The sequence below is a fragment of the Capsicum annuum genome, chromosome 12 (genome assembly GCF_002878395.1).
Source record: "Capsicum annuum cultivar UCD-10X-F1 chromosome 12, UCD10Xv1.1, whole genome shotgun sequence".
Lineage (NCBI taxonomy): Eukaryota > Viridiplantae > Streptophyta > Magnoliopsida > Solanales > Solanaceae > Capsicum > Capsicum annuum.
In genome coordinates, this window is record NC_061122.1 from 160,062,952 (window position 1) to 160,127,015 (window position 64,064).

Below are 64,064 nucleotides of genomic sequence, written 5' to 3' on the forward strand. Positions count from 1 at the left end.
GGATTTGAATCCAAACATATGGTTACCATAGATGATGGTTGTAACCCTGAAGTAGGAATGCCATACAAAAAATATCGGTACAGAAGGTAGAACACCACTTAAATTCTAAGAAATACCAAGTACACTTAATGGAACACCCTCCAAGTAACTCAACAGGAAAATCAAGAAATCCTTAGGCATTGGGGTATAACTAAACTTGGTGAACCTATACTGGCCTTGCACCCTCTATATGATAATCACCTCTGGCATACATAACGTCAGGCTTAGAATAGGCCTTCCTAGTATATCCTCTAGCTAAGGCAGACCCTCATGTCCCTCCTCTACCTCTGGGTTGACCATGATCCTTACCTCATCCTTTAATCGAGATCGGATGTCGACTCATCATTTCTAGCACCTCAAAACCTATTCCTCACCATCTACATAGAAAATAATGGAATATAAGTTTAGAATGTTGGGTATAAACAACCCGTACAACAAGGAAAGAAATTAGAGAAGTTTTTCCTAAAGACATCTTATAGCCTCTTAAAGATGGATACAAATATTTACGTATCAATTTGGGAGACTCCACTAGACATCCTACTCTTATAATTATGTGATTGGTGAACCTAGAGCTCTAGTACTAATTTGTCACTACCAAAAAATTTAGGTTATAATGGCAACACATATGCAAAAATTTAGTGAAAGTATGAAAAAAATATAATAATCCCATGATTTGGTGTCATAAGTATATAGCATCAAATAAATACATCCAAAAATATTAAAAATACAATGTTTCTCTCCAAAAATAAATAAAGACACCAGAAATAGATAAGAGAAGGTTTGGAGTAGACTTTGAAAGCCTAGAACGCACCAGTACCTCGAATCTCGCAATAATACAAAATCATAATGTGTCATAGACGTTCTAGGATCTGCACTGAAAGGGCACAGTAGGAGTGAGTATGGTCCACTTGTACTCAGTAGGTATCATATACCAACCAAGCAAAGAAAAAATAAGCTAAGTAAAGAAAATATTATGAGCATGCAACCTGCAAGCAGAAAAGTTCCTAAATAGTAACTCACACCATCTCAACTAATAGTTTATAGTTTATATTTATATATATATATATATATATAATATATATATATATATATATAAACATATATATATACATACATACATACATACATACAATTAACACGTAACAATAACACATGATGTGCAAATGCAATGAATGATGAAGTGAATAGCTGAAAGTCATTGTATGACTTTCTGTATATATTTATTGAGCCTCGATGATTCCAAAATAGAACTCGAAGGGGGGCCCTCAACCCATATACTATCTCAAATTTTCACCAATATCAATCTCATGTCTCAGTCTACCAGACCGACATATCCCCTGATCTAGGTATTTTCAAAAGCATCTCATTTTCCTTTAAAAATCAATGTTTCTCAATGGTACCAATATCTCATGAATGTGTATGTATGTCATGATGGTATAATTTTGACAATTAGATCAGTATGAAGGTATCAAATCCATCCAATACATATATAAGTAAGCTAAAAAATTAACTCAACATGCCAATAATTCATGATATCAATTCTAGTTGGGCAATATTAGAATAAATGTATGTGAGACATCATTAATATCATAACAATCAAAAATCATGAGTAGTCCATCATGATAAAGGTAAACATTGCTTAATAAAGTCTATAATATTTATTCAACACCCCACTCGGGCATCACATTAAAAAATAAGGCATTCAAATGCACAAATAAGGTTAATAATGTCAAATAAATCCCCCGCGGGAAACACGCATAATATTTTAAGTCAACAATAATAGGTTTTAATCCCCCATGCAGGCGTCATATAGTATATAATATCTCAAATATCATATCCCTTAGTTATTTTCCCAACCTATAGCATGCTTTACTTATTCATGAACTGCCTAGCTCAGTCTGAAGAAAGTTAAGCCATAACCTAGCTCAAAATAATGAAACCAAGCCAAGAGTACTTCAATACAGATCCTTCCTATTTTGAATGAATTCAAAATCAACTATAGCATTCAGATATAGCATATACATATTAAAAGAAGGCTAATGATACCCATGTTGCCTATATTTAAGTCGGGTCCAAAATGGGTTCGAAAACAAAAGGGGTAAAACTAGAATTTTATTTTAGAAATACATTTCCCAAAATTTAAAGAATCTATATCTAAATGCCCACATAAAAACGAGTTTAAAATGAGGTCCAAATCTAACAAAAATCATTTTTAAGATTTTTCAAAAAAAATCCTCAAATTTCTTATTAAAACTAAGATTAAAGAGTGTTTTGATGTAATGATTCAATGTAAAGTAATGAAACTAAGGTTTCGAAGCTTACCCAAGCTCAAATGATGATGAAAACCCTTTAAATTGCTCAAAACTGATGCTTAAAGTCTAAAAATAATGAAAACTGTAAAAATAAAGCATTTGTACTATTTTGTGAACAATACTTTACTAATGTGGTCAACCCTTTGCATTCACGAAAGTAAATTTTAACCAGCCAATAAAATTGACCTTCACATTTGAGTCTAGGGCTTTGCATTTGCGAAGGCCGATAAATTGGACCTTCATATTCATAACCAGCTGAGTTTTGTATGCCTTCACTGAACGAACCCTCAGAATTTGTTTTCGACCCCACAAAATAAATCATATATGCTACTAGGCTATTTTAAATGTTTCAGACTTAATGGTGGCATCGTATTTTCAACAAAAAAAGATTTTTTTTTAACAAATTATTTCCCAGAACCCCTTAAGGCAAATTTAACTAGTGTTTCAAATAGAGGGTCAAAATGCAAACTTAAGGCTCTGAACCTAAACCAATCACGCTCCTAACCCAAATTTGGTATTCCGAATCCAGGAACTATCTGAATTACCATCTGGCACTCAGAATATTAAACTTTGATCAAAGTCAACTGTGGAACTTTTAAAGGTCCTAAATGCCTCAAAGTCTCCCAAAACCCTCCCAAATGCATTGAAAATTATGTCAATTATTTTCACACCTTAAAATTATTATGAATAAACTACGAATAAGAAAAAATGGTCAAATCACATAAAATTTAAGATTGCACACTTTAGGTCATTACAAAAAGTCTACTGTTTTATTTACACTCAAGCATTCATAGGAAAGTACTACTAAAACTCAGGCCTAAATTGCTAGTATCACACAAGCTAAAAATATTGTCTTTTTATTTCTCTCCAAAAATAAATTAAAAAAACTAATTCTAAAATTATTAAAAGATACTATAAAAATAAAAAATAACTCGGTTCAAAGGGTCGCCTTAGTAAAAGAATCAAAAATAAAAACCTAGGGGTGCGCAAAATATGTTCTATTAAAGACCAAAAAAAAACTAAATACCAACAAAAAACTAGTTTAATTTAATAAACAAAAGAAAATCTTTATGCAAGAGACTAAAAAAATAAACAAATCTTTTAACATACTTCACCCTAAACAAATTCTCCACACTATTCTGTCTCCCACTCCGCATTACCCACTACTTAGGTCTTCACTCATTGACGCATACAAATATTGTACTCTTGCTTTTCAATTTTAGGTCAACTTTACTTTTGAATGCTGCATATATATATGCACACACACACACACGCACATACACACATATGATTTTATTTGGTCCATTAAATTGTTTGCTTGTTTTTCTTCTATAATCATTTATATTGAATTTATTTTGGATCTAGATTTCTTCATATTCACACCTGTTTAATCCTACACATCGAAATATAATATTAAGCACAATCCATAAATCAATGCCTAAATGGGGCAAAAAAATACTAAATATGAGACAAATAATTACTAAATATATATATATATATATATATATATATTAGCCTCACATGATTTGGGTTAAAGAATTATAAAAGTGATTTGTATATTCATTTGGGTAGCCTTGAGGCAGAGTCGAGCACTTCTATATTAGATGACATGATATTCAAGGTGTTGAAGAAGGTAGAATCTACTAATGACAACCCCAAAGATATTCTTGGAGATATTTCTGGGATGAACCAAAAGTTTGAATCATATGCTATTGTAGTTAAGCTCATTGAGCAACAATTAGGCCAAATTTTTATATATCTGAATCAAAGGAACAAATGTACACTCCCTAGTAATAAAGTCTAAAATCTAAAAATGTCAATAACTGCATGGTTGTGACTACTAGTAGAGGTAAGATAATGACTGATCTTCTTATGGTGGTAGTTATTGATGATACGACCAAGTCTAAGATGATTGATATTAAAAAGGTTTTTGAATCTAAAGATAAGGTCATTGATGAGAATTCAATAAGATTTATCCAGTTACTAAAAAGGAGATCGTAGCTAAGAAAATAAAAAATAAGAAAGTCCCATTAATTTTGATTCTTATTCCATGATCTCCTCCATCTTTCCCGTAATGATTAAAAAAAGATAGAAGAAGGGAAATATCACAAGTTTATTTCAATGCTAAAATAGCTATATGTGGCCATCTTTTTAGTCGAGGCACTTGAGAAAATTCCTAGTTATGCCAAGTTCATGAAAGATCTTGTTATAAAGAAGAGGACCGTGAGTTTCAATCCTATTGATAATTTGCACCACTATAGTACAATAGCATCCTAGTCTCTTGTGTAGAAAAAGGAAGATTTTAGAACATTCATCATTTCATACACTGTAAGAGCCTTTAATTTTTCAAAGGTGTCGTGTGATATGAGTGCTCGTATTAATTTTATGCTACTAGCAGTGCTTAGATAGTCAGGCTTAGAGCTCCCAAATCGACTTTAATGTAGTTTCTTATGGTAGATCGCTTGGTAAAAAAGATTATGGGCATTCTTTATGATGTTTTAGTGAAGGTTTAGTCATTTATCTTTCCAGGTAATTTTGTCATCCTAGATTGTGAGGTATATTTTGAGGTCACCATCATCTTGGAATGACCATTTCTTTTACCGGGTGAGCATTAGTTGATATAGAAACTAGATAATTAAAATTCTAGTTGAATAATCAAGAACATAAATTCAATGTTTTTCAGTTAATAAAGTATCCAAATGATATGCATGTGGTCTTAGTTATTGATGTTGTTGATGCGGTGTTGATATTAGTACCTATTAAGGAGAGATTTAGTGCTGAGTCACTAGCAGATGATCATAAGTTTTAGAGAAAATGATATAGATGAGTATAATGAGATGGTTAATGTACTCATCGGTATGGGTCATATTTTTACGCACCAAAAATATAGATTTTGATTTTGAAGAATTGTACAACGTCAGCCGTCAAGTTTTTTATTGAGAAGCCTATAATCTTGACGCCCAAGGCTCTTCCATCCCACCTTTATCATGTTTGCTTAGGAGCTAACAATACCTTGCTGGTTATTATAAAAGCAGATTTGGTTGAATGGCAAGTGAAAGCTCTAGTATATGTATTGGTATAGTTCAAAAGGGTCATTAGTTAGCCCATTACAAACATTATTGGTATCTCATCGGGTATTTATACTCATAAAATATAGCGTTATCCTAATTTTATGCCTAGTATTGAGCATCATCATAGGCTAACTCCACCTACGGAAGAGGTAGTGAAGAAAGAAAATACAAATAGTTGGAAGTAGGTGTGGTTTATCCCATCTCCAATAGTAAATGGGTAAGCCCAGCCAATGTATGTCGAAAAAGGGTGGAATCACTATGGTTCCTAATAACAAGAACAATTTTATTCTGATAAGGCCAATCATAGGCTGGAGAGGTGTATAAACTATAGAAATATAAATGAGTGGACTCAAAAAGATCACTTTTGATGCCATTTAAGGATTAGATTCTAGGCCGACTTACTAGTAGAGGATGTTATTATTTTCTTAATGGTTAGTTGGGATATGATTAGATTCTGATTGCTTCTAAAGACCAAGAGAAAACCACTTCCACTTGCCCATATAGGATGTTTGTATTCAATCAGATGTCTTTTAGATAATGTAATGCATCAATGACCTTTCGACATTATATGATGCCTACATTATATGATATAATGGATGAAACTATTGAGGTATTTATGGGTGATTTTTTGGTGGTACGTAATTTATTTGAGCATGCCAGGCTCACTTGGATAATGTGTTGCGACAATATGAGGAGACCAACTCGATACTTAATTAAGAAAGACATCATTTAAAAAAAGGTATAATGCATCACCACAAGATATATAAAAAAGGATCAAGATTGGTAGGTAAAGATTGAGGTGATTGAAAAATTACCACACTAACTTTCTAAAAGGTATTTGTACCTTTTTGGGCATGCTAGATTATATCATAGGTTCTCAAGTATTTCTCTAAAATTACACACACTTTTTTGTAAGTTGTTGGAGAAAGAGATGAAGTTTGGATTTGATGATGCGTATATAAAGGAATTTGAGTGCCTTAAGGAGAAATTTATCTCGATTCCTATCATTATTATTCTTGATCGGTCCATTCATTTTGAGATTATGTGTAATGCTAGTGGAGTGGAGGTAAGAGAAGTCCTAGGCCAATGGCGTGAAAAAATTCTTTATCCTATCTATTACACTTGCAAAGCACTTAATATGGCTTAGAAAAATTATACTCTAATAGAACAAGAGTTGCTTGTTGTGGTTTTTTCTGGTGAGAAGTTTAGTGCCTACTTGCTTGGTATAAAGTGGTTGTGCATACTAACCATGCAGCTCTTAGGTACCTATTGGTGTAGAATAATTACATGGGTACTTCAGTTACATGAATTTAACTTTAAAGTCAAGGATCAAAAAGGGACCAAAAATCAAGTAGTTGAGCACTTATCCAGACTTAAGGAAGAGGTAATGCTAAAATAAAAAGATGAGATTGACATTGATGATACTTTTTCAGATGAGCAAGTATCGGTTACATCACGGGATTTAATTTCGTGGTTCATGGATTTTTCCAATTATTTGGTGAGCAAGGTGATACCTTTGGACTTTACCTTCCACCGAAAAAGAAATTTTTGCCTAATATGTAGAAATTTGTCTAGATAACCCATATTTGTTCCATATTTATGCCGATAGAATGATTCATATAGGTATTCCTGACGTTGAGATGATGAATATATTGGAGATATGCATTTATCCCCGACTGGGGGGTCATTAAAGTGGAATCCAAGAAACCCATAAGACTCTTGTAATGACATCCAGGTTATTTTCTCAATTTACGTATATTTTTTATGTTTTGAGCCTTTCCACAATAGCTATATATCATTTATGACTTGTCAGAACTGTCAGTTTGATTATTGGACAGTTCGTTTGGATTTTAGTGTATTTTCACTAATTTAGAGCTTTCTATATTTTGGATTTGGTCGCAAATAAAAACTCTTAGTGGATGACCTCTGATGAGAATTTTGACAGTGTCATCAGCTCCAAAATGTTGATTTAGGCAAGGGGGACCCCTTGTTTAGGTCCCCAGGCTTTCAAACTCATTTTCGGCTATTGGGGGATTATATGAAAAAAGAAACTATAGGTGTGGGCCCCATATTTAGTAAAAACTATCTCGGATGAAAGTTTTAATGGTTCCATTGAGTTTGGAATGTCAAATTTGGTATAGTAGCATGGTTTGTTTGCACGCATGAGGTTCCAAATAATTCCCGAGCACCTGATCGAAGTCTATTTTTAGACATAGGAAAAACTAGGTATCTGGTACCTAGTGTGGTCGCTTAAGCGCTTAGGGAGATGCTTTAGCGGCATGCGCTTTAGCGCCTCTTAAGCTACTTGAATGGCTTTGTGCAGTTGGCAAGGCCACTTTAGCGATAAGGAGGCCGCTTTAGCGGACCCTTCTTTAGAGTCATTGGGGCTACTTTAGTGGCACCCGCGCCAACCTACCAAACCACTTTATAGGTACTGATGCGGTTTTAGTGATAAGCACTTTAGCGGCACCTAGGAGTATTTAATCCCCTTTTCCCCCACCCGATTTTTCATTATTTCTTCCACCATTTTCACACTAATTTGAGAGCTCAAGGAGAGGGAAAAGTGTAGAATCATCCATTGAAGCTAAGGTAATCTATTCTAACACTTCTTGGTCATTTCCCATTAATATTTTCTTTAATTACCATCCTAATTCAAGGTTCTTAGATTTAGGTCTTACAATTTCTGAAGTTTAAGGGTTTATTTGAGACCCGATATGTACTCTATCTGTGCTAAACTTTTGAGCACACATTCCTCGTCCTTCGAGGGACCTCATGATAGATTAAATTTTTAATTCCATTTGCAAGCCCCACAGACCTATTCTTTACCCAAATTTAACCCAACCCGTAGTATAGAAATATGGGTCTTATTTGACCCCTCACAATATGTAGATTACTATTTTGATAGTGCGGCGGTATTTTGGGATATTAGAGCAAAGGTGGGCGTTTTGTGGGCAATTCAACGATTTGTTGTTCGGCATCTAGGTAGGTTTCTGTCTAGTCTTCTCAATAAGTGGTGTATCATATATATATTGCATGTTAGATAGGGACGTTAGGATATTATATAGGGTAGAACAATGTGAGTTCGGGGGCTAGAAGGGTGAATCGACTCTTAAGAAGAAATACTTATTATGCTTTTAAGATCCTATTACCCTAGGTTACTAGCATGTTAGACATATTTGAGGCTAATAACACGTTAGTAAGGTTTACTACTTGACTCAGTGGATTATGATAGTTTCCTAGATTATGATATGGTTATGCCGATATATATTATTGGATCCAAGGTCGTGATTATGATATTAGTTGGATTCCTAGCGAGTAATTTATCCTTGTGAAGGACGTAGTTTATTTTATTGATGGTTAGGCACTTGTAGTGGTATTATTTGGATACTGTTGATGGCATTGCATAGATTCGGTACTTTCATGCTCACTAAATGGTACTATTCCAACTAAAAATATGATTTTACGATTGTTTTTCTAAAAAGAGATTTATTCCACTTTTCACCTTTAAAATGGATTCTCTTATACTGGGAATCGTACCACCTTAATGAATGATTTATGGGCTTTTGAGACTAAAAATGATGTTTTTGAGATTTGACCGAGATAGATTCTGGTCCACGTTTTTATTACTACTATTTACTTCGGTTGAGAGAGATTCTGATCCTTCCTATACATTCATGATGATTTAGTCAGGAGTTAACCTCGGGCAATGGATTTATGAACTTACATTCTTAGCCACGTTCGAGTCTGTGTAACTATATATATACTAGTTTAGGATACGTACAATGTACGTGACATTTATTCTAAGAAATTTTATATACTAATTTAGTATACGTACATTGCACGTGAGTTTTGAATTATTAATAAAAGAATTTCTAATTAATAGTAAGATGCAAGAAAATTTAACCAAAAGAATATAGGCAACAAAAAAATTCATGTTCGTCACTAAACAACAAATATACTACTTAAGATAAAAAATAAAAAGAAAGTAAAATTAAGAACCTTAAAAATAATAATTCACAGTTAACCCCTTTTTCAATATGTTTCTCACTGTTGTTAATAGATTCTTTCAATTGTGAACCCCACTTTAATCTATTACAGAGTTAAGAAGACTACGATATACATTATAACAAAAAGACTCTTACAACATTTTTCATTTTACATAAAAAAAAAATGATAGACTTTATATTTTACTAAAGATAAGACCATTTTTGTTTTTGGCAAAAATAAGGCAATTTTTATTTACTAAAAGGAATAATCTATTCCGTTCAAATTATTAATATTTAGTTCTATCAAAATTAACTATTTAACTTTAACTCTAACTTTGTTTAAGAAAAATAGAATTTTCAAATAATAAATAAATATATCAATTGAGAATCATTAAATTTTTCTTGATTAACTATTGTTTTTTGAAACTGCCAATTAAAAGTATAAAAAGTGTATATAATCAAATATTTTACTATGAAGTAATATGTTTCTAAAAGAAAATAGTTTATTTTTTATTGATTGATTTGAAAGGAATATGAAAGTAAAAGTATCACAATTATATGTGATTTTAAATTTCTATGTATTAAGGCCAAGAATGGTTTAAGAACACAATTTTTTCTCAATTAGAAGTTCTTATATCTTACAAAAAAAAAAAGTGAAAGATTTAATAATTACAATTTTAATTAATTTCAAAGTTCTAGTTTGTACCAAAACTCTTGTTGTTGACATAGATATTGAACATGTTATTATCATCATTATTAGAAAAATAACTAAATAAAAATAAAAATACTTACAAAAATCATGATTCAATAATTGTGCCTTCAATCTCATATGTGTTGTGTGTGGAGGATAGAATGCATACTTTATCACTATTGGGTTATTGGGTCTTTGTCCCTTCTTATGTGGATAAATAAAGCCCAATATAGACCAACCTACTTTTGTCCATAGGCCTAATACTATGGGGCATATATATTAATTTTTTTAGGTCTTATTTCATTATGCACAAAAGAGTTTTTCAGCAGCCAAAGTGAGAAAACAAAGCTGATTTTCACACATAAAATTTCAACCACAACAGTCAATTTCAAATTGCTATTTCCGCTTCGTTTCTAGTCTGATTGAGCTAATTTTTGGAAATCTTATTCCTATCATCTCAATATTTTATTGGGAACTAACGGATCTTAATTTGGTGGCATGTAGATCCTGTTCTTCATTTTTGGACAGTTGCTGCATTTTTTGTGTTTGTGCTTCTCTTTATTCTCTAGTTTGGTGCTATCTTTGTTGTGTTGTTGCTCATTGTTTGGTACTTTTTTGGTGGATATTTTGGAGAATAATATTGTAACTCTTTGGTGATTATAGTGGAGATTTTGGTCCCATAATTTTTTACTCTTCACATTGAAGGTTTTTTACGTAAATTTGGTGTTCTCTTTGATTGGTTTATTCTTGTCTTATCATATTTATGTGGTGATTTATTTTCTTTCATATTACTTTATTTTAATTAGATTTGCTTGTCTCTTCTCGGTTTAAATTGAAAGAAAAAGTTTAGATTTGGGTATTCTTCCGCTGCTACCCTATCGGGTATTTTGATTGTGCCCTTATCTTTTTTAATAAAGTGGTATCAAAGCTTTGGTTGTTATTGATTATTGATTTGAACGGTGGAGGAAAATATGAATAAGATGGTGTGTTTGAATGGTAGTAACTATCATACTTGGAAAGGCAAAATGAAAGATTTTCTTTTTGTCAAGAAAATGCATTTACCTGTGTTTGCATCTACTAAACCTCAATCCATGACAGATGGGGATTGAGAATTTGAGAACTTATAGGTTTATGGCTATATTAGACAATGGATTTAAGATAATGTTAGAAATCATATTGTGAATGAAACGCATGCCAGAAGTTTGTGGGACAAGCTCGAGACACTTTATGCTTTGAAAACTAGCAATACAAGTTGTTCCTGCTTAAGCAATTGATGAATATTAGGTATAAAGAGGAAAGTCTTATTTCTAATAATATTGATAATTTTTAGGGTGTCCTTAACCAGCTATCCGGAATGGATATAAAGTTTGATAAAGAAATTCAGGGACTTTGGCTTCTTAATACTTTGTCTAACTCTTGGGAAACTCTTTGAGTTTCTTTGAGTTATTCTGCTCCCGATGGTATTGTAACTATGGAATATACTAAGAGTGGTATCTTGAATGAAGAGATGAGAAGAAGATCTCAGGCCTCATCTTCTTCATCTTCACACTCTGATGTTTTGGTTACTAAAGAGAGGGGGATAAATAATTCCAAGGATCCGAATGATAGAGATAAAAGTAGAAGCAAGTCGAGGTCCAAATTCAAGAATGTTACATGTGACTATTATAAAAAAGGGGCATATCATGAAATATTATTATAAGCATAAGAGAGATATGAGACGGCAAAAAAATGAAGGCAATAATGAAAATCGTGTTGTTGTTGTTGCTAATGATGATCTTCTTGTTGCTTGTGGTAAGAATGACATTAATCTTTTTTGTGAAGAGCCTAGCTAGTTTTTGGATTCTAGTGCTACTTCTCATGTTACGCCAAAGAAGAAATTATTTTCTTCTTATACTCCATGTAATTTTAGGATATTAAAAATGGGCAATAATGATGAAGTTAAAGCACTTGGCATTGGCACTATTTGTTTGGAAAGTAATAATGGTTCCAAACTAGTTCTCAATAATGTCAAGCATGCTCCAGATGTTCGCCTGAATTTAATTTCTGTAGGGAACCTTGATGATGAGGGTTATGTTAACACCCTTGGTGCTGGCTAGTGGAAGCTTACTAGAGGTTTGATGATTGTAGCTCAAGGTGACAAGTTGCCTAACTTGTACGTATTTTAGGACTCTACTTCTAGAGGCTTGATAAATTTGGTAGAGAATGATACTTCATCAGAGTTATGGCGTAGAAGATTGAGTCATATTAATGAGAAGGAGATTGATAGTATGGCTAAGAAAAATTTGCTTTCTGGAGTGAAACAAACAAATTTGAAGAAGTGTGTTCATTGCTTAGCCGGTAAACAAAAAAGAGTTCTTTTCAGAGTCATCCGCATTTAAGAAAGCTTGATTTGCTGGAGTTGGTGCATTCTAATTTGTGTGGTCCTTTTAAAGTAAGGTCTCATGGTGGTGCACTTTACTTTATGAATTTTATTGATGATCATTCTCGCAAACTCTGGGTATTTCCTTTGAAGTCCAAGGATCAAGTACTTGATATGTTTAAGGATTTTCAGGTCTTGGTTGAGAGGCAGATAGGGAAGAAATTAAAATGCATCTGCTCAGATAATGGTGGTGAGTATATTGGTCCTTTTGATAGATATTACAGAGAGCAGGGTATTCGGCATCAAAAAACTCCTTCAAGAACTCCTCAGTTGAATGGTTTAGTAGAGGGGATGAACAGAACTCTAGTTGAGAGTGTTAGATGTATGCTTTCATATGCTAAGCTGCCAAATTTCTTTTGGGAAGAAGTACTTAACACGACTGTGTATGTTATAAATTTATCTCCTACTGTTGCTTTGGATGGTGATGTCCCTGATAGAGTTTGGTCTAGTAAGAATGTTTTTATGATCATCTTAGCGTCTTTGGGTGTAAAGCCTTTGTGTATGTTCCTAAAGATGAAAGGTCAAAGTTGGATGATAAAACTAGGTAGTGTATCTTCATTGGTTATGGTCAAGATGAATTTGGCTATCGTTTCTATGATCCAGTTGAGAAGAAACTTGTTAGAAGTCATGATGTTGTATTCTTTGAAGACCAAATAATTGAAGATTTTGACAAAGCTGAGAAGATTAATTCTCAGAATAGTGACAGCCTAGTTGATGTTGATCCATTTTCTTTGACTATTGCTCCTGAAGAAAATCTTCATGATGATGAAAATCAAGTTGATAATGAAGATGATGATCATGTTCAGAATGACCAGCAAGATATTGTTAATGCTCTAGTGCAAGTTGATATGGTTGATCAGAAACCAGTTGTTGATGCTTCAGAGAGTTCTCTCAGACATATACTAGAAAGAGAATACTTCCATCTCATTATTCTCCCAATGAGTATGTACTCTTGACTAACGGAGGAGAGCCTGAGAGTCTTAATAAAGCCATGAAAAGTGAAGAAAAATAAAAGCAATTTGATTCTATGAAAGATAAAATTAAATCTTTGAATGATAATCATACCTTTGATTTGGTTAAACTGCCTAAAGATAGAAAAGTTTTGAAAAATAGGTGGGTTTTTCGGGGGAAGCATGAAGATGGTAACCCAATTCCACAATACTAGGCTAGATTGGTTGCGAAGGGATTTAACTAGAAAAAAGAATTAATTTTGATGAGATATTATCTCCAGTTGTGAAAATGTTATCGATTTGTATGGTTCTAGGCTTAGCTGTAAATCTAGATTTAGATGAAGAAATTTATATGAAGCAACCTGAAGGTTTTGAAGTCAAAGGAAAAGAAAATTATATTTGCAAATTAAAGAAGAGCTTGTATGGTTTGAAACAAGCTCCTAGATAGTGGTACAGGAAGTTTGGTTCCTTTATGAGTCAGCAGGGCTTCAAAAAGACTACTTCAGACTATTGTGTTTTTGTGCTAAAATCCTCTGATGGTGACTTTATTATTGTTTTGATTTATGTTGATGACAGGCTTGTTGTTGGTCATAATGCTTGCAGGATTCAAAAGTTGAAGCAAGAGTTGAGTAAGTCTTTTTCTATGAAAAACTTAGGACTAGCAAAGCAGATTCTTGGCATGCAGATTGTCCATGACAGAAAGGCTAAGAATTTGTGGTTATCACAAGAGAAGTACATTCAGAAAGTACTTCAAAGGTTCTACATGGATAAGGCTAAGGTTGACAATAACCTTTAGCTATGCACTTCAAATTGAGCACAAAGCAGTGTCCTTCCAGTGATGATAAGATGTAAGATATAAAGAAAGTTCCTTATGCTTCAGTCATTGATAGTTTGATGTATGCAATGGTTTGAATAAGAGTGGATATTGCTCATGTTGTTGGTGTTGTTAGCTATTTTTTTCTAATCCGAGAAGAGAACATTGGAATGTTGTAAAGTGGATTATGAGATATCTTTGTGGCACTTCTAGTCTGAGTTTGTGTTTTGGTACAGGGAAGTTGATTTTTTGTGGTTATACTGATTTAGATATGGCTGGTGATGTTGATACTCACAAGTCTACTTCAGGGTATTTGATTACTTTTGCAGGGGGAGTTGTGTCTTGGCAATGTAGGTTGCAAAAATGTATTGTTCTATCTACTACAGAAGCTGAGCTTATTGTTGTCGTTGAAGCTTGTAAATAATTGATTTGGATAAAGAGATTCTTGGGGGAACTTGGTTGTGCTCAAGAGAGGTATGTGCTTCGTTGCGACAGTTAAAGTGTCATACATCTTGGTGAGAATTCTACATTTCATGGTCAGTCTCAACACATTGATGTGAGATACCATTGGATTTAGGATGTGTTGGATTCTAAGTTGCTTGAACTTGAGAAGATCCATACAGATGATAAAGGTTTCAACATGATGAATAAAGCTTTGCCAAGAGGGAAGTTTGAAGATTATTGCATGATCATCGAGATGGCAGTCTCCTCCACAGAGTTGGGAAGGGAAGAACTATTGGGTTATTGGGTCTTTGTCCCTTCCTATATGGATAAATAAAGCCCACTATAAACCAACCCACTTTTGCCCATAGTCCCAATACTATGGGGCATATATATTGATATCTTTAGGTTTTATTTCATTATCCACAAAAGAGTTTTTCAGCAGCCAAAGTGAGAAAACAAAACTGATTTTTGCACCTAAAATTCCTACCATATCAGTCAACTTCAAATTGCGACTTTCGCTTTATTTCTTGTCCGATATAACTGATTTTTGGGTAGATTGTTTCTCTTATCTCAATATTTGATTATGAACTAACGGAGCTTGATTTGGTAGCCTGTAACTCCTGTTCTTCATTCCCGAATAGTAGCTGGGTTTTTGATGTTTGTGTTTCTTTTTACTCTAGTTTGGTGCTATCTTTGTTGTGTTGTTTCTCGTTGTTTGGAACTTATTTGGTGGATATTTTGGAGAACAATATTGTAACTCTTTGGTGATTATAGTGTAGATTTTGGTCCCGTGGTTTTTTACTCTTCACATTGAAGGGTTTTCCACATAAATTTGGTGTTCTCTGTGATTGGTTTATTCTTGTCTTATCGTATTTGTGTGGTGATTTATTTGTTGTCATATTACTTTGTTTTTCTTGTATTTGATTATCTCCTCTTGGTTCAAATTGAAAGGAAAAGTTTAGATTTGGGTATTCCTCCGCTGCTACCCTATCGGGCATTTTGATTGTGCCCTTGCCTTTCCCAATAATCACTATCTCATTGTAGGATAGAGATTGTTTTCGATTGATCCTCGAAAATCTATTTTGATAGTCTTGTTAACATGTAAATTATTTTAATAAGGAAAAATTTGTACTTCTTTCTAGGAGCTTTTTCTTTTATAATTGACCACATCGTAGAAAATAGTATTACAGAAGTATTTCGAGCCTTTTCTAATTCTCTCATTTTATTATAGGAGTATTTTGAGTCTTTTTTTGAACTACTCAAAACTATTTTTTTATATTTTTGGAATAAACGAAAAAGGCTTCTCACCAAAAGTGTTAAAAACACTTTTTAAGTAAATAGATTTTAGAAGCTTGACCAAACAAGCTATAAATTAGTATCACAATAAGGAACTATTATACCATCAAATATTGACTAATAGTATTATATTCGCACCTAAAGTGGTATTCCGAAGTACCTTTGATGATACATGTGTAAGATAATGTAACTTTGAACATAGTAAAACTTGTTGCTATATGTCCAATTGCTACTTGTATGAACAACTACAACTTGTGTCCCTGAATAAAAACAAACATATCCCTATTAATAATGTAGATGCAAATCACATAATCAAATTATATGTTTAGTATCATGTCGAAGAGAAAATATCAATTGTTTAGTATAAAGGTCTTGGATATGTTAGAGCCTTAATGATGACATTGGAACACACATTAAGTGAGACGGAACTCTTAACACGTTTTGATCCTAAACGTCAAAGATGCAAAACAAAATTTATGTTAGAAATGCAAGTCAACTTTCTTAGAACTTTTAACAAAAATTTCCCAAGACTGATGTCGGTAACCAGCAAAAATATAAACATCCCAAATATTACCACATCGTTTAAACAGGGGATGTAACAAACCAAAATTTTTTATACAAATAGATATTGACCAATTTATGATTTTATACCTTAATGGGCACCCTCTATCATTTCTTAGAAGAGTCAGGAGGCGTATGGTTGTTCTAGATGGACGTAATCAGGGGAGGACCTATGTGATTGTCAGGGGGTTCACTCGAACCCTCTCGACAAAAGATTAGTTGTATATATAAGGTAAAAAATTTATATTTATGTACATATATTAATTTTGAACTATGTAAAACAAGCTTGTTGGATAGCTCAGTAGTGCTATCTCCAGTTATTGGGCCGCTTCTTTAGCCGTCACCGTGGGTTTGATGCCCACTATTGTTAAACAGGTTGTATTCTTTTTAAAAAATCTATCCCAACTGCTACCTCAAATGTCCTGTACAACCACTATATAAAAAAACCTTTAAAATAAGTTAACTTTAAAATATTTTACAGGACTAATTTTTTATTTACGTTATTTTATATTTATAGACTATATACTATTACATCCTTTGAAATTATATTTTGTTGGCTTATTCACATATTTATATTATTATTATTTCGAACCCCCTGAAGAAAATTTCTGGATCTGCTACTAGACGTAATCCATCCAATATCAATGAATATTAGATAATGCTTCAATTCATTTTAGCACCCATTTAAGAATTGGATAATGGAGACTATCTAAAAGTTTTACATATAGGGGTTGAACGTCAAAGGCAAGGCCAGGATTTCAACAAAGGGGTTCAGTATCTATTGGTGTATATGCATTTTTATTATTAAATTAATATATTAAGTGCATATGTTAGTGGGTATAAATTGTGTATTATGAGTATTATTACTTACATTTGTCAGTGGAAGAATATGGTCATGAGTTTCTTGAAACTCCTGTAAACATTAAATCTTTATTTGTCCATTATACTATGTAATTATGCTTGTAACTTATATTGCTATTAGTTCTTGTAACTTATATGACCATTAGTTACATGTAACTCTTGTAACATTTGTAACATCAAGACAATTCATTTACCCACACTACTACCCATCATTCATCCTATTCATTACATGGAAGAATTCTACACCTATAAATAGTGGTGTTTTCTTCCATTGTGTTCATATATTAGAGATATGAAAAAGATAATAAGTGTAGAAAAATATTATTATGTGTAGTAGTGAAAGAGAGAATTGAGACATAGAAAAATATTCTAAGTCTACAACTAAATTCACTATTATATTAGTGAAAGAAAGAGTTGAGATAAAGAAAATATTTTAAGTCTTTAACTATATTAACTATACAAAGAGAGTAAATATATGTTGAAGGAAGGTGTTCTTATGGTGGAGCTTTGGACTCTTTAACTAATCCGGAGTTGTTTGAGTTGTACATCATGATGGGCTATTGTATCCTGGAGAGGACAAGTCACGAGATATACTACTGGATCGGTGTAGATTATGCCACAGTGGGCTTGAATCTCTTTAAATAAAGCGAGATATCCGCGCCTCAGTCAAGAAGAAGATTATTTTATTTTCTTTATTTTTTGTTCATTTTATTTCAACTGTAATAATTATTGTAATTTGTAGTATATTACACCAACAATTTTAAGGAGATTCATATTTTGTTACAGTTTGAAAAATCGTGAATATCAAGATGAAAGATCTCAAAAGATGGATGGCAAGAGATAGCCACGTAAAGTATCTTTCTACTCCTCAACTCAAGCGAAGAAAAGGTAAAAAAAAATTCTACTTGTTGCGGAGGAAAGGTAAAAAGTTACCTATGATTTTTCATGAAAAAAATTATAATTTTCATGAAATTTTATTTTCTTAAAGTCTCAAAATAGTGGGGGCTAATGAAATGAGAAAAAATCACCATGAAAAATGTGATTTTTGCATTTTTGAGAATGCTTAGAAAAAAGTGTTACAAGTGCATATATTAGACTTGGAATAAATCACATGTTACTATTTGTCTATTTATTGATGTCTTTGGCCTAACATGGTGTTATCGAATAAATGATAAATTGAATAGCCAATTTGACATTAAATATTAGGGTGAGATAAATTTCATTCTTGAAATGAAAAATACATAAATTATGTGATGGACTTTTCCTTGACATGTCACATTGTTGTGAAAAAAAGAATTGTGAAATACATTTTATGAGCTATGCAACTCCTTTTGATTCAAATATGTCAAAGTGGTGTGAAAAAAGGAGCTTACTAGCCTAATAAAAGAAAAATTAGATATATGGCTAATTGCACTTGTCATGAAATTATGTAAAAGTACTTAAACAGGTTACACAAGCAAATCAGGTATATTTACTTGAAAAAAGTTGTGACTTATTCTATTAAAATAAATCATGTTGTACTTAAAAAGTGATTTTGATGCAAAATGAGAAAAAAATAACATGATACTATTTACTAATGAGAAATAAATTATAATTTGCTAACTCATTATAGAGGTTGAACTAACTATTTTAGCTCCAACTAGTGACAAAGTGAATTGATCAATCACTTTATGTTGAGAAATTGATTTCTCTAATTTTGAGTTATGTGATAGCACCAAAAATTTATTGGTGGAGTATAAATCATTATTATAACGGTGAATTCAGATAATAAGGAGAAAAACACAATATTGTGAGATCATATTGATTAATGGTATATCAATATTAATTGTGTTAATTTTGTGATAATCTTGCAAATTCAAAACTAAGACCTTAGCAAGAAAATCATCTAAATCGCATCGAGGGAGAGGAAGGAAACCAATAAAAAAATCATGAGTCGTATATGAGGAAACCCAACCTGGGCACTAGAAATCTTATAACCAAGTTCAATAGAAAGAACGAATCATATGATGACTTGGTGTGAGATGCACTATTATTTAATTCTTCCTATGATGTGAGTGTGTTTTGTTCCTGTAATGATTGAGAAGGTTGAATCTAAGAACTCTTAATAAAATTTTGTATCTCGTATGAGTGAGGTGCCGATATTACAGGACCACCCTTGACAGATTTCACCTATGTGGGTGTGGAATTAGGCCACTTCCTATGAGAATGGGGCTTATTCTCAAAAACGCTCATGAAAATCCAGTATAGCACATGGCCGTAATGTGCTGGCTATTAAAGCTTATGTCAACACCTTGATTGTTGTCTGTAAGTAGTAATACTTTATTTCCCCTAAGCAGTCATAGTTCAAGTTTGAGACCACTATTGACTCTGGAGTAAATGTTATTATTTTACTAAGTAGAGGTTCAATGCAGAGCACACCTTCATTATGCATCATAGTTTACCTTCAACTAAATTGGTGAACTCTCATAATTTAATATTAAATGAGTTGGGGAATGTTGGTGTATATACATTTTTATTATTAAATTAATACATTAAGTGCATATGTTAGTGGGTTTATATATTATGAGTATTATTACTTACATTTGTTAGTGGAAGAATGTGGTCATGAGTTTCTTGAAACTCCTATAACCATTAAGTCCTTATTTGCCCATTATACTATGTAATTATGCTTGTAACGCATATTGCTATTAGTTCTTGTAACTTATATGACCATTAGTTGCATGTAACTCTTGTAACATCAATACAATTCATCTACCAACATTATTACCCATCATTCATCCTATTCATTACATGGAAGAATTCTACACCTATAAATAGTTGTGTTTTCTTTCTTTGTGTTCATATATTAGAGATACGAAAAAGATGATAAGTGTAGAAAAATATTATTATGTGTAGCAGTGAAAGAGAGAGTTGAGACATAGAGAAAATATTCTAAGTCTACAACTATATTCACTATACAAAAGAGAGTACTTATATTAGTGAAAGAAAGAGTTGAGATAGAAAATATTTTAAGTCTTTAACTATATTCACTATACAAAGAGAGTAAATATTTGTTGAAGAAAGGTGCCCTTATGGTGGAGCTTTGGACTCTTCAACTAATCCGGAGTTGTTTGAGTTGTACATCGTTGATGGGATGTTGTATCCTGAAAGGGACTAGTCACGAGATATACTGCTGGATCGGTGTAGATTATGCCGCAGTGGGCTTGAATCTCCTTAAAGAAAGCAAGATATCTGCGCCTCAGCCAAGAAGAAGATTATTTTATTTTCTTCATTTTTGTTCATTTTATTTTCAATTGTAATGATTATTGTAATTTGTGATATATTACACCAATAATATCTAAAGAAAATCTAGCCGAAGGGGGTTCAACACCTATTATACATACATAAAAATAATTTTAATCATGTGTAATGGTATATTTTTCCGTCGAAGAGGGTTCGGATGAACCCCTACCAAAGGGCTAGCTCCACCCCTAGTTGAACCCTTGAAAGCAGATAGTTGAGGCATACAATACACCGATCTTCATCCATGGCAATGCATCTTCAATCCAGTCAAGATATTTATGATGGTACCATTAATCCATCAAATTCGATTGAAGGTTAAAGATTTCATGTGTTAAAGAACTAAATTTACTACTTACATTCTTCGATAACAAAAAGCAACAATGGGTCTTACCTCCTTCCCCCAAATTGTGTTATCTTCGTAACGACAATAGCTGATAACATCACGGGCTTTCTTTAAGCTACGTGAATGGCTAATAACATCAACCATGAAAAGCTATCTAGGAAAAATTTACATATTTGATAAAATAAAGAATTAATTATTTGTAAGTCTACGTGAGTGATTCTTACCTTTTAAGGAAAAAAAAAATTATCCTTATCATATATATTAGGACTTTTTTTACATATACACAAGGAAAAAGAAAATCTACTAACATTAAATTTCTATATATTTTTCTTTTATCATATATTTTATAATTTATCTAAATAGATAAATAATAATTTGAGAGAAAATGTAAAAGATGAATGTATTAGGCTCAGTTGTATAAACTGTTGAATGTAAAATTTTTCTACGGAATAAATTTCAATATTTTCAACCGCGTGAGAAGGGAATATAAGGTTAAACACTTAACTGTTTGCTAACCTCAACAAATGGGATTAAACTGTGAGTTCTATGTTTCTTTAGTGGGTATCAAGAAAGAGTTAAGGCACTTGCAATACACCATTATATGTTTAGGAGGAAGACTCAAAAGTTGTTTCTTATTTTGTTTGTTCTGAAAAAACAATGAACGTCTAGCATCTCATATGTTGAAATAAGAAAAGCTTGAACTCAACTTTAAACTTCTCTGATGTTTCTTCAAATAAAGTGCACTACAATCCAGTGAAAGAGGTAGAATTAAAGTCATACATGTTCTTTGCCCCTTTCATACCGACAAGAAAATTTTGATTAATAAGCCAAAAAAAAATACTACAGAAAAATTAGTCTGGTACAACAAATTTATCAATATCCACAAATTAGACATCCTCTTAAATCTAAATCGAGCCAACTTTTATAGGAGTAATCCAACCTTCTATATAGTTATATACCAGGTAAAGTTAATTTATTGATTAGCAAAAGATTAATATTACCCTTATAATCAAGTTGCAACCAATAACCCTGCCAAAAGGAAAAATAAAAGCTCATACTCCAACGGGTCGTTTGGTATGAGGTATAAGGGATAAGTAGTTTCGCACTAAAATGAAAGATTATTTTATCCCATGTTTAGTTGAAGGTATTAGTTAATACCGGAATAACTTATCCCATCATTTAGGGGTCGTTTGGTATGAGGTATAAGGGATAAGTAATCCCGAGATAAAATGAAGTATCATTTTATCTCATGTTTGGTTGGAAGGATTAATCAAAACTGGGATAACTTATCCCACCATTTACACAATAGTGATGGGATAACTTATCCCATATGCATGTTGGGATAAGTAATCCTGTGTAATCCCCGGATAATTAATTTCGGAATTAGATATCTCGGGATAACTATTTTCCAATCAAACGACCCCTAACAGTATAGTGATGGGATAAGTTATCCCATATGGATAGTGGGAGAAGTTATCCGAATAATCTCGGGATAACTAATCCCAAAATTAATTATTCCGGGATAATTATTTTCCAACCAAACGACCCCCAAGTGTTTAGCGAGGGCTATTTTTTCGGTTCATATTATACAATTAAATCTAATTTTTTTAAAGCCCAACAGAATATTTAAAAATCACTTGTACACTACAATAAAATAATATGATAATAGAGATAACTCATATTGTCAATATATGCAAATTATAATAAAAGAAATTGCTAACCTTACTTCTGCAACATGAAGTAATATAATTTGTGACTTGAATTATTATGCACGAATCAACAAATCTAGAAAAAATTAAGAAAATAATTAGATTCATGAATCAGATTATAGATATTTTTTCAAAATCGTCAAAACTAAATAAAAACCCATGAAGAAGAAGAAGAAAAGAAAGAAAGACGTAGAAAAAAACAAACAGTGTGCGTGTATATACATATATCTACTAGTTTAGGTGTACGCGCTTCGCGCGTGTATCTCACTTTAATGAGTTCAAATGTTACACTAAATAGATATAATAATTAAATTCAATATCTTTTGATTATGTAAAGATGGAAAATTTATTTATTAAACCTAACCTTTACCAAAAATATTTTTAAAAGCCAATCAATATTCATCTACCACCTGTAAACTGTAATACAATAATATAATGATAGAGACATAAAAACAATACAATTAAATCTAATCTTTACACACTAAATTTTTTTAAAGCCGTCCGACACTCATCTACCACCTGTAAACTATAACAAAATAATACGATAATAGCGATAGCAAAAGATATTAAAACAATACAATTAAACCTAACCTTCACCTAAAAAAAATTCTCAAAGTCGACCATCACTTATCTACCATCGGTAAATTAACAAATAATACGATAAAAGAGATATCAAAACAATACAATTAAACTTAAAGTTTACACACAAAAATTCCTCAAAGTCGAACGACATTCATCTACGAAATATAAACTACCAAAAAATAATAAACTAATAGAGATAGCAAGACAATACAATTAAACTTAACCTTTACCTAAAAAAATTCCTCAAAGTCAACCGACATTCATCTACCGTCTGTGCCTCGCACGTGTAATTTTTAATTATTTAAAATTAGACAATTTTATCTATTATGAAGTATCAACTTTATATTACGAAGATTTCAAATAATTAATGAATTTAATATATTCCAGATGTAGATGTAGATTTATACACTTTTAAAATCTTCTTTAAATCAAATTTAGTTGATTTATAATTCTTACGCTAATGAAAAAAGTATTAGTTGTCATTAATTTTGATGACTTCTTATAAGGAAAGGTTTTAGCATAAATATATTTAATTAATTTCCAACTCTTAAATATTAGAGAAAAAAATAGTGAAAAGACGATTTTATCTAAAGCAAATACTTTTAATGACGGACAAAAAGTTCAAACGACATTTCTAAAACCCTTCACACTTTTAATATATATATATATATATATATATATATATTAAAAGTGTGAAGACCCTTAGAAAAGTGATTTGAATTTTTTGCCCTTCATTAAAAGTTTTTGCAATAGACAAAATTATCTTTTTACTTATTTTTTCTAATTATTATATTACTATAATTAAAATATTTTTGAAAAAATATTAAAATATATGGTAAGATATAGTAGAAAAATAATTAAAGAATCATCAAATATATGGTAAGAATATGTATTTTTATAATTACAGGATTCCTAAAATATATACTAAGAGAAAAAATTATACGGTAAAAAAAAATAATAATTAATATAGAGTATAATTCATGAGTTTTGCTAAGAGATATATATGGTAAAAAAAATACTCAACAATTCAGCTTTTGTTTCGTCGAGTGGGACAAGTAAATCGGGAGTATAACACTAATAAAATTCCAATTAGCTATCTAGCTAGCTTATAAATAGACCAACCAGGCTTAACAAATAGTCCTGTTGTCAAACAATGGAAGTTGTTGTTTTCGTTTACAACCAACCTTCCTCTTCTTCTTCTTCACCTTTGTTCGATTGATTATCAAGCAACAAGGACCAGCTATCAAGACAGAAGAATGATTCTTGTTCTTGATACACAAAGTATGTTCGATATTGTGGTGGATATTATTTGTGACAAGTTTGAAAGATTAAGCATCAATAGGGTCACTACTACGATACATCTTTGTTTTTATCTTTCTATTAATGATCTGTATTGGTGTGATTCACAATTCCAAGGACTACAAACTCATAGTAAAGAATTTGATATCCCACATGATTCTACCATGTCATATGATGTTGTCTATTCTGCGGTGCTATTAAAATTCGACGACTAGGGTGGTGAAGAATTCGGTAGGAATTATCATCAACTTGTCATCCATGATACCAAAAACAAAGTTGTTGAAATCTTGAATGTTGAACCTAACAAGGATCTCCAATACTTGAAGGTTCTGGTTCAAGTACAATTAAAAATTCAACCTGTCCTAATATTTAATGCTACTTTTAAGCCTATTAATAAATTATCTAAATGAGATTTATCACTTCACTATTTGTAACTTGATATATTATTCGAACCAAATATTTTTCTTATTATATTATGCTTAAGCAGTTTGGAGAGTGGAGAAGCTATCTTGCACATGATGTAATTCTCGTGAAGTCTTGTTGTAACTAATAGCTAAATATTAATATCCGTTATGCAGTGACAGTGAAAGCTGGATGAACATCCCGTGTTTGGCATCCCTATCAGCAGTGATGAATTGTAATCTAAGCGCAGCTTGTATGCTTATCGATATTCACTCATAGGTCTCTCATTCTTTTTATTCACTCGATTTTGTTGCCTCTTTATTTAGGTTTTAGGTCATTATTTCAAAAAAATTATAGAGAAAAAAGATAGTTTAGGTTGGAATAGTATGCATTGCAGCAGTTCAATATTTTTGTAAGTAAAGTTAAAAAAGAAAAACATATTTAAGGTTCATCAAGATCTTGAAGATGGCAATGGTAATCACAGTCCTCTATTCAAAATTTCTATTTAATCTTTCATTCATAGAGAAAAATAATTTAATTAAATCAATTTTGTGTGTCTTATTATTATTTTTTGAATGAGTGCAGATGAAACAGATGAGAGTACATATGGATTATGCCGGATGTAAGAGCAAGACTGAAAAATCTCTAAAGTTTGAGGTAAATTATACCCTTCTATGACTTCAAATTGTGATAAAGCATTTATTTTGAACAAGTTATATATAGTTGCTTGCAATTGCGATTTGTTTTGGATTCAGTTTTATTTTAAGAATTAGAATGAGACAAAGATTGTCGACTTCAAAGAGGAGAAATTTTTCTTCTCATAAAGGACCAATTGATACAAGGTTCGTTATTTTCCTCTTTTTTACTGTAAAATTGTAGGACTTCAAAAATTTGAATTAGCTTTGAATCATTGCATTTTGTGTGATTCGACTCGAGCTATATTAAATTATATTTTAGTTGATGCAGATTTTTGTACTATTATAATATATAAATCCAATTAACACCTTCTCTTCTTATTTTCAGAACTAGAATGCGATAAAGACTGAAGATTTTTGCACATAAGATCACCGACTTTAATATTTTTAGAACTAGAATGAGATAAAGATCGAAGATTTTCATACATAAGATAGTCAACTTCTTTTGTCAGAGAGGACCAAATTAATAAATGTTTATTATTTTTCTTTTTTTTTTTTACTATAAACTTGTAACACTTCGAAAATTACAAGGCACACACCTCTACTTTTTTATTTCTATTTTTTTAATATTGGGTGTGTATCTCTATAGATTATATTATTCATAACATATACGGGTTATTGTATATTTCCTTGTACATCTTTCAAAGTAAGTAACGTCATTAATTATTAATTGACAATAATATAGAATTTCACATATTTAACTCCAATTGCTATTTCTTAATAATTTAATTCTTTTTATACATAATTCTATTGATTGACTTGAGACACACGTTCAAAGAACTTACACAAAATTAGCATATATATATATATATATATATATATATATATATATATATATATATATTAGGCTCTTAATTACTTCTCATATATATTAGGATTCATATATTTATTTATTTTCATATTCATATATTTAATTTTTTAAGTTTAGTCTAATATATTTTAAGAGTACTTAATTTAATAAAATAATAATTAAAGAAGAACAGTAAAAAAGATATTTTAATTATTTTTTGGGTTTCTGAATATTCTATTTGGGGTTTTTGGTTGTGCTCTTTTAGTTAGGAATGGTAAGTTTTCTTTAGATGGCGGAAAAGGAATTCTATTTTTGAGAGAAAAGTTTTTATTTTTGTAATAGAGTAAATATTTAATATTACTAAAATAATAGAGGATAGGTGAAAAGACGATTTTGTATCAAGCGAAGACTTTTAATGAAGGGCAAAAGTTTAAACAATATTTCTAAGGCCCTTCACACATTTAATATATTATAGATGTATATATATTTGGTACTGGATGGAGTAGAGCGAGGATGATGATGATTAGAAATCCTAGATCGGGACTAGGTTGATGTATACGGGTATTCTCGAACCCTCTAGTGGCCCCTTCATCCGCGGGCCATCTTGCTAGAGAATAGAGGTCATCGTAAGTCCTGCCTTTGCAGAATGTCGAGTTGGAGGAGGTGTATACACTGGGTTACCTTATAGCACTTGTATCTATTATGATAGTATGGAGTTTACTTTGCTTTCATCCTTCCAAATGTATTGTCTATCACTAGATGCTCTATTTCTATCAGCCTTATCAGGAGTTACATCAGTATAGGTGATGAGTGTTTCTTTTTGTGTGTTGTGTGATGATTGGACCTTCCGAGTTATAGGTACTGATTTTAGGTATTATTTTTCGGGACTATTAGGTTATTGTATTGTTGTTAGTATTGTTAGATTGTGGTAGGTTGATTATTGGGTTGATGTTGATGTTGGAGGTAAATTTTTGATTCTTTCTTTTTATGGTTATTTTATTATGGATAATTATCTCATATTTAGATGTATGGACTAGGGATTCTGATTATGTTAGCACTAGTCCCTACTATGATTAGAAGGCCTTAAGATACTAGTATGACCACCTTAGGTTGTACCCTTGAGTTAGTATATATATGTGTGTATATATATGTGTGTGTGTGTGTATATATGTATATATATATATATATATATATATTACTATATAATATCCCTTTCTTCTTTCATTTATTCATGTTGTATATTCATTCTTTGGCCTAATATACTATTATGTGCCCTCCTTCTGCTCGTTATTTGTATATTGGTCGGTGATATATAGTATAGTGCTTAGGTTCCTGAGTATGGCTAGGATAGAATAGTTTATCTTTATTGTCTCCTTATCTTTACTACGTTAGTTTCCCGGATGTTTGGGTGCAGTTTACATTCCTACTTGCATGTTATTTATATTTGCATTATACTTGAAAATTAGTGGGAAATTGCCTACTAAGTACCATGTGTTTGGTACTCATACTATACTTATGCAGCCTGCGGATCATAGTACGGGTTCTCATCGTTGTTATGTGCGTAGTGTAGAGCAGCTATGATTTGGAGACTTAGGGTGATCTTCTTGCATTAGGAGTATTTTTATTCTCCCTCTTACATACTAGACTAATCTCTATGTTTTATTCAGAGGTGGGTTGTACTTGTATATTCATTTAGTACTTCATCTTATAATCTTATTATTATATTAGAAGCTTTTGTACTAATTCCATCAGGTTTTGGGATTATCTTTTATATATATATACAAATATACTTATATATATATATATATATATATAAGTATTTTATTATATTTATTTTGCTACCTTCATTTAATTCTCTTGGTAGTTTATTACTAGCAGTTTTAGACTACGGACTGGTAAGTTATAGTAGATTCCATCGTGACCTGAGAAATTGGGTTGTGAAAACTTGCAATGTGGATACAATTGGCCAACCATCCATCAAGATACTCATGATTATGTGAGGTCATGTGACCAATGCCAAAGGTAAGGGGGAATAAGAATAAAGCATGAATATTCTCTATTCCCTATTCTTGTAATTGAGCTATTTGATATTTTGGGGTATTGACTTTATGCATCCATTTATGAGTTCAAATGGGATGAAATACAAACTTGTAGCTATTGACAAAGTTTCCAAGTAGGTGGAGACAGTTGCACTCCCAATGATGAAGGCAAGAGTGTCACAATGTTCTTGAAGCAAAAAATCATTTCTAGGTTTTATAATCCAAGGGAAATCATCAGTGATAGAGGATCTCATTTTTGTAGCCAGTTGTTTTGAGACCTACTTGATAAGTATAGTGTGCGGCATAGGGTGAAAACACCTTGTCATTCGCAATCTAGTGGGTAAGTTGAGGCCTCAAACCAGGAGATAAGGATAATCATTGTAAAGACTATGAATACAAATAGAACGGATTAGTCTAGAAAGTAGGATGATGCTTTATGGACATACCGTTTTGCCTTCAATACCCCTATAGATATGTCTCACTATCAACTTATAAATGGAAAATCATGTCATTTACCCGTTGAGCATGAACAAAAATCCATGTGGACGCTCAAGAAGCTAAATTTGAACTGGAGTAAGACCTCTAACTTAAGGATTGATCAATTGAATGAGATGTATGAGTTTCAAGTGAGAGCTTATGAGAGTTCCGCTCTTTACAAAGAAATGATGAAAATGTATCACAACCAGATGATCGAAAGAGAGAGTTTAGTTTAGATGATTTGGTCTTCTTGTTTAACTCAAGGCTTTGCTTGTTTCCTAGAAAGTTGAAGTATAAGTGATTAGGACCATTTTGTGTGGTGCGTATGTTCCCATACGATGGACTGAATTTAAAAATCATGAAGGTAAAAAGTTCAAGGTACCTTGGTGAAGTTTGACTAGCCAAGGGAGAGTGTAGGAGTTGGCATGGTATGGTATTTTAAATTTTGGTATGTTAATTTTGGTATTTAGTTTTTAAAAATACTACACTATTACAATACCATGTTAATTTGGTATGATTCGGTAGTTTGAAATACGATTTTGATATTTTGTGGTATGATAGTCGATAACCATATTTTGTTCAACTTAGACAATATATATTTGAGTATTATAGTATTTTAACTTTTATTTATCATACTCACACATCACATGTATAGAAATATATATTCAAAAGAAATCATAAACAACTCCTTTTGTTAATCAATTGCATAAAAATGTTTTTAATCAAGATAGAGTAGCCAAAGTTCTAACATCTAAACATTTAGCTTTATACTAATACTAAGTTGTATATTGCAAATGTTTTAATAATATATGTAATTTATTTATGCAACTATATACTTTGGTATGATATTTGGATTTCGATATGTCTTTTATAATTACCGAATACCGTATTGAAAATCAAAAAAAATTAAAATGTATACCACAAAAGCAGAGATACAAAGGTAGTAGAAGATAACGAAGAAGATGGAAACCAAAAAAATGAAGATCAAGTGTTGAAGGATGCAAGATTATCTTCCAAAATAGATTCAAAGCTAAAAAAAGGGAAGAACAAAGTGGAGGCTATAACCTACTAGGGTTAACCTTAAAAGGTCAGTCAACTCAAGTGGTAAATAAAGATGAAGACATTGTTTTAGAATGTAAGGTTTGTCAGGACTCAAAATGCATTCCATAGAATCCAGATGTTACACAGGTTTCATATATTTTCCATTATACCTTTAATGGAACTATTTCAGAATGCAAGACATGTTCACAAATACAAAAGAAGGTTGGGAATGCAGCATGCAAATTACAGTTTAAATGGGAATATATGGGTGTTTGTACAAAATCATGTTCATGTGGGAGTTATATCTGATTCTGATCAATAATTAACTCTGCAACTGAAGTTTCAAGAAACTGGCCATTTAGTTATGAACACTAGAATATATGTTAAATGTGATGCTCAGGAGAGAATCAGCCTTTGGGATGATATTTATTCCATCATCATGAATGTGAATGAATCTTGAATGGTTGGTGAGGACTTTAATGTTATCTCAATGATAAAGAGAAGATTGGGAGACTTCCAATTTACAGGAGTATAAGGACTTTGCTCCCTGTGTAAACTCTTGTGAGCTTATTGATGTTAATTTTAAAGAAAGTCCTTTTACATAGTGGAGTGGTAGGGATGACAGTGACTGTATTTTCAAAAGGCTTGATAGGTTTATGGTGAATCAAGTATTTCTGGGGATAAATAATATGGTAGAAGTAAAGCATTTGGCCATAACTGGGTCAGATCCTTCCCCTTTGCTTTTATCATGTGATGACAATTCTGATTTTGTGAGAAGATCATTCAGATTTTTGAACTTTTGGTTAGAGAAAAAGAGTTTTTAGGATGTGATTACTGCAAGTTGGGTTTTAAAGGAGATATATTTATTCATCAATTTGAAGTAGAAGATGAAGAAGACTAGATCTTCTTTAACAAGTTGAAGTCAAAAAAGTTGTGACATTTTTAAATAGTTGATCATCGAAGAAGAAATTGTTAGATTGAAAGAAGATTTATTTAAGGAAGATCCTTCAGCACTTAATAGAATGGTACTGCAAAGAGCATAGGCTAAGTTGAAGAAGTGTATAAACTTTGAAAAAGAATTTTGGAGACAAAAAGCAGGATTTTAGTGGTTTGTAGGAGGAGGGAGGATCACTAGATTCCTTCATAGTCTAGTGAGAGGTAGAAGAAAGAAATTGGTAGTAAAATGAATCATGAAGGTAGATAGTAATTGGGTGGAAGGTTAATCTTAAGTGGCTAAAGAAGTTATTATATTTTTTCAAAACCAATTTTCTGAAAATAAAGTAGATGAGGAGCTGAGTTTGTTGCAACATATCCCAACAATTATTATTGGTCCATAATATAGGCATTAAAGCTATTCCTACTAGGGATGAAGTTCAGAAGGTTGTATTTGACTTAAAAGGGGACAGTGTTAGTGGTATTGATGGGTTTATTGGTCATTTTTTCATAAATATTGGGGTATTATGGGGAATAATGTGTATAATATTGTGATGGCTTTTTTTAGGGGTACACTCTTCCCAAATCAATCACTAACACTAACCCTCCTGAAATATGTTTTATATGATTTACATAGAATTTTTGCAAGATTTTTATTGAATTTTAAGAAGAATGGGAGAAACAAACATTGGATTGCTTGGCCTAACATTTTTCAACCAAAAGATTAGGAAGGTTTGGGATTCAGATCATTGTTTAATGTTGCCCAGGCTTTATTTGTTAAGTTATGGTGGATATTCAGAATTCAAATCCCTATCTACTAACTACTTATGGAACAAGTATTTTAAGAAAATAGGTCCTCAAATGGTGGAATAGAAAGGATGTTCGATGATGTGGAAATATATACTTGAAGCTAGAGCTATGTTTGATCAGAATATATGTTGGGAGCCAAAATATGGATAGTGTAGTATGTGGTATGATAATTGGACTCAACTAGGTGCTCTATACTATTTTTTGGCTGTGAATTTTAAGATAAATTATCCTCTAGAAGATGTGAGACAACTATTTACTAATGGTGAATGAGATGTTGATTTGTTTTAGCACTACCTTATAGAGAAAGTGTACAGTCACATTTTGACCAATGTAAACTGTAAGGGAGATCTAGAAAGATGGGATAAACCATGGTGGATGTTGAATGCTTCATGGAAATTTTCTTTAGGATCTGCTGGAGTTTTTAGAGGATAAAGGTCAATCTCAAAATGCCTTTAAAATAATCTGGATGAAGGGTGTTCCCTTCAAGGTTTCTTTTTTCCTGTGGGGGCTTATGAGAAAAGCTATACCTATTAGGGAAGTACTTGTTAGAACCAGAATAAGTAATGTTGCTTGTTGTATAAGTGATAATGTTGCTTGTTGTTGTTGTGCTTAGGGGGGTCAAGAATCTATTGAACATCTATTTATGACTTGTTCTGTTTCTAACAATATTTGTAATGAATTTGTTGTCTCCATAGGGGTTACTGGTCTTTTTATCCAAGTGAAGTGCAGTGTTTACAAATGGTGAGAAGTAGAATGTGCGACAAAATTGAAGCCCTTGTTTCAAGTTGTACCTTTTTTATTTATGGGAAATTTGGAAGAGGAGAAATACTATCAAACATGGAGGAAGGATGTATAAAGGTAGCATTAGAATGGAGATAGATATCAAATGGCTAAGAGCATCTATCCCTGGCTATCTAATATTCCTTCACATTGGCCTGAATTGATAAGATTTTTAGAAGCTTATACTCCCAGGATTGGCAGTCAAGTTGTTCACTGGAGGTTACCTAGCTTAAGTTTTTTTAAGTGTAACTCTAATAGTACATGCAAAGGAAATTAGGGGCCTTGTTCAGGAGCTTACTCTGTAACTAATGATTTTGGAATCTTATTCAGGCAGAAGTAACAAGATCAGGTGATAATTCGAATTTGATGGTTGAAATTACAACTATGAAGATGGGGTTGGAATTTTGTATTGAGCATAATTATCTTCCTTTGATATTAGAGACTAACTCATTGTCTATAAAGATGATAATAGATGGAAATTGGGATGTTCCATAGAATTTTGGCAGTATTGAAGAACAAAATAAAGACTCGGGTTAATGAGGTAGAGACAGTGGCGATTCATATGTACAGAGAAGGCAACAACTTGGTGAATTTTTTAGCTAACCAAATTTTCTTTTTGTTGGTTTAGAAATGATCATATATTCATCAGCACAAGAGTTACCAGGGAAGGCCAAAGTTATGCTGAACATGGATAAACATCAAGTACCAAATCTTAGAATTATAAAGTTTCAAAATGGAACTTTTAGTACTAGGTAATAGTAAAGCAATAGCAAAATTACAAGATGATGTATCAATATTATGGACAATCACAATCAAGGCACAACACATAACTAATCTAGCATAAGTAGCATAGAAATACAAATACAAAGCACAAGAAAACAAGAAGCAGTAGCGGGGTATAGGTAAACATTACACCTAGGGTATAAAGTAAATTATTCATCCTTGTTTGGGTTTGGGATTGAAAGAACTTGACCTAGGGTTGATTATGTACGGTTGTTAACTTTAGAACCCATAGGGATGAAAGTAATCGAGTAAATTCATGGAATTTAGTAGTATATATGTGCTAATTGTATAAAACTAATAGACTGGTTTGTTAGGAATAAGTTGAACATGAATTGATGAAATTTTTTGGGATTGAGTTCTTTGTTTGATGTTTGTTAGATTGAGGTAGTCCTACCCATTAAGCCAGTGGGCATTATGATCCACAAAATTGTTTTAAAAATGGAATAAGGATTGTTTTTCCTGCCCAACTAACAATAACCACGATTTATGATAATACAGGTGAAGTCTGAGTAACCCAAGGTATTATAAATCTGAAAATGAGAGGAATTTACATAATTGAGCAATTCTAATGATCATAAGTTGATAATGAACTGTGTACATGAGAATAATAAAGTGTGGAAGCTAATCATTTGAAACAAAAATGTGTTAAAGTCTTATATCAGGGACTACAAGCTTGAGTACGGGTCATATATTTACACAACAAACCATTCTAAAGGTCGTGGTAACCTAACATGACACTGCCTATTCCTTCTTCACGGCCTACATTACGGGGCATGGTTTTATACCATGGTTTGTCATAAAGTTCATATTGTTTTAAGGCTACATAAATTGGATCTAGACACTTACGAGTGAATCATACCAGGGGCCATGGTTTATAACCACGATTCATAGTATGTCTCGTACTGAGTAGTGGTAAAATATCAAGTTTTGTTCTAGTTCACAAAGCAGTCACGGGTTATGGTTTGCTTTCCGAGCTGATACTGTTAACACTGTACAATTTTTTTACTCTTTTATTTTGCTTTTACTTTTAATTCTTTGGTCTGACATTCTCACTCGCAGGTACCATGTCACCAAAGACAACACCTATCACCAACTAGAGGATGAATCTAGTGGTTTCGAGAAGGCATATCTAATTGACAAAGACTAATTAAAATATGAGCCTCAAGCTAAAAAGAAACAAACTAAAGAGAAAGAAAAGGTACAAGTTGCAGCTAAAGAAAAAGGTCATGCTCAAGCACAAGCACAAGTAACTATTCCCAATTTAAAGAGGGAGAAGAGTCATCCAATTCTATCGAGGGTGAGGGGTATGGGTTTGGAGATGCTGAATCACAAAGTGGAACCAATATTAAGAGTTTCAGACCCCAACCTTCAATTGATAAAGCAAAATAGCTAGCAAAACAATGCAACAAATTGGAGCAACATTGTAAGGGACTCCGGTGGCAAGTTGAGGGTTCATAAACCATAAATGATTGAGACACGACCATCACTGACAGAGGCAAAGTTAAGATGGATTTTTATGAAGAACCTCAAATACAGATTAGGGAATTAAATGAAATTCCTGAAATAAGGAGAGCTTTGACCACTATAGATTTGATTGGACAACCAGAGCCTCATGGTGGTATACTCCAACTCTTGTTCGTGAATTGTATTAGCGTATGCAGTAACCTTTCAGCTAAAGGCTATTAAGGGTAAACAAGCCAAAAATCAGCCAGCCTTAGAGACTGTATAGGTTGAGGATAGACAAGTAAATATCTTAAAGAGCACAATCCGGTATTTTTTCTTTGGCCTTGACTACTTGGCCCCCAAAATACCAGCTACTATAATTATTGTGTTGATGCGGCGAGAGTGATGAGAAAGTATTTAAAGAAAGATAGACTCATGCATTTACAATGGTTTACATGCATAATTGTAGAGAAGAAGGAAAAAAGCAAAATGGGTATTGACAAAAGCTGACATTTAGAAGGCTTCATTGAACTTTGCGAGCAAATTTGGTGGTTGGTGGTTCGTCACAGGATATGTTTGACTGGTGTGGATGATTTATTAATGCTAGATCAAGCTATTTTGGTTGCAAATATTATAAAGTGATGTGCTTTGAACTTTCCCAATTGATCATTAAGGAGATCACAAAATATGCTCTGAAAGACAACACTAGTATTTTGCTCTCGTGCATGATTACAGTGCTTTGTGAGCTTATTGAGGTTCCTAGATTTAGAAGGGTTAATTCAAGGGTAGTGTTAAATCACACATCAAATATCAATATCATTCAGGATAAGACAAATATGGTGTCTCGGATGAGTGCCCAATCATCAGGTTTTTAAAGTGAGGCTACTCTTGAGGGTTTGATAGAGCAAATGGGCAGGTTTATACCCCAACTCCATTTGCTATTGATACAGTTACTGATGAGCCTAATACGATTACAGTTGCTAGGGATGATGCTGACACAACCACTACCACATCTCCAGCTACACTACCCATTTTAGCTTCTGCATAGGCCGGCTTAGAAACTCTTAGTATTCATGCCCTTCACATACATGGCTAGTCCCCATATTACAAGAGTATCTAAATGACATGTCTAGGCAGTTAGTTTGTACCGAGAGATAACAAATTTTCACCGACATGCATGTTAAGATCTTGATGGACCAAGAAAAATCGTGGGTGACAAAAGAGATTAAGAACACTATGAGGGTTCTACATGTGGAGGATAATAGATGAGGGAATGACAACTTTATAGGCATCCGAGTTGGAAAAATTGGTTAAGGAGCTTGCTTCCTTATGAGCGGAGGTGATAGAGTTGTCAGGATGATAGGCTCTTGTGGTACCGCCACTAACAGTTGTTCCAGTTGGTGAGAAGGACCTTCTAGTATTGATTTCTTCACTCACAAGCCATCCACAAGGGCGAGAGGAAAGCAAGTGAGGGAAGATGATTTGTTTGATGGGGTTGATGAGAACAGAAATTTTTCAAAGGCCTCTGAGGCCTCTAGAACTGATAATCACTTATAGATGATTGACCAGGAGTAGTGGGAGCAAGGAGTATCCATGAGTTTGACACCTATGGGTGTCCCTATTTCTAAAAGTAAGAGTCATATTGTTGGACCTTCTCCATTGAGTGTACCGTCCATCACAGGTGTCACTATTACTACTAAGGGTACTTTGAGTGAGCTAGGCACCACCAGCGCCACTATTGATGATTTTGGGGCTGCATTTGTAGTCTGCGTTGATGCACCAGAGCCATGCGCCTAGGGCATCATAAGTATGTCTCCACCACTAGTATTATATTTTGTGTGCATTGGGGATATTGAACTTTTTCTTAATGAGGGTGGTGGTGTACTTGTGGGTCTATCTCACCAATTGACAATTTTTGTTTCTATATTTCTTTTCCCTCGAATGTGCTATCTAGTAGAACTAATATGTTTAGGATATTTTTTTTATTTTGTGATTAAATATTTTTACTTTGTTTTTATGTTTATAAAAGAAAAATAGGATAACTTAACGCAAACTGTGGCATGAAAAACTTTTTGAAAAAAATGGAGACCCCTTTAAATTTTTTATGACATGCTTATCTGCTTTGACATATTGACCGCTTTGGATCCTTGCATGACATTATGTATAAGGATGTAACAATCGTTTCTTGATCTAGGGAATGAACTTGATAGTTAGTGGTTGATAGGGTAACTCTTCGCCAAGTGTGTGTGAGCCTATATTGGTATCATTCTTACTTTATGTATGAAATCTATATCTTGCCTGATTAATCTTGCTTAGGTTGTAGGATAATTGACTAAGAAAGGATTATAGGCCTTTTTTTATTCAAGTTCACTCATCCTAAGAGACCATCCAAATAATGGAATAGTCCCTTGATCTCAGATTCTGAGCTTGATGTTGGCCCTTTTATTAAGTGGCCTATTCACCTTTTCAATTTTTTCTTCAAATTTTTCTTTTAGTCCTAGTCTTTTTTTGAACATTATGCACCTCAACTCAAGCAAATTTCCTAGGTTAAGAGTGACAATTGTAGAGGTAAATGAAAAAAAGAATAGGGTATGAAAATAAAAGATTAGCAATAAAATAAGGCAAAATTATATGGCATATACTAAAAATAAAAAGAAGAAACAAATAAAAATGAATTTTGTAAGAAAGTCGCACTCATCGCAAGAAAAAAAGAAAAGAATAAAAAGGAGAAATGTGAAGGAAAAAGATTGATCTAAAGTGAAATAAAGATAGTATAGTGTCAAGTAGAACATAATCACTACTTTCAAATATACCATCCCCATCCTCAAGCCTATGTTACAAGTCAAGTGAAGTCCTATAGTGATCCTAGTTCAACTATTCAAAAATTGAGGTTGTAAAGCCCCGAAAGTACACACTGAATGCCACACAGTGCTTACAACCCTAAAGGACCACAAGCGAACCTATAAGTTGGTACCTACTGTGAGCACTGAATAAAATAACAAAGACATGTATGGAACCTTAACTGGAAATGTCATAAGGTTTTTAACAACTAAAAATCAATATTGAATCATAGTTTAACACGTCTGAAACATACTATCAATACTGATAAAGGAACTAATAATACGACTGAAAATTGACTATGTGTCTGTACTAGTCTGAAAGTCTCTAAATAGACTGACTGTGGAGTTTATGGGACAAGTCCCCAACTAACTCCAGCTAACTACTGAACTGAAAAGAAATGTTGACATAAATATCATTGATCCTCGGTGTATGAGAACTCACTACTGTTACTGTTGCTGATGCACTGGGATATCTAAGTGCGGTCGGGAACCTGAGCATCCGAACCTATGATATGAGATATCACAGCGCAAGAAACGAGTATACAGTCTGTACTTTGAATGTACTAATATGCTAAATGAGGTTAGGCTGATATGCATGGGTTCATGAACATGAATAATACATGATTGAATAAATAGCATGAGATGACTGATATAATAATATACGTGAATGCTGTAAAATCTGACGATGCATGACCAAGCATATAACATGATACTGAAATAATCTATAAACTGAAGTACTAAAATATTGATACTGAATAACGAATAACTGTATGCTATGGTCAAGCAAATCTGAAACCGTATTCTGTACTGAGACTATGGGAGTTAACTATAACCGACATGCCACAATGTACTATAAGGTTCCAACTTGTAATCCCAGTTAGAAGGGTGTTAGTACCATGCCACGAATACTAATAATGGCTGGGTGGATCCACTAACTGATGTCCCAAAGGACCAGGGTGTCAAGCCAAAACTAATAGGTGTCCCCTGAGAGGTAGTCAAGCCTAAACTGATAGGTGACTCCTCATATCCTACGCTGGCTACGTAGTTCTAGAATAGAGGGACTATTACTAATAACTCTGCTTAACTGACGGGGAAGTCGACATCTCTTCATTTACTCAGTGCTAAATCCTACTCCCAGCTGAAAGACACTAAATACTGGACTGAACTAAGTTTAGCTGTTTATGATGACTGATTGAACTGAAAATGCTTATAACTAACCTGAACCATTCTTTAGTTACTGAAGATAAGATAAGCAGCTAGATTTTGGGTATTCAAAAACCCCCAGGACTCAATAGTAATAATAACAAGATCATATAAAATCTTAAGGACATGATAAGTAACCATTATCCAAAACTCATTCCTTTGGGCATTTTATCAAACACTTGTAATTCATGGTTTAAACATGGGAATAGTTTTAAACATGTATTAATATCATGATTTTGATACTAAATCACTATTTAAGGTACAAACCAACGAGTAAGCATCATTCAAACGTGTAGGGTTTAACTTCAACAACAAATCATGTATAAACATAATATAAATTAAAATTCGTGGGAATTCATGGTTAAAAATCATGATAATATGTAAAAATCATTCTTTTAAACTTGAAATTGGGTTCTTGGACTCCATGGGCGAAAGAAACTCATGAATGAACATCTAACATACCTTAATTGAAGAATTCTTAAAGGTTCTTGGTGGTTTTCTTGAACTTGAGATTGAATCTTTGAAAGGTTAGGGTTTGTTCTTAAGAGAGAATGGTTTTAAATTGATAAAATTTGAATAAAAGATGACCAAATGTGCTTTTGGGGGTTTTAGTCTCGTATTTTTCACGGATTGGGGCATGGGAAAATACCAAACTGTCCCAGGGAAATTAAAATTCATAATTGAAACCTAGATTAGACCCTCACCGCAATTCACCAAGGCTATCATCGCTATTTTCACCGCAACGCAGTGCAATCGCGGTGACTCACTAGAAATTGGACAATTGCCGAATTGACCTTCACCGAAATGCAATGACCCCCTTCATCGCTATACTCATGCGACGTGATCCAATCGCGGTGAGCTGTTATTTTAGGGAACCAAATAGGGTCCAAACCTCATCCGAAAAATCCAAAACTTACTCGAGACGTGCTACTTACTCCCCTGAACATGAATCAACTTAAAAACTTAAGACTCGGGGTCAGTAAGGTCACCTTAAAAATCCTCAAAGTTGGGAACCCCAAAAATAAGACTAAGTCCCAACACTTAGCAAACTTTTTAGGTTCTAAGCCTCTTGTACATGTACTATGAGTTGGACTAAATTTAGAGAAGTGTAGGGTATTATAGTATCTCTCCCTTAGGAACATTTATCCTTGAATGAGAATATCAAGCTGAGAATAATGAAGGACAGATATTACATCCTGAACATACATAACTGAAACATGATTATATCACTGAACTGATTCATGAATGCATGAAATGACATGAGACTGATTACATGGTTGGAAATGAGAATGGAATAGAGATAATCAAAGGAAAACGATTACCTTAAGCTGAGCCTAAATTCGTGAAGAAAAGATTAGGGTACTTGGTTCACATATCTGCTTCTACTTCACAAGTGGCTCCCTTAATGAATTGGTTTAGCCAAAGAACTTTAACTAGGGAAACTTCTTTGTCCCTTAGTCTACAAGTTTGACGGTTGAGAATTTCTACTGAAAACTCCTCATAAGAGAGATTATCCTGAACGTCTATGCTTTCTAAGGGCACTAAAGCTGGGTCCCTAATACATTTCTTCAGTAAAGAAACATGGAACACAGGGTGCACAGAAGCCAAATCTGCAGGCAAATCAAGCTCATAAGCTACCTTTCCAAAGAGGCTCAAGATTCTGTAAGGGCCAACATACCGGGGACTGAGCTTCCCCTTTTTTTAACCTTTTTACTCCTTTCATGGGAGAGATTCTCAAATATATAAAATCACCAATCTCAAATTTGATATCTTTTCTCCTTACATCTGCATAAGATTCCTGTCGGCTCCGGGCTGTCTTAAGCCTCTCTCTGATCAACTAAACTTTCTCTAATGCATCATAGACTAACTCAGGCCCTATCAAAGTAGTCTCACTTACCTCAAACCAACTAATTGAAGATCTACATCTCCTCCCATATAGAGCCTCAAACAGATCCATCTGGATACTGAAATGATAGTTGTTGGTGTTGTAGGTAAACTCAATTAACGACAAATGATCATCCCAACTACCCTTAAAATCAATAACACATGCTCTCAACATGTTTTCTAGGGTCTGAATGGTCCTCTTTTCCTGACCATCTGTCTGAGGATGAAAGGTTGTACTGAGGTGAACTTGGGTACCAAGACCCCTCCAAAAATTTTTCTAAAAATGAGAGGTAAACTGACTACCTCTATTAGAAATGATGGACAATAGAACTCTGTGCAACCTGACTAACTCTCTGATATAGAGCTTGGCATAATCCTCGATTGAATAAGAAGTATGGACTGGCAAGAAATGGGCTAATTTGGTCATCTTGTCCACAATACCCAAATTGAATCATGTTGACGACGAGTACGGGGCAAACCCACCACAAAGTCCATGTTCACCTCTTCCCACTTCCAAGTGGGAATACTGAACTCCTGTATATGTATGCCTCGATTTGATCCTGAAGTAGCAATATTATGAAAGAGGTTCTAAGCTTTCATAATTTGATACCTTATGGCACGATTATATTTCATTCTTAAGGAATAAGAATTTCGACTATTATAAGTACAAATCTATTTCCTAAGGTGAATGTGGTAATATTTAATAAAACTTATTAATATAAACGCGCACTTGATTGTAATGGTATCACAATAACTCACCTTTGAAAGAGGCTGAATAATTTTGAAATCTACTTCTGAAGTAGTAAAGCTGAAATCCATTCATGTCATAGTAAATCTGAAATTTACTAAAGTAAAATGCACATATCATGATAAACTTGGAGTTTACTAGTGTAAAAGTTCATAAGTTGACATGAACTATTACGACATTTCAAAGATGTGCATATATTAAACATATATTGAAGAATTAGAAAATTCTTCATGTACTTTGAATGGTGCTTGTCCTCATGATAAGTTGGTTGGACCAACTAATTTTGGGATTGGAAACCTTAAAATCTGAAAAGTATAAAAGGTGAATAAGAGCTCGTTCACCTATCATGCGATATGTTGAAAAGATGCATAATAAGATGATCACATGTATATTTATTGTCAATCTGCAGTTTGACATTCATAAAGCTGTTTGCTCAATAATATTGAGATAACAACATAATTTTCAGATTGTGTAATCAAGACAAGTCATCTTGATAATGTTGATTTGGCGTAGAATGTCTTCGATAAATAGTTGAACTATTGTTAATGAGAACAAAAGCTTCATGTGTTAGTTTGAAATATTATATACAAAAGTACTTGTATGCATCAAACCAATAAATTATGATTAATCTCCCCACAGAGTTGGTTCTGAGTCAGGAACCACACAATATCCATCTAATAATTTTGATGTGCGGTATACGACTAATAAATATACCATCATGCACAAAGATGGATTTCTCAAAGAAGATGAGGATGTATGTTAGTCTTCCTAATATAAGGGGGAGATTATAAGCATCTAAAAAATATGTTAGGAACTATCATTAGATCTTCATTCAAAAGATAATTCAAGTCTAATGCCGAAAGCATCTCATATTTAAGCTACAAGTGCTCCTACTTTATGTTCCTAAAGAAAAAAGTCTACGCATGCGTGAAGTGTGGTAGACCAATTGATTTCAAATGAAATAATTCTTGAAAAGAATAAGGAGCAAATAATCATAATAAGAAGGCAATGTTCTCTTAAAGAGCCTACGACATAACACTTCATGAAACCTCATAAGAGGTTCAGGTACCTAAAAATAATGAAATGATGAGATTTCAAAATGTTATTTTGCATTATGATCCAATACGAAATGATATACCATCAACATCTTTGATACAATATTGGCGCAATATTGTGAAAGATTAGAAGGATTTGAACTCTACGTTATTGAAGCATCCTAGCGTAGAAATATTTATCAAGTGACATGAAAGAATGCATCTTGGTAAGTGTAATACTTATTCGATTTGCATTCTAAACACTAGAAGATGTCATACACGAAATGTTGGATATTGTCACTTGAAAAAAATCTACATGAAAAATTCTAAAGGATTAATATGCCTGAAGCATATAAGGGATAAATTGATGGTTTGAATATTATTAGAACTCTTGGAGGGTTTTCAAAAGAAATAGATCATTTGCTGAAATGAGAAACATACTGAATTAGATTGGTCCTGAAGTACCATATGATTAGAGCAATTGATGCACTGATGTATCTTGCAAATACTACAAGGTTTGGTATATCATTTTCGGTTAATTTGTTAGCAAGATATAGTTCTTTTCCTACTGAGATATTGAAATGAGATTAAACACATGATCTTATTTTATTATAAAAATTACAGTCCAAATCTTTTTTATTATGCTAATGTTGGGTATTTATTTAACCTGCATAAATCTCGATCTCAAACATTCAATGTGTTCACATGTGGGATACTGTCATATCTTAGAGATATACAAAGCAGTCTATCCAGCCACTTCATCGAATCATGCTTAAATAATAGTTATTCATAAAGCAAGTTGGGAATAAGTATGGTTGAGATCCATGATACATCTCATTCGAGAAAAATGTGGTGTGAAATGTGACAATGTACCCATAGTTTTATACGGAGATAATGTAGCATGCATAGAATAACTTGAGGGAGGAATCATAAGAGGAGATAGAACGAGCACACTTTATCAAAGCTTTTCTACATACATGAGCTCCAAAAGAATGGTAATATTAACATGCAACAGATTCGTTCAAGTGACAATGTGGTTGACTTATAAACCAAATCTCCTTCAATTGCAACTTTCAAAAAGATAGTGCACAAGATCGGGATGCAAAGGGTCAAGGATGTTCTCATTGGGGGGAGTTAATACGTGTTGTACTCTTTTTTCCTTACGAGGTTTTGTCCCACTGGGTTTTCCTTGTAAGGTTTTTAATGAGGCAGCCTATATGTGTATTGTTAGAGATGTGTACTCTTTTTCATTCACTAGATTTTTTTCCCACTGAATTTTTTCTAGTAAAGTTTTAACGAGGCACATTATCTATCAATCAGACATTCAAGGAGGAGTGTTATAAATATATTACCATATGTAGTGAATGTCTACATTATCATATATAGTGAATGTCTACTTTACCATATATAGTGAATGTCTATTTATAAAAAATTAGAAACACCAAGGTTAGTTTTTTCCTGTAAATAAAAGGGGTTTCCTTCATTGTAATTCAACCCATCAAGGATTCTTCATAAGAAATAAAGAAGTCTCCTCTCTTCTCTTTATTATTCTTATTTTTTGCTTTATATTTGATAACAAAATAGTAGTAGTATATTAGAATCTTGAATTTAAACTATAAGATATTCATGATATTTTAAAATCTTTTCTTCCAACAAATTAACATCACATTCAATTCTGAATTCGAACTCTTACTATTTAATAATAATAATAATATATAAATAAATAATAATATGATATATATTTGAATAGTAAGTATTATTATTATTATTAATAATAATAATAATAATTAAAACAAATTATAGTAGTGGGTAGTACGTAGTAATGGCGATAGAAGGAAAAAGAAAAGAAAACGTAGGAAAATCATTTTAAAACAAATATTTGGATTAATCTCATTGATTTTAAATATTTCGTTAATCAATATATACATATAAAAGAGACTTTTAGCAAATCCTATGTGGCATGTCTCAGAAGCCTCCAAAACTATTTATCTTTTTTGTGGTTTTTTTGGCTAATTTTTAATTTTAAAAGATTAAAAATTCACCTTAATATTATAAGCAACATTAAAGATAGTCATATTAAATAACTTTCATCATCAATGCTATTAAACTTTTCTCATTTATGTGTTATGTAAAAAAAAAAAAAAAATTTATGTTTTTTCTATTTTTATTAGTTTTAGTTGAAAATATTGTATTGATCTTTGTTTGAGGCTTTTTAGTTGTGCTTAATTAAGTATTATTTTTAATTATTTTTTAAAATAATTTATATCTAATTTTTTTTGCATTCATTATTTAGAATTGGGTTTAGTTAAAGTTCTAGAAATTAATATAATATAACATAACATAATATATATATACACATACACACATATATATATATAGTTGTTCTTAATTAAGTATTATTTTTTAATATCTTTTAAAATAATTTATATCTAATTTTTTTTTTTTTTGCATTCCTTATTTAAAATTGGCTTTAGTTCAAGTTCTAGAAATTAATATAATATAACATAACATAATATAACATAACATAACATAACATAATATATACACGCACACTCTATAAGAGACAATAAAAGTTTTGGTAGTCTTCACACTAAAATTTATGGTATAAAAGTCTTACATGTGACATTATTTTTTTATAATTCTCCTTTTAAGATTTGCCACATGAACCTTTATAATTGGTTGAATTTTCTTTTGGTTTTATCAAATTACTTCCTTATTCATCTTAAAATATTTGTCACATTTCACTTTTGAAGATCAAATTATATGAACTTTAATCAATGTTTTAAGAAAAAAATATTATTATATTGATATAATCATTACAATTTATAGTATTTGTTTTTCATATAGTTTCAAATATCTAATTTCTAATTTTATTGAATTAGTATAACACAGTTTAGCTCTAAAGAAAGTCAAATTGTCTTTTGAAAAATAAAACGATAAAATTTGAACAACTTTTGAAGACATTCTTTTTTTACCACTAAAGCATAGAGGATCTTGAGATTTTGATAGCCTCGTAAGGGCTTTTTTGATATTGCAATTTTTTGGTGAAATAAAATTACTACACATGATAATTAATGGTGTTTTTTAATTGCATATTTTCACTATCGCCTTTATTATTTTTTTTAAAACCATTCCACTTGAATTTTATAATTGATTTTTTCTTGCCACATGTTAGATTACTATTTGATTAAAATTCCTTTTATTTTATCAACAATATTCAAGCTAACTTTTCCTACAAAATTAAAGTTTTCAATGATTTCAGCTACAATCTCATAGTCTTTTATGATATTATATTATAATAATTAATATCTTTTATTTATTGTTTCTCGTAGTGGACATGAAAAAGTATAAACAATAGTTAAAATGGGACGAATAGATTACTCTTGTAAGGAACGTATAAAAGATAAATATAATAAGTAAATAGACCGAACGGAGCAAGTTATTAATGTAGTTTAATTATCGTTTAATATCCTTATATATTCTTATCAAATTAATTTATATAAAGGCTCTGATTTGAGGATATAATTATTATAATTGTAATATAAACTTGAAAGCATTGAATTTTTTTCAGATGATTTTATAAGATGAAAAAATTTAATTAGCAAAAGTTATTGCCACTAAAATTATGAGGAAAATTAAAACTCAATAAATATTAAAATAAATTTATTTTTAGCTATAAGTAAGAAAATAAATACTTGTAAATTTTATAAAAATAATAATATTTTTTTCTATTTATGATCTTCCTTGAAGCATAATTAGATATTTTAAATTATGTCATTATATAAAATATCGAATTACTTGTATCTTTTTGATATATTCTAAATCTATGGTAATATCTTCTTCATCATGAATAATGTTTTTTACTCAAAATTATTCTATTATGCGATTAAAATCTCTAATAATTATGAAAACTTATCAAGGAGACTTTTTTAGTAGATCATTAGACATACTGATTATAAAGTAAAAAAAAATATATGATATAAATTTTTATTTTTATATTTTGAGTTCTAAGCCCAGGCCTCACGAAATTAATATATATATATATATATATATAACATTAACGATAGTCATATTAAATAACTTTCATCAGCAATGCTATTAAACTTTTCTCATTTATGTGCTATGTAAAAAAAATTTAATGTTTTTCTATTTTTTTAATTTTAGTTGAAAAAATTGTATTGATCTTTGTTTGGGGTTTTTTAGTTGTGCTTAATTAAGTATTATTTTTTAATATTTTTTATAATAATTTATATCTAATTTTTTTGCTCATTATTTAGAATTGGCTTTAGTTCAAATTCTAGAAATTAATATAACATAATATATATATATATATATATATATATATATATATATATATAGTTGTGCTTAATTAAGTATTATTTTTTAAAATAATTTATATCTAATTTTTTTTGGATTCATTATTTAGAATTGCATTCATTATATATATGTATATATATTATGTTATGTTATATTATATTAATTTCTAGAACTTGAACTAAAGCCAATTCTAAATAATGAATGCAAAATTTAGATATAAATTATTTTTAAAAATATTAAAAATAATACTTAATTAAGCATTATATTACTACTATGTAGAAGTGGCTTAAAGCACACAGGAGTTCGTCTTCGTGCTTTCTTAAAGCAAGGGCATTTCTATCTTTTCAGTGATTCTTTTGTCTATTATTTTACTTGATGTTTCAATTAGTTTTTCCAATGTTTTGACCACTTCACGCCTCTCTCCATTAAACCCTCCGTAACCGCCTCACACCGCTTCCACAAGAAATTATGATCCAAAATCAGCGCATGAAACTCATTAAAAAAACAAATTTCTGAAGTAGCGTATGACGTATAAGTGCAGATCTCAGCTGAATTTGGGAGTTTTCCCCTCTTCCTTGGCTACAGAGATTTGCATGGTGAGTGTTACTTTTTCAATTTCTCATGTGTCTCTGATGAGTTATTAACTTGAACGATTAGAAATTATTAGTAATTTATGTCATGCTGGACACTTTGCTTGGCTATATTGGGCTCTTTATGTGCTTAATTGTAATTTAATAAGATAACTAATTTTATTTTTTTGAAATTCCTGTTGTACTTTTTCTTGAAAATTTGAGGTGGTTATGCTGATTTTGTGTTAATATTAATCTTGCGTTCTTGTAATTTTTCATCTTGTGGAAAAAAGAGCAATTTCGGTTAAAAATATTGTATCTTTTTTCAGTTACCACTTTCAAGAAAAGAAAAAGATTGTTTTTATTGGTTTTGTTTTTTATTATTTTTGAAGATTATTTGCACTTTTGCTAGTGGGAATTCTGTGGATTCAACCGAGGTGCACGAAAGCTGGCCGCAGTATCCCAATAAAAAATAATTATTTGCACTATTTGTGTAGTGGTTGTAAGAGTTTTTTTTTTTACTATGTGGATCTCTTCTGTTATTTTCCTCTGTTAGATTGATGTCATTAGATTGTACTGCAGCTTTGTTGTGAATCAATAAGAATCTGGAAATAATTTTCTTTTTTGTTCTTTGTTATTGTTATATTGCTGACTGTTTCCTTGTTTAGTGACACCTTATAACTGTTTGAGCAGTATGTTCTTCTTGTTCTTATTAAAGTTTAGGTATTTAAAAACTGTATAAATGGTACTACTACTTTTCCTGTGTCAATTTATTTGTAGTTTTCTTGGGTTCGTTTGAAAAGACGTCTCCTTATTGGCATATCTTCACTTTCAAATCAACCTTTTGTAGAAACGTATGATAAGGCTAAAGGAGTTTGTAGTGGGATAATAGGATATAGAATCAGCCGGCTTTGTTGGGAAGCTCTTTATCCCCTCAATGTGAGACTTTCTGACTCGAATTTGAATTTAACCACCTTTAACATATAGTTAATTAATATGTATTTGTTCGTCAGCAAATCTACTTATCTTTTGCAGTACAAATTTGTTGTTCTAACTGTATATATTTTCAGCAATAACTATGTCTTTGAATAAAAAGATCACCAGTCTAGCTACTTGCTCACCGAAAAAACGCTGTCAATACACGACAGATAAAGCTTCTGCTATCAACAACAGGTGACGTGGCCTATATAGGCAACTGGCATCTGATAAAAAAGAAGCGCTTCTCCTGTAACGGCGTATAAGATATAAAGAATCAAACACTCAAAACCTTCTGAGTAGTGCTCCTGCTCCATTAGCTGCTGCTGGACCCCAATTTAGTGCGCAAAGAGGCATTACAATCATAGAGATATCACCGCACTGTGAAATAGGTTTGCTGAATATAAGAAATAAATGTGTGGTGCTTTGTCTCTGCTATACTTATTCAAACATACTATGTTTCTTGTTCTATCAGGCAATGCACTTTGCAACAACTGTTACACGATTGAATCAAATAAAGGGAAGGATATAATTGGTTTCTTCTCTACTTTTGAAGTCGGTATGTAGCATATACATACTTCTGATATTTACTTTTCCAAAAAAGGCATTGGTTTTATTGATTAAAAGTCTCTCTATCAGGCTCAACATCAGCTCTACCCACTGAACAGCATAACCCAAGCACAACAGCTACCGGCGCTACAGGTTCGTTTGTTTATTTTTTTATCTGCCCAGAATTTTAGAATTGCATTAACTCTTTCTATATTATTTGAAATTATATATACGTTAGGCTTGGCAACACTTGCACATCAATGGCATACTCGAAAGACAATATCTCCTAAAACCAAAGGTTTGTCTTACTGTAAAATTATAACATTATAACTGTACTGATTGTTCAACTCTTTTTCGGGCTTATATTCATTCTCTGGTAACTGATTGAACAGGTAATAGGTTAAGAAGTATACATTATTTTAATATTAAACAACTTCCCGCTGAAGCAAGCATTTTAAAAAGAGTTCCTCCCTGTGAATATTGTAAGGCAAAGAAATTTGAATATGAATCACCTGATTTTGTTGTAGTAATGACACTGTTAAATTGACATCACATGAAATGCTTATAGAATTATTTAACCTTTTTTTGGACAACACCGATGAATCTATACATTTTCGTACATACACTAGAATGTGTAGTAACATGTTTGCATTTACTTCTCTTGGAGTAAAATATTATAAAGAGCTAGCAAATAGATACCACGGTATCTATACCTTTAGAGTTCAAGGACAAATGTATCATTTCATTGACGATCTAATACCTTCAAATCAATGGCCAATAAACCTACAGTTATATTTTATGACGATCACACTGAAATGTTGAACCGCATGGCTTTCTGTAGCGAAGTCAATCAATCAGTTGTCCAAAAATTAATGAATATATTAAAAATAAATCCATATTCTATCTTCCTAAAATCTCTAATGTAGATTCCTAAATTGCCAAACTTGTACGTTGCACTTAAATGTGACACTACCTTAAATCAACAAGTGTATAACTTACCGACTGTAGCAAAAAGTTCCAACTGTATAAAAATATTAATTAGGCCACCTACTGTAGATAATGATGATGATCAATCAATTTATAATGTTGTGTATAACAAAATCATTCAAAAAACTTTTCCGTAAAAATTATCACGCTATCTTTATACTAAAAATTACTTGTTTGCATTGATTTCATCAAATCCTCTCAAATGTTTCATTGAATCTTCTCTACTCATTGTTATTTTGAACGAGATGGAAAATACAAAAGAGGCACCAACAATATTCATGCTAAAATGATGCAAGCTCACCTAAATCAATGATGGAGATTCTTTCCATCCTTATGGCAAGTTTTATCTTTCTTTCTTGATGAGATTTGAATTTTGTTGTTGTTGTTGATTCTTCTGTTTTTACAATTTTCAAGAGACATCAAAAAAATAGTTTCAAAATTACTCCTTCACTATCCTTTCAGGTTATAAATTTTTTAAAATCTAACGTTACAAGCATTTTGTATTTGCTAATTGAGAAAAACGTCTAATACTGTTTATGGTGGTGGCATATGTTAATTTATTTATGCAGGTTGTTGTTATAAGAATGTCACTTCATTGTTAAGGTTGTGCTAGTAAAGTGAAGAAACATCTCTCCAAAGCTGGAAGGTACATATATATCTAATAGCTATTTTTGCCAACTCCATTGTTCTTCTTTTTTTTTGGTTTTTTTATGACCCGAGCTGAGGCCCTGATCGCGACAGGCATCCCGAACCACAAAGGACGGAAAGGCCCCTTAGAGTGATGATACTTAGTGTTTCTAGGAATCCTTAGCTCTTCTATAATTTGTATATTGTAGGAGATTTAGGGAATCTCCTTGTATCAGGGAATAGAGCTAAAAGAATTAAGAGATTATGGGAATAAAATCTGCCCCAATATAGTGGCATGGCTGTGTAAATTCATAACCAACCCCGACTAGCTTGAGGTTAAGGTAAATTAGAGACTATCAGAATGAAATATGCCTAAATATACTGACATGGCAATGTAGATTCATGACTGACCTCAGCTAGCTTGAGATTGAGGTGTAGTTGTTATTCTTGGTAACATTTTACAGGATATGTTGCTTGGTTTCTTGTGGTTTAATTCTCTTGAGCGATTCATCTTTTCTTTTTTCAATTTATTGAGTAATTCGCTGTAGGATATGATTGTTGGGGATGTTGTGAATCCAGACCACATAGATGTGAAGTTTGATTCGATTGGGGGGCTGGATTGTATTAAGGAAACATTGTTTCAGCTGGCCATTTTACCTCTGCGAAGGCCAGAGTTGTTTTGTCATGGGAAACTGCTTGGTCCAATGAAAGGAGTTTTATTGTATGGACCACCTGGGACAGGGAAAACAATGCTTGCTAAAGCGATTGCGAAAGAATCTGGTGCCGTGTTCATAAATGTCAAGGTTTCTACTCTAATGACCAAGTGGTTTGGTGATGCCCAAAAACTCGGTAATTTGAATTTCCTTTGCATAGATGGCTAAGTTGATACTAGAAGTGTAATTGAATTTTGGTTCCGTTGTTTAATTGGAAACATCATATCAATTGATGTGACCTATTTGGCTGTACAATTAAGAAATTGGAGGTGTTGATTCAGCATGCTAAAATTCTGATAAAAGAGAAAGTATTGCCGTGCACTTTCAGGACGAGATATATTGCTCAATATAACTTTTTGGGGGGCTGAATTTCTGATTTTCCATAAAGGAGCTACCCCAATCTGCCATTATGGTTCCGTAGTGGCACTGAAAGGAAGAAAGCTGAAAGGTTTAGAGTTTCTGATGGTGTTAGTTTTTAGGAAGTGAGGTTATGGAATTTTACATGCTATCTTCCTTCATGAGTGATTTTCGTAGATGGTTTGGCTTTCTATTGCTAATAATTGTTGTTATTCCAAAGTAGCAAGGAAGAAGAAGAAACTGGTTCATTTTCATACTATATCTGCATTTACTAGCTTTAATGTCCAATTAGCCATAATAAGCATATGACCTTTTTTTGTCTTTTCCTTTCCTTCTTTTGGCAGTTTATGCTGTTTTTAGTTTGGCCTACAAGCACTAGCCAGCTATAATATTCATTGACGAAGTTGACAGTTTTTTGGGCCAGCATCGTGCAACAGAGGCTCAAATGCTGACTGGGACTTGTTTTCCAAAATGCACAGTTTCTACTTGTGTTGAAGCTTCGGGTACTTTTCATGGCTCTATTGACATCCAAGCTACACTGAGACTTGTTCTGAATAGCTACAATTATCTAATAATCTTATTTTGTTGAATTATAGTGTTATTACAAAGTTATAAATGCAAGATCCATGTATGATTGCTTTAATGCCTTCGAATAACTCAATCGTGTTTACTAATGCGATTGAAGTTGATTGAAGTTGTATCTACATCTCCACCAGCCCTTTTAATGGCCTTTTTGAGTGTGCAAATGACTATTACAAATTACTGCTTCGTCACTATTATTGTGCCCGCGTCTCCACTAGAAAAACTTGGAAGCAATGTTCTTTCTATTTATTATTTTATACTATACCAAAACTGTAAAGGAACGAGAAAATGACAAAAATAAACCTTGAATAGATATTTTATTATATTTATTATTGAAATTAATATATCATAATTTACAAAAAAAAAAAATAGTGCATAAAAACTGTATAATGTATTGAATTTTCTGATAGTAACGTTTTTCTTTTTAAATATGATATATAAAGTTTGATTGTTTTAGAAAAAAAATAATATATTGATAATTTGGGCCACACCCGTGAATTGTTAATATTATAATTGAAGAATCTATATATAGGCTTAGAAATATTAGAAATATTCTGATGTGGTATACTTTCAAGGCCTCCAATTGCATTCATTATTTTTTTTATTTTTTTTTATATTAATCTTTCCATTTCACTATATAATAATAATACAATAATCTATTTTAAAGTAATTTCATTTTTCTTAAGTAATTTATTTAATAAGGCATTTTTATAACTCACACTGGTCATCATGTACAATATTTTAATTGTATATAAAAGGCCTTGTGTAGTTAATCATGTGAGGCACAATATTGTTACTTCAAAAACATATGAAGAAGTTATGTAATGTTGGAGAAGATTTTGAATTTTGTTGATAATTAGGTGGAGAGAAATTATTTGTATTTGTACAAGATCTACTTGATTTAATTTTTCATGCTTTTTGATCTTCTTATCTAATAGATTTCCTCATTATTTCTTTATTTTAAGCTCTATATACAAATATGTATCACATGGTCTTTCTTCTTCCCAACTTTTGTTTTTGTTACGTTGGAAGGTTTGCAGCACGTGAAGCAACAAGTACCTATCACAGATAACTTTGATTTTGATTTTCTAAAATCGGGATGGAGGCACTACTAGAAATTACCCCTATTGTGACAACAAAACCGTTGCCATAGCTCTACCGTAATAGTTCAGCAAACGTTCTATAGGTGGGCATTGCGATAGGTCTATGGCAAAGGTTTATGCGACGGTTATCTGAACCGTTGCTATAGGTCAAGCTATGGTGACGGTTTCAAAAACCCTCGTCATAGCTTGACCTATGGCAATGGTTATTTTTTGACTTATTGAGACGCCTATTTTCATCTATTGCAACGGTTATTAACCGTTGCAATATAAGCTATTGCAACGACACTAAACCGTTGCAACAGCATCTATTGCGACACTTTTGTTATTCTTTTGCAACACTTTTTGAATACATATTACAACTATTTCATTACTTATTGGGACGCTTATTTTCATCTATTACATCGTTTACTAACCACTGCAATAGTATCTAATGCGATGTTCTTGTTATTCTGTTGTAACACTTTTTGACTAGTTATTGCAATGGTTTATTGATGTATTGCAATAATTATTACCACATGTTCTTAAATTGAAACGATTTATATAAATAGTCACTCGTATTAATGTAAATTTTTATTACGTACATAATAGATTATAACACAATATATACACATCATACACATCACAAAACAAAATCATACAATAATAATTTCATAATCCAAAATATGCAATAAGCTAGTAATTTAAACACAAAAGCAAAATGTTAATTTAAGTCCAAATGATTAGTTTAATTATTGCCACATGTTATTAAATTGAAACGATTTATATAAATAGTTACTCGTATTAATGTAAATATTTATTACATACATAATAAATTACAACACAATATATACACATCACAAAACAAAATCATACAATAATAATCTCATAATCCAAAATATGCAACAAGCTAGTAATTTAAACACAAAAGCAAAATATTAATTTAAGACCAAATGATTAGTTAAGTAAGGTCAATGTCTTCATCACTTTCTTCATCTCTTTCTTCATTTTGGACACCTATAAAAAGAGAACAAATAATATAAATTAGAACTATTGTCACTAGCTTTTACAGAACCCAGTAAGGATGAAGTTAATAGATTAAAGGAGAACTGAAGAAAATAATTTCTGCCGAAGGAAAAAAAATGGACAGGCTTACACAAGGTTCAAAACAGCTTAAAGAGAAGGTGATAACATGACCAGCTATCAGTTTGTCCCTTTTTCAAGACCATTCTATGATTAGTTTCAAGTACGGCTAGTTGCAAAAGCTGTTTTAAATCCTGCATGTTTCTTTAGGTTTCGAAACTTCATAATAAAATAGAGAATGCTAGGGCGAGGGATTGAAAAATCAAAAGGCAAAAGTCACTAAAATACCGTCTGTAAGTAGACAACTGACCTCTGTGTATGCTAAGTTTACTTGATTTATTGTTCCGACACCTCCTTTTCCCCAGTGTAGGATATTGACAAAAAGAGCACAGAGATCAAGCGTCGTAAGGTTCCAGATAGAAACAAAACAGAAAATGAAACATTCTAACACTCCGGTAACAAACACTATTCCAGGATCCTTTGCCCTTAGCCTTCTAAAAGACAAATCAAAAGATGTGTTGGGCTAGCAGGTATCAAAGACGTCACACCAGGCAACTTATCTGTTGAAGAAACATTATATTATTTTGTAATTAAAAGTGTATTCCCTCTAACAACTTGATTTTCTAATTTTTTAGATACGACGGTCACACAATTCAATATGATATTAGAGCAAATAGATGTCTAGTGTTCTCAATATGACAATAGGATTTTGCCAAAACACTGTGATCGCCTATTTATTTACTTATGTTCTTGAAACATCCAGGCTCCTCATATGGAATATTAGGAAAGACAATCCTATGGTTAAAGCTAAAAAATTCAAAGTATATTGACATCTGTTTATCTTTTTCTTTTATGGGGAAAAGGAGGGTATTTTATCATAACAAAAACACATCTGGAGAGAGGAAACTCGAGGCCTGACCTCACAATCTCTGATCAGGGTAAGTTCCAAACTACCGAAGCCAAAATTTTAGGAACACTAATGTATTAGTCATTTCAGAGCACCAAAAAAAGAAACTCAAGATGAAGTTTGACATGTGGCACCATAAAATCAATTAAAAAGTTATCCAGCAGTTCAATATATAATAAAAGCAACGATATTGTTTTTATCTTAACTGAGAAGATGTGGATAGCCAGAACCATAAATTTCCAAGCAACAAGCACATAGATATAGTCCAAGCACTACATCCTTAAATTGGTTTTACTGGGAATAAAGTGCCACTATAATTAATGAAGACGATCTCTTTTGATGGAATAATAGATTAAAGAATACATGTGTTAAAACAGAACATGCCTGAATCAAAAGTAACAACATATGGGGCATTTGAAGGAGTGATTGATAAACTCATCATTCCTCCACGGAGTTCATTAGGCACATACCTGCATGTTATAGGAAGAAAAAAACTTGAGTAACAGAGAACTGCCAGCAAATATATGAGAGAGCAGGAAATGTTTGACTTTCACAATTATTGAAGCCATGATTGAAAAGAAAATAATAACTGCAGCACAGTTTACATGGTTCTCAATCTGGCGAGTGAAGGCAAAACCAATCCCACACGAGCTTGTGTATAAACATGATCTCAAGAGCTTTACTCGATCAACAATTGTGTATATTTTTCTTCTTATTGAAGGTCATACAAGTTCTTTTACTGAAAAATATTATTTATAAGTTCTTTAGAAGAAGTAGAACATTTTGTAGCAAAGAAGCTTAAGGCTCAAAACAAAATTGTAGGAAAGAAGCATATGAGGAAGGTATGTGCTAATTATATTTCAACATGTTAGAACAACCTATTAAAGAGAAACAGGCACTATCAGAGCTACATAGTCGATAGAAAGACTTGCTGAGGCAATTACACCCAATAAACATCAGTTTACCACAGTACATTATGAAACAATCGAGGTGAACTATATTACTTACCCAACAGAACGATGAAAAGCACATTCCTATATGGAGACAAGGCACCAAGACACCAGATATATCGCTGCTCTCTTATGTAAGAACAGAACCTGGGAGCCTTGGAAAATTATTCAAGTTCCATCCTGAGTTTACATACTTTGTGTCAGAAGAGCCAACTTGATAGTTGTGTTTAGCCAACCACCTACAAATACTCCAGTTTCCAAGTCAGCTCCATAAAGCACCTGGAAAATGAGGACAAAGCAAAGACAGAAAGGAGGAAACCGTTATACATCTTAGATGGTTTGCAAAAGAAGAAAACAAAGATGATCAGCAAAGAATGCCACCTCAATCTCTTCCATGGGTTTCTCGACCAACCGCCAATATTCGAAATTCAAACTATTCCAAGTCAATGGGTTCTAAAATGATACCAAACGGTATGTAAATGAGCACAAAACAGCCCACATTCTTCGCAAAACAGTCCACACGACAAGACGCCAAACGGAAACAAACACAAACTTAAACGAAAAAGAAGATAGGTAACTTGACACAAAGAGAACACATAATGTAGTAACTAAAGAGTATATTAAACTCTAAAACCTCTACAAAATACGTTAACAAGCACCAAGTTCTTACGGTGACCTTGGCGGAATCAACTCACCTCAAGATCCACCGTTTCCAAGCAAAGAACAATATTGGCTTTTCCAAGTCCTAAGCTACAATGGCTAGTCCAAGCCCTAACTAAGAACTACACTAAGGTAGTCTACTCTCAAGAGAGAGGATTTTCAATGTCTCATATTTTAATCATTCAACAACTAAAGAGAAAAGACCTAATAAGAGACTATATATAGCCTAGCTTATTACATAGTGTAACTGACCAAAATACCCTTAATGAAAGGGGAGGTCATGGGTTGTTTCTTTAACATGTGCAATCCCCAAAATAACCTTAATAAAGGGTGCTTCTTCAATACTCCAAAATCATGGGGTCATACTTCAAAACTTGTAGTCTCTAATTGGCATCAAATGTAAGCCCACATGCAATCTTCCACACACGGGTTTGTTTAATGGCATGCACAAAATGGGTCCTCCATGCATGTTCGTGTATCCTCGAGGTGACCAAGTCTTGAGCCTCTATGTGTTGTCCTCTAAAGATGTCATCAAAAGATAAGATGGTCATTTGTCCGATATCATCCTCCCCTTCTTGAAAATGATTCGACCTCGAATCCAAACCTTACAAAACCGAAGAGAGGACAAACAAATACAAACTCCTCATGGCATGAGGGATAGGGTTAGCACAACAAATCATCTCAACATGTCAAGGTTGCACATATTCGCAATATAACCAAGGATCCTTTGAATGAAATATTAAAAACTCAACGAAAGATGTACGAAGGATTCGGTTATAGGATTCAGCTAGAGTGACACTTTGCTTGTCATGTAGACAAATCAACAAGTTGGGTGCACCAACATCAGCATTTCCACATTTGGCACCGGGGTCAAACGGGAAGAGTGTACATAGACACGAATCTAGACAATACTCCCCTTTCCCGTGGTCTCCACCCAAACTAAATGACACACTCTCTATAATAGCATACATATCATTGAAAGAAAATAGAGAGCAGAGAAAAGTATCACTCAAGTCGACTTCTACTAAGGTGCTCTCATGTGTGTACTCACTACTAGTTTTCCAATCATCACCATGAGTAACTCTCAACAATAAAGTCATACAAAATAGAAGAAGGAGTAACTTCCAAGACTACACATTCCTTATCCTTAAGAGTACTCTCATCTTCCAAGAAGAGATTTCCATCTTTAGGAGGAATGTTGTCACACCATAGTGGGTTAACATATAGGCTATAGCCTCCAAGGTAAGCTATACCATCTTTTTCACCACTAGGCTCATTAGGAGTGTTTATATCACTTTCAAACAAGACAGACATTATACCTAAGGAGTGCATGATCCAACCCACAGGCAAATTTGGAATAAGCAAGTTCCTCACTCTCTAAGAGATCAATATCAAGTTTCAAAGCGGTTTCAAGCACAAGATTGTCCCAAGAATAGTTATCGGGTTCACTCCTCTTTTGTTGAACAACTTTTTCAAATACATCACTCACTTGAGTTTGATTAATCACACCACACACAAACTCAAGTGATGGACAATTTTCATAAATAGGTTGATCAACACCAATTGCACAAGACGATGTACTTCCGTTCAACATATAGGCTTCAACACTAGGTGGACATAAATTAATCTTACAAGAAGACTCAATTTGGTCATCAATAGGATCAACTAGTGTATCCACAATCACAACATGTACATCATCAACAAAAAGCAAAGAATCATTAGACTCACAAGTAAGTAAGCTACTACTCACACTCAATGGGCTACCAGCCACACAATTATCATTCGCATACACAAAAGTGTAAGAGTTAGCTATTTTACCTTGAAGTTCTTGAGTCAACTCTCCTTTGCCGTGTTGTAAAGGTCCTCCACAAGCTTGGGAAGAAACTTCACTTCGGTATTGCTCTCCTTCACTTGCCATGTTGGTACCTACACAAATGTCCTTAGAAATAGAAAGACAAACGATGTTAGCTCGCTTGGCAATCCCCTCACTTCGCTCCACACAACCTCTCATTTTTCAACTCTCGGGTTACCACCTTGCACACCCTTACTCCTCTCAATATGTTTTCTCTCATAAGCATTAGAATTGGAGTAAGTATTTACTTCTCTTTGCGGCTCGGGCAGCATGTATGTCTCGAGGTGATTTCCCCAACGGTCTCTTACAACATTAGGCCAATTTTGCACATTTGGAACTCTATGTTGTGCAAACCAATCGGCACCTAAGCATACATGACCAAATGTCAATGGAAGAATATCACACCACACCTCCTCGTGGTATTCAAATTGCGAGAAGACAACTTTGACCCTTTTGGTAACCTTAAAGAAGTATGTAACAAGTAAAAGCTCGCGAAACAACCCCAAGTAGTCAACCATCGATGGAAGGATGTAGTTTCTATAGTACCTATCATTTAACACAATGAGGTAGCCCGGTATCCCACAAATGGTCACCTTTTTGGAGTGTGCACTCCTTCTCGGATCAACATTATAAGGCACACGAGTACCTCTCAGTTTTGGAGATGCATACCCTCTTCTTCTCGTTGGACAACCTTCACTAGAGTTAGTATAACCATTCACACTATATCGACATTGATAAGAATTACTACAAGATTGAGAATATGAATCTTCACACTTCTCACGTGTACTCTCATTATAGCTCTCATAAGCTTTGCGAACAAAAGGGTTATACCTAACACCAAATCTAGGTTCGGAGTGAGAAGTGTAAGACTCTTCAAATGCCCCAACATCATCATAAGATCCATCACGAGGTCCTACATCATCACCAAGTTCACCACAAGCACTAGGCACTTCATTCACCTCATTTCTCCCTCAAAACCGTAACTCTCAAATCTTCCCAAGTTTTGATCATGGCTATTTTCATAGCCTCCGCAATCTCCCTCAATTTCATAGCCATAAAACCCCTTACTACAATCATAGTCTCCCATGTTGTAGTCATAATAATCCCCGGCTATCGGAGACATATTTCCCTTATATCAACTTTGTACCTACATAATGAACAAACAAGATTAGTAGTAAAAGCTCCTCACCAACACTTGTATACACCCACCTTTATGATTCTCACAATTGGAGCGGGGAATATTGAAAGTTGTTTATACTCCGGTAGTCAATAGGATGTCAATTCTACTTGGCAGCCAGAATGGATTCTTGTTTGATCGATTCAAGACACAAAAACAAAATTTACATACGAACTTGAAACAAAGAAGTTACTACGAGTTAAAAATGATAAAAGCACACAAATAACAAAGACACAAAAGAAACGGATTCAACAATTAATCTACAACTAAGTAGGTGATTACTAGTTGTTAATTAATTCTAGAATCAAGACATGAATCTAATGAATAATAAAATGAAACTAAGAATCTAAAATTTTTTATCTTAAGCACTTTCGATGATGACATAGCAGCCTCTCATTGGTTGTTGAAAATTGTCGAAAGTTTTGAGAAATTTTTTCTTGTTTTTCAATTTGTATTGATCAATGTTCAATAGGAAGAGTGTATTTTCGGTTTTGGGAGGGAAACAACAAGACTTAGAGGCTTTTCAATGTTTAAAAAAAAAAAGGCTTGACTTTTCTTTCACCCTTTTGGCAAAATACATTTTGAAACCTTTGTCCCCCTTTCCTCTTTTGTAGGTTTTGGGAAGACCTCTTTCTCTCTTTTGGTAATAAGACCTTTTGAAAGATTTTTGGCCCCCTTTCTTCTTTTATAATAGTCTTGAAATGTGTTTCAAGACTAATAAGACCACACCTTCTTTCTTCTTTGATTTAGATCAAACAAACCACTTTCTCTTCAACAAGATATAAAGATGTTGAAGAACACCAAGAACACAACTTTGAATCTTGGAGTTCTAAGGTTCACGTTGGACCTCTAAAACATCAACAACACATATTCAAGCTCCAATCTTCAACAACAACATCAACAAAACATTTTTCTAGCCACCAATCTTCAACAACAATATCAACAACCTTCCAACATTTAAGAACCATTCAGATTTAGCTCAAAATTTAGATGCAGACTCTATTAGTGTTAGTGAAGAAGGGACTAACACTAGAAACAACAAAACACATAAAAAACACAAGAAAACCAAGCCTCAAATCTTGGCCCAAACACAAAAACGGGACAGATTACTTTTTTTTTGCGTTTTTTAGTTTTTCCAACATTATTTTTGTGATTTTTCAAGATAGCAAGCCCAAGATTGATCTCGTGAGAATGAAATCAATCCTTTCTCTGATACCAAATAATATAAAACGATATCTAAATGAGCATAAAATAGCCCGTAATCTTCGCAAAACAGTCCACACAACAAGACATCAAATGGAAACAACAAACATAAACTTAAACGAAAAAAAAAGATAGGTAACTTGACACAAAGAGAACACATAATGTAGAAACTAAAGAGTATATTAAACTTTAAAACCTATACAGAATACGTTAACAAGCACCAAGTTCTTACAGTGACCGCCAAGGGAATCAACTCACCTCAAGATCTACCATTTCCAAGCAAAGGACAATATTGGCTTTTCCAAGCCCTAAGCTACAATGGCTAGTCCAAGCCCTAACTAAGAACTACACTAAGGTAGTTTACTCTCAATAGAGAGATTTTCAATGTCTCATATTTTCATCATTCAATAACTAAAGAGAAAAGACCTAATAAGAGACTATATATAGCCTAGCTTATTACATAGTATAATGGACCAAAATAGAGAGGTCATGGGTTGTTTCTTTAACATGTGCAATCCCTAAAATACCCTTAATGAAGGGTGTTTCTTCAATGCTCCAAAACCATGGGGTCACACTTCAAAACTTGTAGTCTCGAATTGGCATCAAATGTAAGCCCACATGCAATCTTCCACACACAGGTTTGTTTAATGGCATGCTCAAAATGGGTCCTCCATGCATGTTCTCATATCCTCAAGGTGACCAAGTCTTGAGCCCCTATGTGTTGGCCTCTGAAGATGTCATCAAAAGATAAGATGGTCATTTGTCCCGTATCATAAAATAATAATTTTGAATATTAGATAAATTTCCTAAAAAAATACAATGTTTGAGCCAAAACTACTGGATTCGGCTGAACATGGACCCGGCTTGTAGCCCTGCTCCTACCTTCCTTCTACCTCTCCCATTTTCACCCCATATTAAGAATAGTGTAAATCTGCCCATAAACTTTAGTGAGCTTGTGCATACTTACTTTGAAGTAAGCTTCAAGAACTGGTCGAATCACTTCTTGAACTTCATCAAAAAATTCAGGCAAAGAGAATGACCTTCACAAAATATATTTCAATTTATAGCCACCAGCCAAAAGTGAAAATGAAAAGTCAAGCAAAAGAAGCTAGTAATCATACGAATCTCTGCTGTAATCTCTTTATATGGCATTGCAGCTAGAGATTCATCATATTCTCACGAAAACTGTAACATTAATATGGAAACTATAAGTTGATCTTAAATTGAATATCCATAACACATCTTTTAAAATGGTAATGTCTAGCCAAACTTTTGGAATTTTTGAACAACGGAATTATCACTCATTTCCAATCTGTAATGAACATCTTCTGTAAACTGTCATCCAGAACATAAAGTACTTGATATAACTCTACATTAATCGCATTCCAGATCAAGCCATGTATATCTTAAACATAACAAAGGGAAAGAGTTGAAAATGAAAATCTATTACTAGCATAAAAGATAAAATTACAGTGAGAATCAGAGAGTACCTCCTGCCACATTGTTACAAGAGGTTCACACATTGCAGTGAAACGCTCACTGGCTATCATAGGGATGCATCCCTCTTGGAATAAACATGTCAAGAAAAACATTGTCCTTACTGGCTACCAACTATACCCAAACAACAACAACAAGGTTTTTTATCTACTGCTGCCAATAAAAGAAGAAGAAGAAGAAAGGACGAGAAGAAGAAAAAAAGACAGACCTTGATCCAGCTGAAACAAAGCTCTTAACTTTCTGGTGATTTCTTGAACACCCTTCTTGATTCATGATTGTTCAAGTCTGATCTGCAAGTTCAGAAAATATACAAAATAGGCTGAGTACTATAATTCTAGATAACAACCATCAATGAACAATGTTTATTATTTCATTTTGGACAAAACTGGATTTGGGAATCTTTTACTGCAGATAAAAAATACAATGCCAAAAGAAAGAAGAATGTTGATCAATCTGAAGATACATCGCGAGTTTCTACTGTCGTGGACAAGAAGAAATGCACTGAGACAATTGACTGTGTTGCTCGGAAAGAGACAACTTACGAGGACACAGAACAATGTGACAAATCAAGGAAACAGGAGCACCATCTAATGATTCAAGAGGAACTGGTTGCTGTAATTAGGAAAATATCCTGTGACCCATCTTTGAATTCTGAAAAACAATCACACCTCATGCAAAGCTTGTTGATGAGGCAAGTATATTTCAACACTACATTGCTCAACTCTTTGGAGCATTGTACCAGCGAAACCAATAAAATTCAATATGCCAGAAAATTAGGACACAATTACGCGTTTCTTAGAGGATGTTCTAATACACATCCAAACAATCCAATCTAAAACAGAAAATACCGAGTAAAGCTCATAAAAATAAACAAACATAATCACACAACACGTTTCAAACTTTAACAATAATTCAGTTCAAGTCAATGAGGGACACATAGAAGGGTTAGTTCTAATCATTGAACATCTAAAAGTCCACCCAAAAACTACTAAAGAAATATACCATGGATAAGAACTATGCAGATTTAAAATCATACTCCATTAATACATAGAGCCTGAACATTTTAATTTTTGGATAAATAGGTACCCAATCTTCAAAGTCTAAAGTTCAAACAGAAAACACAGAATAAAGCTGCCCCACGATGCTAACTGAAACATTATGATCCAATGTAATCCAGCATGAGTTAATTAGGTATTGTAGGATTTTACGAGTTTCTTAGAGGCTGGTGAAACTGTTGGTGAAGTCTATTATAGGGTTTTGGAGAAAAGTAAGACACTTAGATTCCTTACTGGACTATGTACTAGTTTGGGAATTGATGGTCATATCACTGGTGGTGCTATGGTTCCATGATGAGAAAATTCGGGCTTGGGGTTGACAATGTGATCGATGCTCGTATAGTTAATGCCAATGTCACAGTAC

General features: G+C 32.7%; 1 protein-coding gene and 2 long non-coding RNA genes across 13 annotated transcripts in view; 1 reads left to right on the forward strand and 2 right to left on the reverse strand.

Annotated features, from left to right (window-relative positions):
• The first annotated feature begins 47,165 nt into the window (after positions 1-47,165).
• LOC107871318 lies at positions 47,166-52,385 on the forward strand. Of its 6 annotated transcripts, none has more exons than XR_007047980.1 (8): positions 47,166-47,474; positions 48,228-48,386; positions 48,518-48,814; positions 48,898-48,981; positions 49,062-49,124; positions 49,210-49,269; positions 50,528-50,604; positions 52,000-52,385. It is a non-coding gene; the product is annotated as an uncharacterized LOC107871318 (long non-coding RNA). The 6 variants fall into 6 exon arrangements; XR_001674671.2 differs by having other exon boundaries at positions 48,298-48,386; XR_001674673.2 differs by having other exon boundaries at positions 48,298-48,386; positions 48,596-48,814.
• A 1,861-nt stretch (positions 52,386-54,246) lies between these two features.
• Positions 54,247-59,647, reverse strand: LOC124889247. Its single transcript, XM_047400431.1, has 4 exons — positions 59,017-59,647; positions 58,735-58,855; positions 56,315-56,535; positions 54,247-55,776 (listed from the first exon to the last, which is right to left on the reverse strand). Exons 1-3 carry the CDS (start codon positions 59,284-59,286, stop codon positions 56,519-56,521), a joined length of 408 nt encoding a protein of 135 aa, XP_047256387.1. The 5' UTR covers positions 59,287-59,647; the 3' UTR covers positions 54,247-55,776; positions 56,315-56,518.
• Positions 59,648-61,819: 2,172 nt separating this feature from the next.
• Positions 61,820-64,064, reverse strand: part of LOC107871319 — a 7,700-nt gene continuing 5,455 nt past the window's right edge. The window contains exons 2-4 of one of the 6 annotated variants that reach the window (XR_007047983.1): positions 62,270-62,935; positions 62,116-62,188; positions 61,820-61,876 (exon numbers count right to left, since the gene is read on the reverse strand). This is a non-coding gene — a long non-coding RNA (uncharacterized LOC107871319). The other 5 variants (XR_007047985.1, XR_007047986.1, XR_007047982.1 and 2 more) reach the window with 5 other exon arrangements.

Bases quoted from the DNA above. Each gene is read 5' to 3' on its own strand.
- LOC124889247 (XM_047400431.1), bottom strand. From the start codon at position 59,286: ATGGTTGACTACTTGGGGTTGTTTCGCGAGCTTTTACTTGTTACATAC. The intron at 58,856-59,016 runs GTAAATACTTAC...TCTATTTCTAAG, and splicing joins TGCCCGAGCCGCAAAGAGAA to GACATTTGTGTAGGTACCAA.